At 35.7% G+C, this 68,654-nt stretch overlaps 2 protein-coding genes across 2 annotated transcripts; one reads left to right on the top strand and one right to left on the bottom strand.

Annotated features, from left to right (window-relative positions):
* Nucleotides 1-12,081: 12,081 nt before the first annotated feature.
* On the bottom strand, nt 12,082-13,099 carry LOC100617299 (olfactory receptor 4C46-like). The gene has a single exon (XM_056803699.1). The coding sequence runs from the start codon at nt 13,009-13,011 to the stop codon at nt 12,082-12,084; it is 930 nt and encodes a 309-aa protein (XP_056659677.1). The 5' UTR covers nt 13,012-13,099.
* Nucleotides 13,100-36,598: 23,499 nt separating this feature from the next.
* On the top strand, nt 36,599-37,522 carry LOC100019278 (olfactory receptor 4C11-like). Its single transcript, XM_016422850.2, has one exon. It carries the CDS (start codon nt 36,599-36,601, stop codon nt 37,520-37,522), a length of 924 nt encoding a protein of 307 aa, XP_016278336.2.
* The last annotated feature ends 31,132 nt before the right edge of the window (nt 37,523-68,654 follow it).

Genomic DNA, 68,654 nt, shown 5'->3' on the forward strand with positions numbered 1-68,654 from the left:
ATGTTAAATAATAGAGGTGATAATGGCCAGCCAATCCTTTTTCTATTAAGCCACTAAATTGATTTTCCTAAAATGTAGGCATGACCCAACCAGTTCCTCATCTATCAATTCATATTAACTCCAGGGGCTATCTAGGGTTTCCATGACTAAAATTAATCTCCATTTATCATTAAGAACTTTATAAACTAGACTCCTCCTACATTTAAAATCTTCTTACACTTTACTCCCCAACATGTACTCTTAGTTCTAGGGAAACTGATATCCTGGATGTTCCACAAATAAGACACCCCCTATCTTAGTCACAAGTATTTTCTATCTCTGTCACCCTTACCTAGATGAATTTTCTTCCTCTGGTCAAACTGCTGACCTCTCCTTTAACTCTAATATAAAGTCTTACCCTTTATACAAAACTTTTTCTAATTTCTCTTAATTCTAGTGCTTTACATTTTTAATTACTTCTTACTTATCCTTTGTAGCTTGTTTTGCATATGTGTTTTCATTTTTGTCTCCTTGAGAGTAACAACTGTTGTTTGACTCTTTTTTTATCTCCAGAATTTAGCTCAATATCTGACATGCAGTAGGTCCTTTAAAATGCTTATTGAGTAAAAAGGAATGAAGAAAAGCTTTGAAGAAACATAGAGAGATTTTCATGATAGTGAACTGAGAAGAACCATAATAACAGTTATAGAATAATAATATTCTCTTAAAGACTTTTGAAGCAATAAAGAAACAATTAATAGACTAGGGAAAGTGATATAGTAATTGTGGGTTTCTGAGCAACTATAGAAGCACATAAGTCTGGAGATGGAAGTAGATCCTAGGTAATTCAACTATTTTGGAAGAGTCTGAATAGAAAAGCATTTCATTATTTAATGAATAACCACTTCAGTGAGGGTTTGCATTTCTTGCCTATTCCTCAGTGTGAAGCAGTAGAGATTTGTTTGGAGGAATTATGGTACAATGGAAAATGTTCTCATTTGGGAGACAGCTAAGTTAAATTTATTTAAATTTGGTGTGGTTTGAGGGAGTTGCCCTCAAATTCAAGTGTGAACTGTTTCCTCACCCCCAAGTGTGAACTGTTGATGAGAAATTTGGATGACTCAATTTACCTCTGCTCCTTGAGAAACTTCAGTACCAAGCACCCCTGATTTGGGTTTGAACTATGGACTTTAGAGCTCCTTGGGAACCCTCAAGGTAGATGAGATATGTGCACATAGCTAAGGTTAATTGCTTTTTATTTATTTTAGAAGCTTCCCTTATTGTTATGCATTTTCTTTTGGAAGCTTCTAATTTCCCCCACTTACCTGATTTTCACCCCATTACCCCTCTTCATTCTTCCAACTTTCTCAACAGCCTCTTCTAGAGCAGAGGATCCCATACAGCTGATGGTTGGTCCATTAATCAAAGTATTTAGGGCTGAGATGGACATTAGAGATCATCTAGACCAACAACCAAATTTTAGAAATCAGAAAACTGAATTCCAGAGTGACTGTGATTTATAAGTCATTCACAATTTTCTGCAGGTTTTTTTTTCTGATCTACCTCCCCACTCAATTACTTTGTATTTTAAAAAGTGAGAAACTTCTCTTATTAACACTCTTAGACTCCAGCTCATAGACATTGTCCTAACAAGGGTCTCAGAATGAAATTTTCATTCCATCGTTGACTAAAAATTGTTTTTCTGCTTTTTTGGCAAATAACACACTCAATTAATTTGTTTTTCACTTTTGGCAGAGAATCAAAGGAACATGGATTTTGAGTGGTAAGAGATGTTGAGGTCATGTTTCCAACTCTTTCATCTGAGGTCCAGAGAAGATAAATGACTTGATCAGGTTCATATGACAGAGCTAGGATTAGACAATGGTCCTCTGATTCTAAATCCAAAGTCTTTTCCACAGAATCATGTCTGTGTAATAATTACTGTATATATTTACATGTGTACATATTGTCTCCCTCTATATAATAGTAGCCTATTGAGAACAGGGTATTTTTCACTTAGATCTTCATATCACCAGATCCTGAAGCACATTGTAGATTCTTAATATATGGTTATTGACTCATTGATTGTCTGAGGTCCTGCAAGTAGCCAGTAGCAAAATTCGTGTCTGTACTCCAATCTCTGCCTTAAAATCAATGGCTCTTCCCATAAGTTCAAATAATTCACTGTAATACACATTGTAACCAATAGGAGCAACCCAGAAATACGGAGGACTGAGGAAAATCAGGTCAACTTCCTATTAGAAATTTCACTAGGACTTTTAATATAATAAGACATCTTAATTGTTAAACACTGATTGAGAGTCTAGTATATGTAAATGATAGGGAAGATACCCCCCCCAAAAAAAATACTAGGCTTTTCTTCACAGACTTATTTGGACACAACTAATCCATTAAGGGGGTCCTAAATCTAATATGAGGAGGATAGCAAATAATACCAGCTCTAGTAAACTACATTCTTTTTAATGACTCCTTGAGACATAAGCCATTTTTTCTTGCTTGTTTTTGGCCATCAATATATACTGTCTTTCTACAAAACACAGAATACCATATGGAATGTTAAAGTTACTATTTACTCAAAGGGTAATATAGAGTGATGATTTGCTGTAATATCTTGACAGTGATAAATTGTACAAAGGAAAGAACAAAATAACTATTATCAAAACATGACTATAAAAGATATGAGCCACTTATGTTGAAAAAGTAAGGGATAGCCAATGCTCAGCTCACAAGCCCCTTGGGGATGTCTTGAGATATCAAGTGGTCTAGCCCATTGAATGTGTCCCCTGTGGACTGATAGAAGGCATAGCCAGATAAATGGAAAGATAGGCACACAAACTGCCATAGATAGATACATGATAGGTAAAGAGAAAGAGAGATGATAGGTTTATAGATGATAAATTGACATATAGATGAATAGATGATAGCTAGGTAGGCAGATAGATAATAGATAGGTAGGTAGATAATATATGGGTAGATAGAAGGATAGATAATAGATAGACAGACAAGTGGATGAGAAAAAGATAATAGAGAGGTAGATAAATAGACATATAGATGGATAATAGAAAGATAGATAGATAGGATTAAACTCCTTTTATGATGTTTGACAAGTTGCTTAATGTCTCAGAGATAGAATTTCCTCATTTATAAAAGAAGATAAGACTAGATGGCTCCTTCTAAGCCTGGTGAATTTTAAAACTATTCAACCCTACTCAGGCCATACTTTAGAAGATTTAATTTAGCTATTTCCTGATTAGTAACAATGAAATACTTGGTTTAACATAATCAAGTCTTGGGAACTATACATTTCTCCACCCTACTTAGTTTAACAAGGTCAGGATGCCTGCACCATACTCAAAGATTTAATTAGCTGATGAAATGGCCTTCAACAGATAAGTGTAGAAAAAGCAGAGAGACCCCTGGGCTGTCCTAAGTCAACCTAAGCTATCATTGATACAGAAGAGCCACAGGAAAGTGACATAAAACTGTATATATGGGGCACGGCACTTGCTCTCTCTCCCTCTTTCCCCGGAGAGGTGACTCTGGCTGGCAACATGCTAAGCTTTCCAATATCTTGGCATGGTGGTAGCTATTTTTTCAGTTTGACTGTGAGTTTGCCCTTGAGCTGATTCAGATTCAGGTATCTTGGCTGAACCCTTTGGAGTTGAGGCTGATTCTTACCTCCTTACAGTTCAAAAACCTTATCTTCCAAGAGCCTCTGGTATTCCTCCTTGCACTAGGCAGGCTGGAGAAACCGTACAACTTTTTCATTCTTCCTTCTTTCCACTATATCAATTAAATCACCATAAATTTCCATATGACTTGGTTATATTTTCTTTTATATTTGGGATATCCATGTCGACCAAATAATTAACATAATTTAGGTCACAATGCTAAATGAACCTTTACAGCCTATATCCATGTTCCTTTGTTCCCATAACTTTTCTGCAGATGACTCTCAAACATGATCCCAAATGCTTCCTCTGAAGTCCACTCCCATTTCTAAAAATGTCCAGTAGATACTTCCGGCTTGTTTTCCTACTGACACTTCAAATAAAAAATGCAATAAAGGGAACTTCATCTCTAACCATGTTGGTCTATTTTTCCTTCATGAAGTTTTTCTACTATAGGAGAGATATATCTTCTTTTACAATACAATGTGTCCAATGTAAAAATGGAGACTTGAATCCAGGACTTCAATCCCCAGAAGTCCTTGCTCCACTTTCCCAGAATGCTTTATAATCTCACTGAATTCTCACCTGGGCTGAGAGCAAAATCATTATTTATAGGGTCTCTGCCCACAGCAGTCTCTCTTCTTCTTCCCTGTTTCTGCTTGCAAGGACATGCATCTCTTTTCATAATGTAGGTGAGTTTTTCTAGGCCCCCGGGCCTAGACACGTGCTTTCTTATTCTGTATTTCTTTAAATCCTTAACCTTTAATAAACCTCATAAAAATAATACTCCTTGCCGAAAGAACTAATTTCTACCTGCCTCAGTTCCCCTAAAGTTTAATCTTTACACCTGCATGATAGTATATGTACAAACTGCAAGGGGAGGCATGGCAGTGATAGAAACAATATGAAGCATGTAATGTCAGAAAATGATTGTTTAAAATAATTTGACATATGATCAAGAAAAATTTAAATGAAGAAATAGGAAAAAGAGTAAAATGTTTAGATGTGAATGATTACACTGTGACCTGATGATCTGATAGAAAATATTATTTTTAATTCTTAAGACATTTATTTTCTTTACTTCAACATATACATTTGGACAAAAAAGAAAAGGATAAATTTATAACAAATAACCACAAATTAATGAATAAATAAATGTAATTAACACATGATTTTTTAAAACTGTATTAAAATCAAGGAGAAAATTCCTAAACTGGCAACTTCTACAAGGGTAAACCTATTTCTGAAGCTTTAATCTATCATATTTTTGTAAAAGACATAGCTAGGAAGCCTTGTCATCAATTCTGTTAAATTTAGGTGGGTCATTGTGTTGATTGAGTTTTTACATCTTTCAAAGCTCTTAATATTCATTATGTCTTATTTTACCCATTCCTCTTCTTAATGTCTTCATGTTCTATCATGTTAGTCTTCTTCTGTTTCTCTGTCAGTCCACAAGCATTTATAGAGGCTCTGGCTATGGTGTAAAGGGTGAAATTATGGCTGAGACTGAATGTATAATTAATTTAGGTCACCAAAGAATTTTATTTATAAAAATCTTAATTAAAAACCCAAATAATAAAATACCCAAGTCAGCTGCCAAATTTTATTGTGATTTAATTGATATAGGCATGAAGATTTAGAAGATCTAGAAAGTAAGGGTTTGGAGTGTGAAGGAGGAAGTAATCAACCTGAACTCCAAAAGGGGCTCAGCTGAGATACCTGAACCTGAATCAGGTCAAGGACAAAACTCACTGCCAAAACACAGACAAATAACTGCCACCACTCCCAAGATGTCAGAACACCTAGCACACTGCCAGCCAGAGTCACCTCTCCAGAGAAAGAGAAAGAGGCTAGAAGTGACATCCCTTATACGGACATTTTTACATCACTTTTCTGCATCTCATCTGTACCAATGAGGACTTAGCTTGACTTAGGACAGCCCAGAGGTCTGTCCTTTTTTTGCACATGTCTGTTGAAGGCCATCTTCTCAGATAATTAAATCTTGAGTTTGATGCAGACCTTCAAAATTTTGTTAAACTGAGTAGGGTGGACAATGTAGAGTTTCCAAGACCTGATTCTGTTATTACAAGGATCTCCATTGTTATTGATCAGGAAATAGCTAAATCAGATCTTCTAAAAATGGAATGATTAGGGTGGAATAGTTTTAAAATTCAAATTGGATTGGGGATACAAAAAAGGGTTAAAATCAGGCCTTGACTTCAAGCAGCTCATATTCTAATAAAGAATACCCCATGCAAACAAATGAACACAAACAGAATTCATATTGGATAAAAGGGAAAATTTGAATCAAGGTACTAGCACGAAGCAGGATGAGGAAAAGCTTCTGAAAGAGACAGACAGGCAGAGACAGACAGACAGAGACTGAAGAGACTGAGAGAGAAAGAAATAGACAGAGACATAGAAAGAAAGAGTACAGAAAAAAAGAGAATCCTTAACTTTTTGGTATTTGAAGCATCTTATTGCCAAAGTATCAGAGCCTTACCCAAAACCCCTCTCCCCACAGCTCCCATTAGAATGTGAGCTCCTTGATGACAGGAACTAGTATCTCCATTGCTTGCTAAAATCCCTAGAATAGTACAGGTACTTAATGTTTATTAACTATCGTTGGGTAAAGAGCAGCTAATGTTCAGATCTGTTGATCTATCTACTGTCTATTACATAATCAATTTTTGTCTTCTAAAACTTTATATCCATATTTATCTAACTTTCTTTTATCTTTTACTTTCATTAATCTTTTTGCCTATTTACATATGTCTATCTACAACTGATCATCTATCATTTATGTATCTGCCATTTATATTCTTCCTTTCTTTGTATCTCTGTATCTGAATACCAATATATAAATTTATCTATGTACCTACATATGTATCTCTCTATCTATGTATATATCTATATATTTATGTATGTATAGAAGTAGCTAACATTTATTTATGGTCAGATAAGGTGGAAAAGATAATAGTCTGGAAGTGCTTGGCCTGTGTGAGTTCAAATGTGATAAATTCGTGGAGTCTCTTTAATGATAAAGAGGAAGTTTGTTATGGCCAAATCTAGTGCAGTAGCCCCATGGGAGGGTCTAGCACTTACAGGCAGATTTGGAAAAAAAAAAAACTTTCATTGGGGATATTAGCATCCCTAGACACATGTAAATGAATCAGGGTTTTACCAGCTAGAAGAACAAGATGTCTTGCAATCAAATACCCCTACATGCTTGGGGCATGGTGTATGAGAACAGTGTGGGTGCCAAAAAAACAACAGGAGAAAACAGTTAGGAAAAATAGAATATATAGGATCTTCTTGGTGCTCAGAGTACACCTGTGATTTCTGCTTGGCAAGAAGGGGATAGGCATATAAAATCACTATCTAAATTCCCTGATCACAAAACCACTTGATTTCTTTCCCATCTTGTCAACCACATTCTACAAAGTAAATTTTCAAAAGTGGTGAAGGCCTAGAAAATGTAAAAGATAAGTGGATTTAAACAATGCAATAATAGGAATTATTGAGGGCATAAATGGTACTTTAACTGGAAAAGACATAACTGATTATGGTGCAGAATTCCATTAAATATTTGAAGGGCTGACATATAAAAGACTGCCTTTGATTTGATAGTCTTGTTTCTGGAAGTTCAGACTAATGGAATTTATTTGGAGGGTGATGAAGGAATACACACACACACACACACACACACACACACACACACACACACACACACATATATCCCAAAAGACCATTTGAAGGTATATACTGGTTTACTTTTATATCAATGAAGATTTTTGAAGTGGTTCTTCACACTTCATTTTGGACCAGTTCACATAATTGTCTTTTATCTTTTCTAAAAGCATAATGGTTCTACAACATTATCATATGCTATACTTTCATCATTCCCCAACTGATGAGCATTCTTTTTATTTCCAATTCTTTGAAACCCCTAAGAGCTGTCCTAAAAATTTTTGTACATATAATTCCTTTCCCATTGATCTCTTGGGAATATAGAAATAGTCATTTTATTTCTGGGTTTAAGGGCAGGGAGAGTTTTATAGCCATTTAGGAATAGTTCTCAACCTGCTCTCCATAATGGCTCGACCAAGCTCTTTTTTGTGAAGGCCAAGATTTGGAATTGAAAAATGAGTAAGTTATATTATATTATTATAATGGAATACTATAGGAAATAAGGACAAACTCAGAAAAACTTGGAAAGACTTTCATGATCTAAAGCAGAGCAAAATAAGCAGAAATAATGGAATGTTATACATGACAGGAACAATGAACAACTGTGAATAAGAACTATTTTCATCAATACAATGATCCAAAACTCTCTCAAAGGATTAATGATTTTTGAAAATGCATATACTCTGAGAGAGGTGGACAGAAAAAATCTCAATCCAAACCAAAGCAAACTTCTTTTTTACTTTCTTAATTTTATTTATAAAGTTTTCTTCCACAAAAGGATTAATATGGAAAAAATATTTTATATGATTGCACATGGAAAATCTATATGCGATATTTTACCATTTCAAAGGGAGTGTGATTGGGGGGATGGTGAGAGGAAGGGAGTGAGAGAGAATAAGAGATTCAAGATTCTTTGAAAGAGCTGCAAACATTTGACATGCAATTTGGGAAACATGAAGTTAAAACAAATTTGAAGTTCCACTTACACCTATCAAATTGACATACTATGAGAGAAAAGAAAAAAGGAAAATTAAAACATTATGGCACTGTTGTTGGAGATGTAAACTAAACATTCTGCAGAGTAATTTAGAACTCTGTCCTAAAAAACTATAAAACTAAAATCCTTTGATCCAGCAATAGTTTTACTAGATCTATATCCCAAAGAGAACAAAAATGGAAAAATATGTATTTTATAAAAAAATATTCATTGTAGCATTTTGTGGTGGAAACAAATTGGAAATTGAAGGGATGTACATTGATTGGAAAATGGATGAACAATTTGTGATATATGATTTTAATGAAATATTTTTTTACTAAAAGAAATTAAGAGCAGTGATTTGTGGAAAACCTGGAAAGGCTTATATGACCTCATGAAAAATTAAGTGAAGAGATTCAGGAGGATTTTATACAGAGTAATGGCAATATTACATGTTGGTCATCTGTAAACAATTTAGATATTATCAATAATACAATGACCCAAGTGAAATCCAATGGAATCCTGGTAAAAAAATGCTATCCATCTCCAGAGAAAGAACCAATGAAATATAAATACAGATTGAAGCAAAACATATATTTGTGTGCATATATATCTTCCACAATATGATGAATATAGAAATGTTTTCATTATAGTTATATTCTTTCTTGTCTCTGGGATTTTGGTTGGTTGGTTTTGTTCTGTTTTGTGCAAAGAACTGGAATCTAAAAGGATGTCCATCAATTGGTGAATGACTGAACAAGGAGTGGTATGTGAGTGTAACAGAATATTTTATAATATAAGAAATTACAAGGATGATCACAATAAAATCTGGAAAGACTTATATGAGTGATGCAAAACAAAGTGAACGAGATGTATATTCAACATAGTCACAACAATAATACATAATGATCAATTGTCAATAACTTACTTTTATGAACAAGGCAAGTATCCAGGACAATTCAAAAGATGATGAAAATAATTCATGATGAAAATTGATATCCACTGCCATAGAAGGGGCAGTTGGAGTCTGATTGTACATTAATGCATGCCTTTTCTCACTTTATATACTCCATGAATTTTTCTCTAATGTAAGAGCTATGTATCTTTTTTCACAACATGATGAGTATAGAAATACTGTATTACAACACACATAAAATCAAATATAAAATTCCCTGCCTTTTTGGGGAGAGAAGAGGGTTGGGAAAGAAAGAGAGAACATAGATTGCAAAACAATTGTCAGAAATAAATATTAAAAATTTTATTAACATAATTAAGAAAAAATGTTAAATATTTTAATAAAAGATTTATATTGATATGGATATAAATGTTACTTAACAAAATTGGATAATGATTAATATTTGGTTTGTCTAGATTTTATCAGTATATTTGAAAATAACTTTTCCATTCCATCACTATGAAAAGAGTGTGGAGTAGTTGAACAAATGAAGCTAAGAGAATAGCACAGTTGGATTGATTTAGAAGATAATGAACAAATTCAAAGAATAATATTTGCATTGTAGGAGGAAGTATTTTTGAATGAAACCAACATATATATTTCCAGCCCTTTGATTTTCGATATTATTTTCTTTCTAATATTCTGCATTCCAAAAATATGTTTCCTTGTTGCCCCTCCTATACAACATTCCATCTCCATTACAAGGCCTTTAATCCATTCTTCAAAGACAATTGATTCTTTGCTCTGCCTTGTACAATTCCTAGAGTCCTTTAACACTTAGATCAAGTGCCATCTATTACATGAGACAAGCTTTTTCCTATATAACCCCAATTTTGGGGTTACCTATAAAATTATTTTATATCTATTTTGTATTTCTTTTGTATTATTTCTGGATGTTCAAAATGTTTTCCCCCAAATATAGTTCATGTTTTCCAAGTGAAGAAAGAATTTTATTTTTCACTATGTGTACATCATATCTACCAATCAGTGGTTAACTAAGCATTTACTAAATGCCATGAGTAATCACACACAAAATACTTGTGAAATGTAATTGACCTTTGTTAATGAAAGTAATCACAAGCTTAATATTTCAATTTAAAAGGAAATTGGTGCTTATCTCATTTGTATTTGTTAAACCATGTATATATTCAGAAACTAAAATAAAATGAAGTTTGGTCCAAGATACTATTAAACTCACTCCTCTCTTTTTTTATTCACTAATTAATTGTGCTAAAATATTTTAAAATGATCTTTAGAAATTACTCAAAGAGAACTCTTTAAATTTTACAAGAAATGATATTGAAAAAGCATCCAATGTGGAAATAATGAAAATAAGGTAGCAATGTAATATATATATATGTATCCTTTATATATATATGTATCCTTTATATATATATATATATATATATATATATATATATATATATATATATATATATATCCTTTAGTTTTCCTTTCACTCTTCAACAGAATCCTTCTTTTCACATTTTTCTTTCCTCCTTCTCATCCCTCACATGCCTTCATTAAGAATCCATTACTGTTTGGGAGGGGAAAGGCTTTAAAACCAAGCAAGATATAGAAAGAATCACAAAATGTAAAATAAATAATTTTGACTACATCAAACTAAAAAGCTTTTGTACAAACAAAACCAATATAACTAAAATCAGAAGGGAAACAACAAATTGGGAAAAAATCTTCATAGAAACCTCTGACAAAGGTTTAATTACTCATATTTATAAAGAGCTAAATCAATTGTACACAAAATCAAGCCATTCTCCAATTGATAAATGGGCAAGGGAAATGGATAGGCAGTTCTCAGATAAAGAAATCAAAACTATTAACAAGCACATGAAGAAGTGTTCTACATCTCTTATAATCAGAGAGATGCAAATCAAAACAACTCTGAGGTATCACCTCACACCTAGCAGATTGGCTAACATAACAGCAAAGGAAAGTAATGAATGCTGGAAGGGATGTGGCAAAGTAGGGACATTAATTCATTGCTGGTGGAGCTGTGAACTGATCCAACCATTCTGGAGGGCAATTTGGAACTATGCCCAAAGGGCGACAAAAGAATATCTACCCTTTGACCCAGCCATAGCACTGCTGGGTCTGTACCCCAAAGAGATAATGGACACAAAGACTTGTACAAAAATATTCATAGCTGCGCTCTTTGTGGTGGCCCAAAACTGGAAAATGAGGGGATGCCCATCAATTGGGGAATGGCTGAACAAACTGTGGTATATGTTGGTGATGGAGTACTATTGTGCTAAAAGGAATAATAAAGTGGAGAAGTTCCATGGAGACTGGAACAACCTCCAGGAAGTGATGCAGAGCGAGAGGAGCAGAACCAGGAGAACATTGTACACAGAGACAAACACACTGTGGTATCATCGAACGTAATGGACTTCTCCATTAGTGGTGGTGTAATGTCCCTGAACAACTTGCAGGGACCCAGGAGAAAAAAACACCATTCATAAGCAAAGGATAAACTATGGGAGTGGAAACACCGAGAAAAAGCAACTGCCTGAATACAAAGATTGAGGGGACATGACAGAGGATAGACTCTAAATGAACACTCTAATGCAAATACTATCAACAAAGCAATGGGTTCAAATCAAGAAAACATCTAATGCCCAGTGGACTTACGCGTCGGCTATGGGGGGTTGGGGGGGGGGAGGAAAAGAAAATGATCTATGTCTTTAACAAATAATGCTTGGAAATGACCAAATAAAATATATTTAAAAAAAAAAAAAAAAAAAAAAAAAAAAAAAAAAAAAAAGAATCCATTACTGGTTAACCAAAGTCTCCTTTTTTCTGCATAACTTCCTGATAGCATTTTTCATTTGGGCATTTCTCAGTGTGTAGATTAAAGGGTTTAACATAGGTGTTATCATTGTGTAAAACACTGCAACAGCTTTATCAATGGGAAAGGTTGTTGCAGGCCTCATGTAGACAAAAATACAAGGGACAAAGAATAAAACAACTACGGTGATGTGGGAACCACAAGTGGAAAGGGCCTTGCGTCTCCCCTCCATACTAAGAGTCTTCAGAGAGCTCAAGATGACCACATAGGAGCCCATTAATAAAAGAAAGTTTAATAAGCAAATTAAACCACTATTGGCTGCAACAAATAGACCAAGGGTATGAGTGTCAGTGCAGGCAAGATTAAGCAAAGGATTTAAGTCACACATGAAGTGATCTATAACATTGGGACCACAAAAGGGTAATTGGATCAGGAAGAGCATCTGTATAGTTGCATGGAGTAGGCCTCCTATCCAGACCACAACCATCAAGATGCCACGCACCCTCCGATTCATGATGGTCATGTAGTGCAGAAGCTTGCAAATTGCCACATAGCGGTCATAGGCCATTACTGTGAGCAGGATGACCTCAGCACCTCCAAAGAAGTATTCACCAAAGACTTGTGTCATGCAACCATTGAAGGAAATGAGTTTCTTTTCATATAATGAGTCTGTAATGAGTTTGGGTGCATTAGCAGATGAATAGCAGGCATCTATAAAGGACAAGTAGGCAAGGAAAAAGTACATAGGGGAATCCATAGTTGGGTCAATGATAATGGTGATGACAATGAGTGTGTTACCAACCATTGTGATAGCATATATGATCAAAAACACAATGAAAAAAATTTTCTGCATCTTTGGATTATCTGTAAGACCCAGTAGAATAAATTCAGTCACATTGTTTCTATTATCCATTTATTCCTTAGAAATGTTGGATTTAGACATAAGCTGTTTTTATCTGTAAAGAAAGTAAAAACAATTTAGTAAGGGACTCTTGTATTAATTGGACTATGCTCTAGAAAGATCATGTGAAAACAAACTAGAATTGGAATCAAAGAAAATACATTCATTTCCCAAATACCCCTACCCATGAGTAAACTTGAAGTAAGCAATTTATACCTTTTGAGTTTCTATGATATTATATATAAAGTGACTATGAGAAAAAGACAAATGGTGTAGTGGAGAGGGCACAGGCTCTGATGTCAAAAAGACCTTGTTTCAAAACTTCTTAGGTGCATACTATTTATAATCCTAGAAATTAGGATTTATAGAGTACTCTTAAAGTGCTTTTGAAGTGCTATATATATGTTTTATTATTGTTTTGTAAAGTGATTTACTCATATCATAGAAACCCTGTGAAATTGATACTATTATTCAAATCATTTTAGAGTGGGAAATTGAGACAGGAGAAGGTCTTATCAGAGTAACAAATCTATTAAGTTTCTGAGGTACAAATTAAACTAACTTATTTGTAGATTTCAAGTCTGTAATTTTATGTATTGTACCACTTAATTGGATAACCCTGATTTTGTCACTTAATTTCTCTTTGCCTCAATTCCCTTATCTGAATAACAGAGAGGTTGGGTTCCTTCCTGGTATACTGTCTTCGAGCCATAAATTTATATTATTATATTAGTTCCCTCAGTGGACATTTGTGAAAACAATGCTTTTCAAACCATGAGCTTTTTTAAAGTCAAATCTATTCTTCTGTTTTGTTTGACAAGACAGAGTGATATGACCCAGATGGTAGGATATTTAGATGGATTGAGAATTCATTGAATGTTGGGAAATGAAGCACAAACACTAGTGAATCAATAACATCTTAGAATGAAATTTTCATCAAGAACCATAGAGATCTCTGGTTGGTCCTGGACTTTACAATAGTTTTATCATTGACTTATATAAAGACATATTAGATATGCATAATCTATTTACAAATGACACCAGCCTGGAAGAGAGATAGATAATATCTTGGTGATATTTGGATTTCAACAGACCCTTGGCAGGCTAAAATATTATGCCAAATTTTAAAAGTTGTAATAAAAAGAATAAATTTGAAATTCCCTTGGCTTTAAAAGGCCATTTTCACAGAGACAAAATGATAAAGATTTGACTAAGTAATATTTTTTTTTCTGAAGAGTTGATCTGCAAGTTCATCATGTTAGCTGTGGACTGTGACAAGCTAATTTTATTCATGGCATCAAATTATAATCATGTCTTAGAGGAATAAAGAGGAAAGTTTTGATTCTTCCAGGAACAATTTGCATTCAGAATATTGTGTTTAGTTCAAGCTGATGTTTAACAAGGATAGTAATAAATAGAAAATTTTCCAGAGGAGGAGAAATGAGATGATTAAAGGGGATTCAGTTTTTTTTTTGAGAATTCATTTAAAGAAGTTAGGATGCTTGAACTTTAAGTGAAAGTATTTACAGAACACATTAGAGCTGTCATTTGCTGTAGGGATTGCATTTGTTCCAGAAGGCTCAAGGTTGCAAAATTTTGAGAAAATCTTGGAAGTTGTAAAGAACATAAAGGATCATCACTTTGTTGCTGAAAGGGATCTTGGATATCATTCAATTCATTTCATTTAAATAGCAAGAAAGATAAAGATTTTAAATTATTGCCCTTGGTGGCTAAGGTATTAAGTTGTAGAGATAGCATTTGAACTATCTACTAGTTTTCTCTGACTCCAAACACACTGTTCATTCCAGTGTACTAAATATATAAAAATAGTTTATCCTTGATAAATTCCCTCATTTTTGCCTTTCAGGACACAATTAAAAAATTTCTCTATTTTTCCTATCTCCTTCTCCTTTATCCCAGGCTTTCTCAAAGAAGTTATACATCTCCCCACATCCAAAAAATTACAAGTACTCTTTTGCATTTAAATATTATTTGTAAAGCCTTTATCACAATCACTGGCATATAATGGCTTCTTAATAAATATATTTTTAAAATTTTTCCCTTTTCCTTACTCAGTCCTAAAACTTACTCTATTAAATAGGATTGATGACTGAATATCATTCCTCTCTCCCTTCTCTCTCTCTCTCTCTCTCTCTCTCTCTCTCTCTCTCTCTCTCTCTCTCATTGTCTAAAATATAATAGTGTTCATCTAAAATTTTAAAAATAAATGCTAATAAATACTTTTCTTTATAATTCTCTGATCCTCTTTAGTTATTTTCCTTCATTTCCATTTTTTTCATGAAGAACATTTAAAAAATACATACATAATGACTGCATATTTTTATAATTCCCCTCAACAATTTGCCATATTAAATCTGACTCTATTCCTGGGCTGAAATAAAGTATTCAGGAAGAATCAATTAAGTATTTATGAAAGTGAATGTTTAACTCATGAATTAGTCACTTCTTCTCAGTCCCTGTTTTCACTCTTCTTCACTCCCCTGAGCTTCTTTCAATGTGTAGCTCTTTAGCTTTTGTTACTGATGACCTTTCCTTCCTTCTAGATATTCTCTCCCTGAGTTGATCTATATGTTAATGTAATTTCTTGATTCTAATATTAGCTCTTAAGCCCTTCTTTCTGTATCTCCTTTACTGGATCTTTAATGAAATCCTGCTTATTTGGTATGGCTATCGCTCAGACATTTGACATGGATCCTCTTCTCTTCTCTCTTTAAATTCTCAGTTTTTCATGGGTGCAAGTGTCCATTAGATAACTCATATATATGTACATATACACAAATATGTATATATGTATGTATATAAACAAATATTTCTCCTACACTATCATCCTGAAATTGCCTATTTGATATCCTACAAGTATGTAGGTATAGTAAATTCTGAAAATTGAAAGGAACTTACCTCTGTATATGCTCTCCTATCATTTCTTAAAAATGAATATTTTTAATATAAACATCCTGTTTCTAGTCACTGAGGTTTGTGATCTAAGAATTGCCCTAATGTTTTCTCTTTCCCATATCTCCTACATCCAATCAGTTGCCATGTCATATCTATTTTATCTCCAGAATATTTCAAAAATTTTCCCCTTTTCATCCATGCAGATTGTCATCTCACTTTACCATTTTTCACTAGTTATAACTAGTAATAGATATAAATGTTAAGGAATCTTATGAGTTGCATTAACCCACCCCTTTTCATTGTCCTCATCCCCAGTCCTCAAGAATTCTTGTCCTTCCTTGAAAAATCACTAAAGGTTTTAAATAACACGTATACAATGAGAGAATTATTGAGAACTTGACATTACAAATGTTATTACTTTCATATAATAAGGAAAGAAACTGAGGCCCAAAGTGTTGAACAGTCTAAAACTGAATGAAAAATTTCATTATTTGCCTCATTTCAATTCAAAGTTATTTGTTTTTATTTCATCGAGCTATGTTCTCTCCTTGTTTTTAAGCTTCCTTTAATAATAAAGTTTTATGCTGTAGATTAAATCCAATTGGCAACCATGACTTGGATCCAAAGGATCTCTAAGAATTATATGAATTAGAGTAAGTCTCAGCTCCATTGATATTTTTGCATGGGGGTGATTAACTTATCCTAGTGTGACATATGGATAGGAATATTTTCTCATGCATTTAAATAGTTCCTCACTTTCTTGATGATATTTTCATTGGATTGGAAGATAGAGGCAGAATGGTTGAATCAAAGAGTCACTCAGTGATTTGTGGATATTTTCTTCAGATACTTGCATCCTGGGTCTGAACCTTATTCAGTATTATTGAACTCTAAAAATATTAAAATCACCTCTAAATATTTAGATATTAATGTCTCCTCAAATCTATATAACAACAGTCAGATATGGCTTTAAATGGCCATCTATATTTATATATCATCTCCCTTTACCTAGACATTGAAAAATGGAATTAAATAGCAGGTAATAAAGTTTAGGGACCTATTTTCATTCTCAAAGCTAACCTCTCAGGGGAATTAATTATCAATCATGCCAGAAAGACCTAATCCTAGACGTTATATATATTTTTAGAAAGATATTTGTGAAATAAAGCAGAAATGGCCAGTTCATTCTCTCTGTTTTGCAGGCTGATGCCAGAAGAGGAATAATAAAATATTTCCATTAGGATGAAGCCTCCTGGATTTTAGGATCTGGCTCACCAAACATACTGACCTGTATAAAGAGGAATATCATACTCATGACATACCAATATGGCCAGTGCACCCCTTATGCAGGCTTAATGGGAGTGCACTACTGTGAATCTCTTGTTGACTTCTGAAATACTTTGTGAACTCATGTGTCATTTATCAACATAGAAGTTTGTATCAAATATATTAGCAGGCAGAAAGAGACAATTACTGAGCAGCCAATTACTATATTAGTTTTTTCATTGTAGATACAAATGAAAGGGTCTTATGATTTTCCAATGGACTTTGGATGGAACATGGCATACTGGAAAAATTTGGTAATTATTATGTTTAAGGTTTATTTTTTACCTTTAGTTAATACTTCCTATATCAGAACCACACGGCAATGGCATGGCTCTTCCAATTCAATCCAGCATGAACACTCCCAAATGAGATACTTGAATTGTTTCTATGATGCTTCTTACTAGCATCTTTAATACAATAATCTATAATGAGGGGCAAATTAGGATCAAGCTTATCTATTCATCTTGAATTCACTCTTTTCCCCTCATCTTCATTAACTATTACTTAGGGGTCATAAGGTACTTTTTCTATCATCATCGCTTTTTTATATGATGAAGTATTTGTACTCATTACCTAGACTAATTCCTTTACCTGTATCTGAGATCTCATTCCATACTATTTCCTTCAACAGATTGTCTAGTCTATGACTTTTATACTTTCATTCACTTTAATCTTTCTCTTTCTCCTCGTTCATTTCCAAATACCTACCAATATGTCTACATCTTCCTATCCTAAAAAAAAACAAACCACTATCACAATTCTATCTCTGATAACAATTGTATCCCTCTTTTTCCTTTTTTTAGCTTAACTCCTCAAAGAGTCAACTACAATAGATATCTAGTTTCTCTATTCTCCCTATCTTCTTAAACCTGGTTTTTAACCTTTTCATTTCCCCAAAACAATTCCTTAAACATTACCAATGATTTCTTACTTGCTAAATACTTTTTTCAATCCTCATTCTCTTCGACATTTCTGTAGTCTCTGAAACTATTGATCTTCTTATCTTCCTGATGCTCTCCTTTCACTAGGTTTTCCAGACACAAGTCCCCTAGTTTTCCTTCTAACTTTCTCACAGCTTCTTCTGTGTTTTCTTAGGAAATCCTCCTCTAGGTCATAGTCTATAACTATATGCATTCCCCAGCATACTCTCAAATTTGCCTTACTTGCCCCAATCCATCTTTTAATATTATACACTTAAGGTCTCTATTTAAAAATTTATGAAAATTGTCTCAAAGAAAGCAAGAACCTTTGAGGTAAAAAGAGTCCAGATCCATATATCTTTTCCCAAATAACAGTAAAGATCTTTTGGGAATCCCCATGAAAGGGAATAGAGAAAAAAGCTGAGCATAAATCTACCACAGTGAAATATCTTGCCTGGCTTGGAATCAAAGAAATTATAGCTGCTGAACTTGGTACATTAAGATGAGTTTTTATTACTTCATCACTGAGAGCCAATAAATCATGGATAAAATGATACAAAAGTCTGCCATTTTCATCTACTTTAGCTTTTTAATAGGGATAATACAAGTATTGAATTCTAAGAAGCAAATATTATGATCCTTTGTTGGATAAGGAATTCTATAATTGGTCTTATTCCCTCTATTGATTCCTTAGTCAGGGGATATTGAGGTACACAATGAACTGGTCCTCCCTTAGTCCTCACCCTGACTGGAGTAGAAGATTTTAAAAATTCCACATCTGTAAAAGATTTTGACCAGAGTTCTGTAGGGATGTCATCAGTTACTGGATAAACTGAACCTGATTCATCTTTTGTACTCATTGAATCTATGAAAAGCATTGCAAAGATATAATGAAATTTCACCAGTAGGAGTACAGTGGACTGTAGCCCTCAGTTTACACAATAGATTTCTTCCTAAGAGATTCATTGGGCAAACTGGCATACAAATTAATGCTTGCTTTACGGTTCACTAACCCAAAGAAACCATTTTTGTAGCAATTTGGCTATTCTCTGTGGTCTTCCATTAGCTCTCACAACCTCCATTGTACAAATTGATCTTCAAATTCCAAGAGGCGTTAGTAGCACTGACTTGCTTGCACTCATGTCTCCAAAGCTAACAGTGACATCAATGCAAAGTACAGTCATCTCCTCTCCATCCAAACAGACTTCGGCTTGAATTGCATGACTTTGCCAGGATTTTACATCTGTGTCACATTCATCAAATTTAATACTACTATCCTTGGTCTCCTTAACTTCAACATCCATTCCATTGTTCAAATTTACATTCATATTCTCTTTATCCACTTTTTATTCTCCATTATTTTCCATTATTACAAAATCCATAGAATTTTCAGATATTATTATTATTACATCACAATTTTCTTGTTCCCCACATTCCTTAACATTAATTGCACTTCCTTTTGTTTTAACTTCATTATTCACTGATTCATTTACATTATCTTCATCACAAACAACATCTATAGCCATAAATCCATTTTACAATGATTTATACTCTGGGTACACCTTCATAAGGAAAAGGACTGAGGAAGATAAGTCTTCTTAATAGAAATTTCACTAAGACATTTAATATAATAATATAATAAAACATCTTCATAGTTAAACATTGATTGAAAGTCTAGTATATGCAAATGCTAGGGAAGGTACCCAAAAAAAAAAAAGCCTAGGCTCTTCTTCACCAACTTATTTGGATACAATTTACCATGAATGGGGTCAAAAATCTAATATGAGGAGGAAAGCAAATAAGACCAGTTCTAGTAAACTGCATTCTTTTTAACGACTCCTTGAGACATAGGCTATTTTTTCCTTGCTTGTTTTTGGCCATCAATATGTACTGTCTTCCTACAAAACACAGAATACCATAAGGAACCTTAAAGTAACTATTTACTCAAAGGGTATTGTAGAGGTGGTGAGTAATAATTTGCTGTAATATCTTGCCAGTGATAAATTGTGCAAAGGAAAGAACAAAATAACTGTTATCAAAACATGGCTATAAATGAGATGAGCTAATTATGTAGAAAAAGTATGAGATAGCCAATGCTCAGCTCACAAGCCCCTTGGGAAAGTCTTGAGATATCAAGTGATCTAGTCCATCGAATGCATCCCCTGTGGACTGATATAAGGACATAGCCAGATGAATAGAAAGATAGGCACACAAACTGCCATAGAAAGATAGATGATACGTAAAGAGATAGAGAGATGATAGGTATATAGGTGATAAATAGATACATAGATGATAGATGATAGCTAGGTAGATAGATAGATAATAGATAGGTAGATGGATAATAGATGGGTAGAGAGATGGACAGATAATACATAGACAGATGGGTGAGAGATAGATAATAGAGAAGTAGATAGATGGATGATAGAAAGATATATAGATAGGACTGAACTCCTTTTATGATTTTTGACGAGTTGCTTAATGTCTCAGAGATAGAATTTCCTCATTTATAAAAGAAGATAAGACTAGATGGCTCCTTCTAAACCTATATCCATGTTCATGTTCCCATAACTTTTCTGCAGTTGACTCTCAAACCTGGTCCCTAATGCCTCCTCTGAAGTCCACTCCATACAAATGTCCATCAGATACTTCCTGCTTGTTTTCCTACTGGCACTTCAAATAAAAAATGCACGAAATGGAACTTCATGTCTAAACAAGTAGGCCTTTGTTTCCTTCATAATTTTTTTTCTATTATAAGATACATATATCTTCTTTTACAACACAATGTGTACTGCATGATAGTATATGTACAAACTCCAAGGGGAGGGATGGCAGTGATAGAAACAACATGAAGCATGTAATGTCAGATCATTTAAAATGATTAGACATGTGATCAAGAAAAATATAAAAGAAGAAATAGGAAAAAGAGTAGAATGATTAGAAGATGATGAATGATTACATTGTGAACTGATAATGTGATAGAAAACATTATTTGTAAGTATTAAGACATTTACTTTCTTTACATCCAACATATACATTTGGACAAAAAAGAAAAAGATAAATTTATAACAAATAACCACAAATTTATGAATAAATAAATGTAATAAACACATAAATTTTTTAAATGTATAAAAATCAAGGAGAAAATTCCTATACTGGCAACATCTACAAGGGTACACCTCTTTCTTCAGCTTTAATCTATCATATTTTTGTAAAAGATGTAGCTAGGAAACATTGTCATTAATTCGCTGAAATTAAGGTGGGTCATTGTGTTGATTGGGTTTTTTACATCTTTCAAAGATCTTTATATTCATGACATTGTTCTTATTTTATCCATTGTTCTTCTAAATGTCTTCATGATCTATTATGTTAGTCTTTTTCTGTTTCTCTCTCAGTCCACAAACATTTACAGAGGCTCTGACAATGGACTAGGGAAGCAAAAAACTGGTCAAAGCCAGGCCTTGACTTCAAGCAGTTCATATTGTAATGAAGGATACCCCATGAAAACAAATGGACACAAACAGAATTCTTATTGGATAAAAGGGAAAAATTGAGTCAAGGTACTAGCACTAATCAGGACCAGGAAAGGCTTCTGAGACAGACAGACAGAGAGGCAGAGACAGAAAAAAGTGAGACAGAGAACGAAAGATACAGAGACATAGAAATAGAGAGTACAAAAAAAAGAAGCCTTAAATTTTTGGTGTTCCAAGTATCTTATTGCCAAAGTATCAGAGCCTTACTCCAAACCCCCCCTCCCCATAGTTCCCATTACATTGTGAGCTCCTTGAAGAAAGGAACTAGTATCTCCAGTGCTTGTTAAAATGCCTAGAAGAGTATAAGTACTTAATGTTTATTGACTATCAATTGCTAAAGAACAGCTAATGTTCAAATCTTTTGATCTATCTAATATATATTACATAATCAATTGTTTGTCTTCTAAAACTTTCTATCCACATTTATCTAATGTTCTATTATCTTTTACTTTCATTTACCTTTCTGCCTATTTACATATGCCTATCTACAATTGATCATATATCATTCATGTATCCACCATTTATATTCTTTCTTTCTCTGTATCTCTGTATCTATCTGTGTACCTATGTATAAATTTATCTATGTACCTACATATGTATCTCTCTCTCTATGTATGCATGTATGTATCAAATCAGCTAACATTTATTTATGATTTATTTATGGTCAGATCAGTAGGAAAAGTTAGAAGTCCAGAAGTGCTTGGCCTGTGTAAGTTCAAATGTGAAAAATTCATGGACTCTCTTTAATGATACAAAGCAAGTTTGCTATAGCCAAAACTAGTGGACTAGCCCCATGGGAGGGTCTAGCACTTATGGGCAGATTTGGGAAAAAATTTATTGGGGATGTTAGCAACCGCAGACTCATGTAAATGGGTCAGGGATTTACCAGCTAGAAGAACAAGTTGTCTTGCACTCAGACACCCTTACATGCTTGGGACATGGTCTATGGGAAAAGTGTCGCTGCCAAAAAAACAACAGGAGAAAACACTTAGAAAGGTAGGATATGGGACCTTTCTTCTTAGGGCTCAGAGTACACCTGTGATGTCTTCCTGGCAAGAAGGGGATAGTCATGTCAATAGCACTATCTAAATTCCCTAATCATACCAAACTTGATTTCTTTCCCATCCTGCCAACCACATTATATACAGTAAATTTTCAAAAGTGGTGAAAGCCTAGAGGGAGTAAAAAGATCAGTTGATTTAAAAAATGCAATAATAGGAATTATTGAGGGAATAAATAGTACTTTAACTGGAAAAGACATAATTGATTATGGTGCAGAATTCCATTAAATATTTGAAGGGCTGACATATAAAAGACTGCCTTTGATTTGATAGTCTTGCTTCTGGAAGCAGGTTAGACTAATGGACTTTATTTGGAGGGTGATCTAGGAATACCCACATGTATACCCCAAAAGACCATTTGAAGGTAAATACTTGTGTATTTTGTATAAATGGAGATTTTGAGCCTTTGATTTCATTCCCCAGAAGACCTTAGTATTTCCAAAAATTCCCTATAATCTCTTCTGTGACTCCATGTTGGTGGGATCACATTATTTTTGTTTAACTGGTGGTAACTCTGCCAATGTCCTCATTACTTGGGATGATAAAGCAAGTATGATGGTAAACTAAGCATTGGGATTTTAAATGAGCTAATCAACCATGAGCACATGGTTTTATACTTTTTCTCCTCTTGATTCCTTGATTTCTAATGATGCTTAATCAACATAATAAAATATATTTTATTATTAAAGATTATAATTTAATTTTTATACTTTTTTCTTTTTATTTCCAGTCCCTAGTGCAGTGCATGATGAAAATTAAATGGTGAAAAAGTGCTTTTGGTTTGATTATTAGTTTAGAAGCTTAACTTGTTCAGGCATCAGCACTTGTGGTGTTCCATTCACAAGCATTTCCTAATCACTCCCCTATAGTTTTAGATGTTTTTCACTCCCTCATTTTCTATCTATTCACCTTATATATAATTTGTATTTATGTATCACAATATATATTTTGAGCCTTTATTGGAAATGGAGCATATAGTTTCTTTTTATTTTTGTTTCCCAGAATATGATAAATTAATTGAAACACTCAGTTCTTCATAAATTTACTTGAATTATTTAAGATCTTGTCAAATATTCTTTTGAAGCTGTTTGGAATATTCAAGGGAAACATTTTAAGACATTTGTAACTGAGATATTTGCCATACAATTAATGTCATACATGAAGTTATTTATGACTCTCGTAGAAGGCAGAAAAAGTACACTGACTCTCCAATTCACAAATCTGCTGTTTCAGTCAAAGCCTGGCACTAGGAGAGCCCAGGGGTAATTGGGTAGGGAATTTTGCTCCTTTGCTGACCAAAGTCAAATCAACTAATAGCACCAACCATCCCATAGAGGGAAGCCTCTTATTTCCCTTTAGGCTAAGTTCTCCAAGTTTCTCAACTTTGATGCAATTTCTATAAGTATCTATTGGACTAAAGAAGCTTTACCCTTTACGTGTTCACTGGGTATCAGAGCATAGGCCAGAGGGAATACAGCACAACTATTTATTGTAACAGAAGATGGGAAAATGATCTTTTCTTCAAGAAATTTCTTCCCATTTCTTGGGCCAAAGGTAAGAATCTCATTAAGTATCCCTTCTGGCTCTTTGCTAAGGAAATATAATGGGATGGCAACACGAAGAACATCATGAAGTCTTATTTGTTTAAAGAAAACGTGATTTTTTTTAAACTTGATTTGAGGACAGATGGGCTGGGGTTGGGATTTCTTTAGAATCATGAATATATTTTGAGCTTCTACAGCACAGAGCACCAAGTTTTCTGTGATTTGTAATCCAAGAGGAGTTAATTTAGGCACTGAGTGACTTAATTTCTTAGGTTCACTTAGCTATTCTGCAACAAAAAAGGGACATGAACTTTGTTCAGTTGAGACCCACAGATAGATTGCTCACCATTACACCATAGTGTAGTTTTGGTTGATATTACGATAGGTACATTTAGAGGCTATAGTACTTAGCATGGTCCTTAGAACATGATGAAGTCTTAATAAATGACTGTTGAAATGACTGGATATTCCAAGCACAAAAGATGGAATACAAAATCAGTAAGTGAATTCCTACCTAAGGAGGCCAGAGTTAGAAAGAAGAAAATAAAAGACAAATTCCATTCTGAAGGCAAAAACTAGCAAGTCAATTTAAGGTTAATGGCCTTTGTGATACATGTCTCCACCTTAAGATGTGAAGAATTTGTTTCTAGGCTCATTATGTCCATTATCTTTCATGGCCAGCTGATTGTTCCAGAAGGAATAAGTAAAATTAAACCCAGGATACAAATGCTTCATTTGCAGAAACCACCCCCCAAACTTCAGAATGCTCAGTTTTGAAGACACTAAGAGGTCTTCAGATTTTGATTAATAAAGATGGAAACACAGGGGCATCTAGAATACTCAGTGGATAGAGAGCCAGGCTGGAGACAAGAGGTCCTGGGCTTAAATATGGTTTCAGAAACTTCCTAGCTATGTGATCCTGAGCAAGTCTCTTAACCCCAACTGCCTTCACTTTACCACTCTTTTGTCTCGAAACCAACACATAGTATTGGTTTTAAGAAAGAATGTAAGTTTTTAAAAAAATGAATAAATACAAATTTGGAGAATTTGGTGCATTGTAAAATTTAGAACATTTACCATATTTCCCTAATAATAATACCTAGCATTTATTTTTTGTTTGTTTTTCTTTAAACCCTTACCTTCTGTCTTGGAGTTAATAATGTGTATTGGCTCCAAGGCAGAAGAGAGGTAAGGGCTAGGCAATGGAGGTCAAGTGACTTGCCTAGGGTCACACAGCTGGGAAGTGTCTGAGTCCAGATTTGAAGCTAGGACGTCCCATCTCTAAGCCTGACTCTCAAACCACTGAGCCACCCACAGGCCCCTGATAGCTAGCATTTATAACATGCTTTAAATGGCCATCTTTGTTTTAATGCTTAAGAAAATGGGAATAGTAAATGAGATAGAATTATTAACTAAAAACTTTCTGCTAGCTAAGGTTTGGTATAAAGAACAATGAATTTGGAATCATAGGATACATAGGTTCAAACCAAGCTCTGAAACCTATATGGCCTTGGAAGATTCACTTAACTTCCCTGTGCCTCAATTTCCTCATGTTTAAAATGAAGGATTCAAGCTAGATGGCTTTAAAAGTAGTGGTAAGCTGACAATCTCTGATCATGGAATATTATCAACACTTCCATATTTGTTGGGGTAAAGACAAAGAGTGAGGAGATACAACATTTAACATTGTCCTATGATTGATTTCCCTTTTGATTCTCATTCTATACATCTTCTTTATCCCTAATCCACTATAATTGTCCTTTAGTCTATTTAACCAGTTCCTCTATCAAGATCCATTTGCCACAATCTCATGAGTAGTCATCTTCATAATAATAATTATTATTATAATACCTAGCATTTATGAGATGATCTAAAGTTTATAGATCATTTTGAATATTTGATAAATAAAAAATCTAGGGGAGCTAGTTATTATTATTACCTTCATTATACTTCTCAGCAAACTAAAACTTAGTGACTTTATCACAGTCACAGCTAAAAATTGTCTGAGATGAGCTTTGGATTCAGGGCTTCCTGTCTCCAAATCAAACATTCCATCCAACAGTACAACTACAATCTTCTCAAATATCTCAGTCCCCAACACTCTTCCAATGATTAATTTGCTATTATACAAATCAGTTTGGATGGAATAATGATTTACTGATTAAATGACATTAGGAGTTAGGTGAGGGGTTACTCATGGGTGAGATCACTTTTGATATCTGGTAAGGGGTTGGGGATTATTATATAATAAATGAAGGCATGGCGCACTGAGATTATTTGATCTGGAAAGACACAAGACATCAAGTACTCTGTACATCTCAGAGTTGTTTGACCATGTATAAGAATTATTTCTTCCTGTATTCATATAATTTCCATTCCATATGCAGATATTGTCATATTCTCTGCTTTCACTCACATTGGTGAGTGTCCATGACTCTTGTAAGGTAAGTCATATTTAAGTATTACCATTTTGTGCAGAAATAGGAAAAATTCACAAATATTTTTAATCATGAATATTTCAAGGAAAAACAAATCTATCTGTATTAGGCAATGACTTAGCTATGGAGTTAGGGCTACCAATATTTTTTACTTGTTCCCCTTTCGATAATATAACATGATTATTAAACAGAGAAATTACTAATGTGGGAATAGTACTACTGAGACAGAGTATAAAGATCAAAACCAGATTGTCAACTTTTAGACTTTGCCTTTTATATGAAAGTGAAACACACTGCGGCAGCTAAGTGGTTCAGTGGATAGAGACGCAGGCCTAGAGACAGGAGTTCATGGGTTCCAACTTGGCTTTGGATACTTACTACCTGTGTGACCCTGGACTAGTCACTTAACTCCAACTGTCTATGCCTTAATCTTCTTCTGATTTGAAATGATACTTAGCATCAATTCTAAGACAGAATGTGTTTTTAAAGAATATAATACTGGAAGGACCTTCAGGAATTGATGCAGAGTGAAAGGAGCAGAAACAGGAGCACATTATACACAGAGACTGATACACTGTGGTACAATCAAATATAATGGACTTCTCCATTAGTGGCAATGCAATGATCCTGAAGAACTCAGAGGGATTTACAAGAAATAACAGTATCTACATCCAGAGAAAGAGCTGTGGGAGCAGAAACACCGAAGAAAAAACAACTGGTCAATTACATGGGTCAAGGGGATATGATTGGAGATGTAGACTCTAAATGATCATCTTAATGCAAACACCAACAACATCAAAATAGATTCTTATCAGGGATACATGTAATATCAGTGAAATTGTGCATAGGCTAAGTGAAGGGTAGGTGGAGGGGAGGGAGGGAAAAACTATGATTCTTATAACAAAAGAATAATATTCTAAATTGGTGAAATAAAATGAAAATTTAAAAAAAATTAAAATTAAGCAAATTTAAAAAGAATATAATACACTGTCAATTCTCAAAAGAAAAATAATAACTCCTGGCTCTGTGATTCTTACCAAAAAAGGAAAAAAATAAAATGAAGGAAAACAACTGAAAATGGATTTTAGAGAGTCTTAGAAAAAGAGTTTATTTGACTTGGTAGTCCAATTGCAAAAATTACTATTGCATGTTATTCTCTAATCAGCACTTTACAAACTACTTCCAGGATTTCATTTGGACAGTATTTGCATTATATATGTGTGTGTGTGTGTATTAACACATATATACACTTTTAAAAATGGAATTATTTCAAATTTGTTATATTGAAATAATCTCTAAAAATATTAGAAATTATAGACACTTCATTTCCGATAATTTTAATATTAAATAACTTAAGGCTGAATCTAAGGAACAAAAGATGATTTATTCTTCTCATGCCAAGTACTGAGTCCCTTTAGTTATTTTTCCCTCATTTATATTGTGGTCTTCACACATATCTTACTTCTCTAAATATAATCTAAGCACCTGGGGTAATGATAAAGTTTTTCAATAATTCACAAACATTGAAGTAGATTCATTGATATAGAAGGAAAACTCGAGGTATACTACTATGGATTCTTCATTTTACAGATAAGAAAGTTGGTTCTGAGAGGTGACTTAAATGTTCACTCGAGTGTGCTAAAAGTCCCACTAAATGTATTGACTAGGATTCTGCCTCAAATATTTGTAACTTGAAATTGTAAGTACCTACTAAATCATTAATTTAATTAAGTCCATTCATTTATATATCTAATTTAGAATATTTTTCCATGGTTACATGATTGATGTTCTTTCACTCCCCTCTTCCCAAACCCCTCCCATAGACTCCCAAACTATTTCACTGGGTTTTTTATGTGTCATTTATCAAGATATATTTCCATATTATTAATATTTGCAATAGAGCAATCATTTAGCATCTACATGCCCAGTCTTATCCCCATTGAATGATTTGATCAAGCAGTTGTTTTCCTTCTTTGTTTCTACTCCCATAGATCTTCCTCTGGATGTGGATAGCATCTTTCTCATAAGTCCCTCAGAATTGTCCTAAATCATTGCATTGTTGCTAGTAGAAAAGTCCATTACATTTGATTGTGCTACAGTGTATCTGTCTGTATGTACAATGTTCTCCTGGTTCTGCTCCTTTCATTCTGCATCAATTCCTGAAGGTTGTTCCAGTTCACATGGAAACCCTCCAGTTTATTATTACTTTGAGCACAACAGTATTCCATCACCATCAGATACCACATTTTGTTCAGCCATTCCCCAATTGAATGCACCAGCAATGCATCATTCTTCCCTTCCCCCTCCCATGTGCCTCTTTATGTAGTATAATTTATCCTATTTTTCTTCTTCCTTAAGTTTCTTTTGGTTCCATCATCTATATCAACCCCCATTTTTTACATATTATCTTACACCACATGGAACCCCAACCTCTACCTATAAATATTTCTTCTAAATACTATGATAGTAAAAACAGTTTTTGAGAATTAAAAATAACATTTTTCCATATGGGAATATAAACTATCTGACCTTACTCAAGCCCTTAAAAAACTATTTTCCCCCTCTTTCTTGTTTACCTTTTCCAGGTTTCTCTTGAGTTTTGTATATGAACAACAAATTTTCCATTTAGTTTTGGTCTTAGAAGTCTTCTATTTTGTTAAATGCCTATATTATACCATGGAAGTATATAGTCAGTTTTGATGGGTAGGAGTTACTTGGTTGTACACCCAATTCTCTTATCTTTCTGAATATCATATCCCAAGCCTTGTGGTCCTTTAGCACGGAAGCTGCCAGCTCCTGTGTAATCTTGAGTGGGGCTCCCTGATACCTGAATTATTTCTTTCTGGCTTCTTGCAATATTTTCTCATTGGCTTGGAAGCTCTTGAATTTGGAAATTACATTTCTTGCTTTTAGTTTTAGAGGATTTAATATAGAGGGTGATCCATGGATTCTTTCAATGTCTATTTTTTCCTTCGTATTCAAGAATATCAAGGAAAATTTATTGGATAATTTCTTGTAAAATTTTGTTAAAACTCCTGTTTTTTTCTTCTAGGTTTCCAAGTATACTAATGATTCTCACATGATCTCTCCTAAACCTAGATCTGGTTTCCAGGTCCAACATTTTCTCAATGTGATATTCCATGGTTCCTATTGTAAACCTTAAAATTTCTTAGACTTATAAATGTTGGAAATTTCACCATTGGGAAATTTCATACTTGGAAAATTTATTACTGATAGTCTATTGGAATGTGAACCCCATTGGCATGGGAGGTTCCTTCTCCTCCCTACTTAAGATTACTTTAGGACAGAAACCTTTTGCTGAACAATGGAAAGGGCTTTGACCTATGCTTAAGCATAGAACAGGAATTTCTTTGAGTCATGATTGATTTTAGAATTAATACAATAGAGATACTTGGAATGACAGAACCAGGTCTTGGAAATTACAATCTCCACCCTACTCAGTCCTAACAGGATTTAGGAAGGGCTGCAGCATAGATCAAAATTTAATTATTCCAATCTCTACCCTACTCAGGGTAACAGGATTTAGGAAGGGCTGTAGCAAAGGATCAAGATTTAATTATTTGAGAATATGACCTTCAACAGACATGTGCAAAGCCACAGACCTCTGGGTGATCCTGGGTTAAGGTAGAGCCACCATTGGCACAGGGAAGACATGGACAGTGATTGGTAGATGTGAGAACTGAGGGGAGGGAACTTGGATGGTTTCCTTAAAGAGAGAGGGGTCTGAGGACTGGGGGTGGTGGTTTGGAGAGGTTTTGGCTCTGAGAGGTTGTGCTTGCTCTGAAGGAAGCTGCTCTGAAGGAAGCTGAAGGTGGAGGCCCCTGAGACTGTTTCTCCATTTTGGTCACGTGAGTAATAGGGACTGATCGCCTTTCTTTGCCCCAGCTATCTAAGGGCTTGGGCCTTTTGGCCCAGCCTAAACAGAAGGGGTATTTAAGCCCTATTCCCTTCTCTCCCCTTTCTCTCTCCCTCTCTCTCTCTCTATCTCTAATACCTTTCTTCATCCTGTTTGTAATTAAACTCCATAAAAGATTGACTGCTGACTTGAGTTTTCATTTAGCAATTACATAGCTGAATTCCTTGGCGACCTTAAATTAATATATATCAGTCTTTTAAAGTGATTTCCTTGTCACACTTCTATTTTGTCATTTTGACTTTTCTTTATTAATTCTTGCTGTCTTTAAGAGCATTAGCTTCTACATGCCCTATTCTAGTCTTTATAGACTGGTTTTCAGCTAAGATATTTTGGTTTTCTGTTTCATTTTGATCTAATCTGCCTTTCATGGATTCCAGTAGGTAAATTGTGCTCTTGAAATTGCTCATTGTTTCATATGATTTCTGTGCCTCCTTTTCAAGTGGGAGATTCTGTCTTTAAACTGTTATTTTCCTATTGAATTACTTGCATTTCTTTCTCCCACTTTTTTCCCATTGCTTCTCCATCTTTCTTACTTGGTTCTTGAACTCCAAATTGAGTTCCTTGAGAGCTTATGACCAATTTCCATTTTGGGGGGCAGAAGTTTGGATGTGTTTGCTTATTTATCAATCTCTTCTGTCACCTCTGTAGTCTTCTGGTTTTTATCATAGAAGTTATCCAGGGTCAGAGGCTTTTTCTTAATTTTTTTAGTAGTTGTAGATTATAGTTCTTGGGTATTGGTGGCCATTGCTGTGTTAGTATTTTCTTCCCTTCCTAAACAGAAGTTTGAGTAAGGAGGGTAGTCAGGTCTCTATGTATCAAGCAACAGAGTGGCTTTTGCTTTGAGGATATTTTTTGAGTCTCCATATTGTCTGCTGTGGGCAACCCCTCTCTGAGTTATCTCCACTCCCATGCTCAGTACTTTTTAGCCTTGGGTTTCAAGTCTAACCTCCAAGGATTTGTACTATCTTCAGTTATAAGACTGTGGTTCTCTCAGCCAGCTCCCTAATATTTAGAGATTGGCTCATTCCACACTGTATGTCTGTACTGGTAGGTGTTATGGGGGAGGGGAGATCAGATCATGCTTTGGGAGGTGAAATTTTACCACCTTATAGTATGGAAATGCACAAATCCTGCCTACCTTCAAGGATATGCCCCTTGGCAGTGCCCCTTTATTTATCTGATTTTGATTTTTGTGCCTTTTGAGATTTTTTTTTATTTGTTGTAGGAAGATTCATGAAGTTCCTTCTACATTGCAGCCATCTTAGCCAGGAAATCCCCACTAAATAATTATTAAAATGGTATTTATAGATTTATAAAATCTTTCTTTCTCATTGGGGACAATTATCTTTAGAAATGGTAGGGTAAAGTAGGAATGAATCAAGAACTAAAGACAAGCAAAAATCAATATATAATTATCTTAATTTTAACAATATTTAAAGATTCAATTTTATAGTATTATTTTATTAAATACCAGGTAAAATTATTTTTATAATATGCCACAACACAAAGATTGGTGCCTTTGTCTAGAATAGAGCTTAAGGTTAAAAAAAAACAAAACATGGTCTGAGGCAGACTGACAAGTCTATGGTTAGAGTACTGGTGCCAATAAATTAATGTAACTTATATGGTTGTCCTTTAACAGGAGGAAATATCAGACTATAGAGTATAAAAGTCAGGATGTGAAAGGTGAGATACATATCAACAGTGTGTGAGAATGTACTTAAGATTCCCTGATGTGATGGTAATCTCAGATGATTGGCAGCAATTATATTCCTTATATCCCTCAATTGGTATGACATACCTCTGCTTTATGTATTTACTTTTCTACTTAAAATATTGTTAGTGGGTTTTAATTTTTAAAAGGCTTCTTAATTTTGAAAAAATGTCCCTAACTTTTACCCAGAAAGTCGCTCTTTATATGGAAAGATGTGGGAGAGGGAAGAGAAGAGAAGAGAAGAGAAGAGAAGAGAAGAGAAGAGAAGAGAAGAGAAGAGAAGAGAAGAGAAGAGAAGAGAAGAGAAGAGAAGAGAGAGAGAGAGAGAGAGAGAGAGAGAGAGACAGAGACAGAGACAGAGACAGAGACAGAGACAGAGACAGAGACAAAGACAGAGAGACAGAGAGAGAGTAATTTTGGTGATATGGTCTAATTTCTGTGATTCTAAGAAGGACTTCTGGTATATCGTTCTCCCTTTTTCATTCCATGGCAGGTACTCTACAGAGTTGTCAATTAGTAAGTGGTCAAACCATACATTTTTCTTCCTTTAGAACTAAGAGGGAATCACACTATAGCTTTACTTGAAGAACAAATTAAATGTGCACATATAGAGGTTTAAATTTGTTTAAAACTTGGAAGCAGCCAGAGAGCTATACATGAAATCAAGAAGATCCGAGGTTAAATCTAGCCTCTGACATTGATTACTTATTCAGCCCTATGAAATTCACTTTTCTTCTCTCAACCTCATTTGCTTTATCTGTAAAATGCTGATAAGAATATTATCTCCTTCTCAGTATTTTTGTGAGGATAAAGTGAAGTAACATGTAAAATAATGTATAAACCTAAAATCTCCATGTAAATATTTGTCATCAGTAGGTCATTGAGCAAATAACAGATTCTCAATCAATATCTCTCTAGTCCATCAACCTTAAAGTTAAGTAAGGGTACTTTTGACATGTATTTACCCCTTATCACATTCTCTGCTATTTCCAGTCCAATAAGATCAGTTCCTACTTAGTATACTTATTTGTGGTTATGCAGCAGTGACTAAATTGTATTCACCTGCCTACAATCCTACAAATGTAACATAGTGGCTCATAGCCTGGGCTTCTTTTATACCTTGAAAACCCTGAGTTCAAATCAAACACTTCAGATACTTCTTATCTGTGATCCACGCAAGCCTATTCACTACCACACTCTGCACTTTCCTTGATTGTAACTATGAGTAAACTCTGTAGCCCTTCAGTCCTGCCACTTAGATCTTCTTAAGATTACATAAAATATATATCTAGAAAACTGCAATACCTTACAGTGCTATATGAGGCCAAATGTGTTTATTTGATTAATATTTAACCACTTACAATGTAGGGAAACTTATAAGCAAGAAGTTAGGCCGGCCTAAGTCCCTGTGAAGTCTCAGGTGTTAATAAACTGTGAATCCGCAAAAATCACTTATGATCTCCTGCCTCTGTTTCCATGACTATAAAATGGAATATTAATAGCATGTGACTTCGACGGTTGTTGTGGGTGGGGGGAGAATGTGATAACAATTTAAAGTTCTTGATGATTAATGAAAGTTTATTTTCTTTTTCTCTCTCTAAATTACAAGAAAAGAAACTGAGACACTTAAAAGGGAATTGACATGATGGAATTCCCAGGACTGACAGAGCGCTAATATCAGTGTTACACAACGTGAATTTGAAATCCAGTTTACCTACTTGACCAGACTTGGACCGGTAACTTTCCTTTCTGGGCTTTTTTTTTTTCACTCATAAAATTACTGGTTTGAATCATGTGACCTCTAAATTACTAACTCATTCATAATTCATAATCTTATGACTCACACTTACATTTTGTCATCTTGAAATAAAGGAAAAAGCTTTCTAGCCCCAAATCTCCTCACACTTCTTTCCCCCAAATTTGACATTATCAGTTGCTAGTTTTTCATGCCTTCCACCAGAATTTGTTTGAACTGCAAAGGGTTTAAATTAATAATAACATAATTTTCAAAGCAATTTAAACACATTTTAATTCTTATGAAAATCTTATTAGACAAGAGATATTTGTATGTACCTATGTGTGGGTTTGATTATTTTCCCTTTATCTCATCTCCTCTCCTTTCATCTTGTCCCCTCTCTTCTGTTCCCCTCCCCTCCTCTCTCTTTTCCTTTCCTTACCTTCACCCATTTCCTATAAAATAGTATTAGCATTGCCATAGTCCTATAAGAAATTTGACGTAATTCAAGGATTATCAAAGGAAATATTGATTGTAAATTGGACGTTTTTCTTGAGGAAATAATAATAAGGTTCTCTCAATTTAAGTGAAAGCACCGGAAGAGTTAGATAAATCTCTTTTCCTTGGTTTTGATTTAGAAAGAAGAGGGAGAAAATTGGAATATTTGATGTAGGCAACAATCATGAAAAATGAAAGTCATTGTAGTGGTAGGAATAGCTAAGGGGAGTAAAGAAGAAGTGCCAGAATTTGATTCTTCCCTCTAACATTTACTATGTTTGGACCTTTAATATGCCATGTAATTTTCTTTTATGAAATGTCCTTTCCTCACTAATGAAATGGTAATAATAAAAGCTGAAAAGGCTTTTTCCGCAATATTGTGAGGATCAAATTAAATTTTGTGTAATTTTTCTATGGAATCACTAGTTATGCATTCAGTATTCTAATGTTTGTGTCCATTATTTTTTAAGAATGACTTTGATATAGCCATAGATGGTTCACTTATTATATTTTTAAATGGATGAATGGGACCAGTAACCTATTCAATGACAGGACATAAATCGGATTCATCAGATTACTCTTATTGGTTCTGACAAGATATCACTTAATAGGGATATATATAATGCCTTATAATTTCTTTATACCATCCAACAGTGCCATATAAGATAAAGGAGCCACAGAGAGCAAATAAAATACATGAAAATGATATGGTTGACAAATACAAATCTGGTCCTGATGACTTTTGGCAAGCAGATTTGCCTCCCTGAATTTTAAATCCTTTCTTTTTCAAAAAGAATGGTTGGATTGGATGTCCTGTAATATTTTTACTAGAACTTAACATATGAGGCTTAATAGGAGTCAATAATCTAACATGACACGAAACACTTTAATGTGACTTTAAATTGATTCCTATGTTCAGACCAAGAAAGGTGATGGTTATAAATGAGCTCATCCCTTGTTGGATCACATGTGGATTATTGTGTTAAGTACTGGGTAACATTTTTAAAAGGGCACGATTATCTTTATCATATTCAGATAAGGTAGAAAATAAAGGCAAATTTTGAAGACTTACCAAGGAAATTAGAAAACACAAATGGAATATGAGAATCATTATACATTATTTATATGACTCTAAGTCCCATGAAATGGAGACTTTAATCTTTTACTTCCCAGGATAGAATTAGTACCAATTTCTGTATTTTATTGAGAAGCAAAGATAGGCCTCATACCAGGAGAAGAAAACACAAATATTCTAAACACTTTGGATTCCTCTAAAGAATAATAGAATTGCAACTTTTTTTCTGTTTATTATGTGTTTTCAGTTGGAGACTGGATAACTGCTAAGGGAGTTGATAAAGGTAGTTTGTGTGTATTTTTTTTTCAGATAAGAGTGGGTCAATACATGCTACGAGTTCCAGTCAAACTATGAGATTCTATGAAAGAAAGTACTGAATAAGAAAAATGGGTCCTTGAAGTTCATGATGTTTGTGGCAAATTATTATGTAGGTTTTGAGATTATATTAATTTCTCCTCAAGATGTTAACTTTAAAAAGTGAAGGAGGCATATTTGGAGTCTGAATAACATGCACAAATAAATAAAATAGTATAACAAAACAAAATTACCAAATGGATCTGCGATCTCAAAATTCTCTCAAATGACACTGATCCAATTTATGCTTGCTCAGCTATGTCCTGTGATTTTACATGATACTATACATATGTCACTACACAGAGGACAGTGCAGCTTTCTTACACACAACCTTTCATGGCCAAGAAATGTGTTATATGTATTAAAGAATATGGGAGTATTGTCTACTTATTGTCTACTTTGAAAACAGGAATAATAGAATTTTTACTAAAAAGAGATCAAGTGGTTAGTTTCTTTTATGGTGAACTTTCAAATTCTGCTCTGATTATCCTTTTCTTTATTTGTATATTAACTAGTGCTTATGTATCGCCTTCCCAATTGAGTCTTAGAAGATGAGAAACAATGTGACTGAATTCATTCTTCTTGGACTGACTCAAGACCCAGAAAAACAGAAAATTGTATTTTTCATTTTCTTGGTATTCTACACTGCCACTGTATTGGGAAACCTACTCATTGTTGTGACAATCAAGACCAGTTCAACACTTGGGTCCCCGATGTACTTCTTCCTATCTTACTTATCGATTGCAGATTCTTGCTTCTCTACCACCACAGCTCCCAAACTGATTTTGGACAACCTCTCTCATAAGAACACTATTTCCTTTGATGAGTGTATGACCCAAATATTTGCTTTTCATTTCTTTGGCTGCATGGAAATACTGGTCCTTGTTTTGATGGCCTACAACCGTTATGTGGCCATCTGTAAGCCTTTGCACTATTCAGTCATCATGAACCGAAGGGTGTGTGGAATCCTCATTCTGCTGGCCTGGGTAGGGTCATTTCTGCATTCAATTGCCCAGATAATCCTCATCTTTAATGTGCCTTTCTGTGGTCCAAATGTGATTGACAACTTTTTCTGTGATGTACAACCTTTATTGAGGCTGGGTTGTATGGACACACATGTCCTAAACCTCTTGGTAGTTTCTAATAGTGGGGTTATATGCTCAGTTGGTTTTGTTTTGCTAATGATATCCTATACAATTATACTATACTCCCTTAAAAATCATAGCGCAGAGGGGAAATGGAAAGCCCTCTCCACCTGCAGCTCCCACATCATTGTTGTCATCATATTCTTTGGCCCCTGCATATTTATCTACACCCGGCCCCAAACTTCTTTCCCACTGGATAAGTTGGTGTCTGTATTTTATACCATTATAACACCTTTTCTCAATCCCTTGATCTACACTCTAAGGAATGCAGAAGTAAAAAATTCCATGAAGAAGTTGTGGAATAAAAATGTGCCTTCACATCACAAATAATATGCTGAAGAATATTTTTTTCTATTTTTCAAGGATGGTTGAGCTAACCAAAAAGAATTAAAATTCAAATATAGCAATAATAAAGACAATAGAACAGGAGCTGTTCACCTGAGGTGCATGGACTTTTGAAAATATTGTGATAACTGTATTTCAGTCTAATGTTCTTTGTTGTTTGATAGATTTCATTTTCTGTATTTGAAAATTTTATTCCTATTTAGCATAAAAACATATAATGTCATTTTCTTTTATTTAGCCATTATTTCAAATAGCAGATAAATGAGGTTCTTAGTTTCTATAATAAAGTGAACAAAAGATAAAATTTATGAAAGAAAGAGACCTTTGTGGCTTGATGGAAAGAGTTCTAGAGCTCAAGTTAGGGGGACTAAAGGTAAACCTAATCTCTACTCTTAATTTCTTATGAGACCTTGAGAAAAATCCCTTGAATTTTCTGGATGTTTTTATTCTTAACAATCAAATCAGAGATTTAGTCTATAAAACCTCTGGGGCTTCTTAGATCTCTAAATCTGTGGTCTTTTAAATACAGGATAGAGAAAAATGTGGTTTGAGGAAGAGACAGGAAAAGAATCAGTCTGAAAAGTTAGTTCTAAGAAGTAGAATCACCATTGTCAACTTAAGTACTTAAAAATTTCTCTTCTAATTCAGAATGGATAAGTGACTTAAATATAAATAAGTAAACTATAAATAAATTAAGAGAACATAGAATAGCATACCTGTAAGATCTTTAGGAAAGGAAATAATTTAAGAGCCATCAAGAGATAGAAAATATTACAAAATATAAAATAAATAATTTTGATTACGTTAAATTTAAAAGGGGTTGTACAAACATAACTAATGCAAACAAAATTAGTAGGTAAGCAACAAATTGTGAAAAAAATCTTTGTAATAAAAATCTCTGACAAAGGTCTATTTTCTCAAATTTATAAGGAAATAATCAATTGGACAAAAAATCAAGCCATTTCCCAATTGAATTATGGGTTAGGGACATAAATAGGCAGTTTTCATATAAAGAAATAAAAATTCTACGTCCTAATTATCTCATAATTAGAGAAATGCAAATCAAAACAACTCTGAGATACTAACTCACACCTAGCAGATTGGTAATAAATGTTCAACTGGACGTGGCAAAATTGGGACATTAATGCCCGCTGAGTTCTAAATGAATGTAACTGTTCTCGAAGGCAATTTGGAACTATACCTAAAGGGATTTAAAAGTCTGTCTGCCCTTTGATCCAGCCATACCACTGCTGAGTTTGTACCCCAAATAGATAATAAGGAAAAATACTTCTATAAGAATTCATAGCTGCACTCATTGTTCTGTCAAAATTTTGGAAAATGAGAGTATGTCCATCAATTTGGGAATGGCTGAACAAATTGTGTCTGATTGTGATTGAATAGTATTATGCTAAAAGGAATAGTGAACTGGAGGAATTCCATGTGAAGTTGAAGAACCTCCATGAACTGATGCAGAGTGAAAGGAGCAGAACCAGGAGAACATTGTACACAGAGACTGATACACTGTGGCACAATCAAATGTAATTGACTTCTCTACTAGCAAGAATGCAATGTTGCAGGACAAATATCAGGGACTGATGAGAAAGAACACTGTCCACATACAAAGAACCAACTGTGGGAATAGAAGTGCAGAAGAAAAAACATTTGCTTGATCAAATAGGAAGTTGACTTTGAATGATAACTCTATTACAAATATTAAAAATATGGAAATAGCTTTTGAACAATGATACATGTAAAACCCAGTACTGGCTCCATAAAGGGGAAGGAGGAAGGGAGGAAAAGAACATGAATCATGTAACCATGCAAAAGTATTCTAAATTAAGTAAATAAAGAAATAATTTTTTAAAAAAAACTTAAAAAATTTTTGTCCTTACTTGACTACTAAAATTCACTTATCCAGTACACATTGTATTTTTTCCCATATGTATGTGTCGATCTTTGCTCAAGTCTGATTGACAAAACATTGTAGAAGACTTGTGGTTAGTTACATTAATTTCTTGCAAAATTCTTTCATGCAAGGATTTTCTGTCTCATCTTTACAGTAATACATTTCCATAAATAGATTGTTGTTTAATTCTTTCTGTCATATCTTATTATTCAAATACCACTTGTGTTTCATTGGCAAAGACACTGAAGTCACTTGCTATTTCCTTTCTATCTCATTTTACAGATGAGGAATTCACAAGATAAAGTAAATAGTATCATGTGACTTACCCAGGGTGGCCCAGCTAGTAAGCATTTAAGGTCACTTTTTGAACTTGGGGAAGTGAGCCTTCTTGACTCTCTATCCACTGTGCCATGTGGATGCCATAAATTTATCTTTCACTAAACCAAAAAATTTTGTAGATAAATTTATTTACTGTATAATTATTAAATGATTAAATCAAAATTGTTATCATAGTGTTGATGAATTTCTCAACATTGAGTCATGAAAATATGCCATATTTTACCTGTGAAATCACAGCAAGTTACTTAATCTCTCTTGCCTTGAGTTTTGAAATGATCTTCTTATATATTTTGCTACTTAAATACTTCTATATTCCAATTCATTTTAACATATTTCATAAGTGATTTACTTTAAGGAAATACAAATGCATGTATGAATTATGTACTCCCACATACACATGGATACAAGAAAAAATTTATTCTGATATATAATTTGATTTCTAATATTGTTCTATAATATTACATTTAATATCAATGGCTCTATAACATTTCATTTTATGCTCAAGCTTTTTCCTCATTCTTTTGTCCTCAGAGACTAAGGAATGTACCTTGCATTCCTTTCCTCAAAGTATTTATTTATCACTCACTGCCTGGCACTGTGAATTTTAATAGAAATATTAAAGTAAATATTAGTTATCCTGGCACCTGCATCCTATTAGAGATTGACATCCCATATTGAAGAGATGGAATGGGGCTGGGGTGTACTAGAGGAATAATAAGGATAAAGTTTTATCAGTTATTTAGAATCCTAATTCTTTCAAGAGAAGTTGAAAGGTACCAAAAAGTGTCTGGCCTATTGAGATGCACGTCTATGGTTTAGGAAAGGAGATGGCTCTTTAATGTTCTAAATTACACTTTTTCTTCCATCTAGTGATCCAGTCAATACCTTCTTATCTTTTTACCTCAACATACCACCCTTTACACACCCGAAGAACAATTTCATGCCTTATCATTATTTGAGTTCCGTTGCAAAATCAAAAGATAACAGAACAGTCTTTCTGAATAGTAAAAGAGGCCTACTTGAAAGATAACTTGGTGCTATAAAGATATGAGGTGTAAGATGACACCCTTTGCTTTCACATACATCCCCAAAGTCAGTCACATTCTTGAGAAGGATGACTAGATTTTCAAACTTAATCCATTACAAGCTAGATGAAGTCTGAACTAAGTTCAAAGACAAATAACTGTGACTTAAGAAGTTAAAGGTCTGGTGGAGTCAAGATGTTCCCTTGGATTCAGCAAAAGTCCAGAACTCTCTGAAAACCCTTCCACACCAATAAAAAATTAATTTCTTCAAGGGGACAGAATACCAAATCTAACAACAGGCCAGAGCTGGGGGACCCTCCTGATGGATTCAACTTAAAGGTACATGCAAAAAAAGGTTTAATTTTCAGGTATAAGGAAAAGCAAGAAGGAAGGTCACAGGACTCCACCCCTACTTACTGTGCTGAGTCTCTGGTGGTTGCTGATATCTCCAGGCTGTGAGTAGTCTAGCCTAGAGGCAGTGCCTTGCTGACATGGCTGTGCCAGGGTCAGGGAGCTGACCAAAAATAGGCAGGGAGGAGTTGGAGGAGAAGCATGGAGAGGGCAGCCTAGTCACAACCAAAACTCCCATCTTGGCACCCCCCTCCTTCTCAAGGATCTGGCCTCAGGGCACATCCAGAAAAAGAACTGTTGGAATAAAAAGACAGAAGAAAAATTTTTTCTTGATCACATGATTCAATGGGGATATGATTTGGGATGTTATTATCATTGGAGTACTTGGAAGAAATATTCCTAGAAGTTACAATAACAAATTGTATAGGATGATATAATATGATATAGGATATAGGATAAATAAATATATATATATATATATATATATATATATATATAACTAGGGGTAAATAAGTGGAAAATACTCATAGAAATGGAAAAAGAAATAAAATGGAATAAATATATTTCATAATGAAGTGCACAGTGGAAAGGGGTTAAGACCAATTAAATGGAAGGAAGGAAGAGGTTGGCAACAGGTAATACTTAAATCTTATGCTTATTGTAATTGGTTCAGAGAGAGAGCAGTCAGATTCATTGGGCAGAGAATTTTATTGTGCCCTATAGAGAAGTAGAAGGGTTATAAACAGGCTGGTGGGAAGGGAAGCAATATAAGGGAGGGCAAAATTGGGGGGTGATTTAAAAGGCACTCTAGTTAAAAGGTAATAATAAGAAGGGTGGGGTGTGAAAAGGAACAACATTAGGGAGAGGAAAGAGGGATGACTGACTAAAATCAAAACACTAGAGGGAGGATAAGAGGGGTAAGAAAAAAGGTAGAATCAAAGCAAAAATTCAAAATGGAGGGGAATATACAGACAATAATTATAACTATGAATGTGAATGGAATGGACTCATCCATAGAAAGGAAATGGATAGCATAATGGATTAAAAAAACAGAATCCCACCATATTTTATATACAAGAAACATAGTTGAGGCAGGAAGACATAAAGAGGGTAAATGTAAAGGGTGGAGCACAATTTACTGGACTACAACTGAGACAAAAAAGGCAGGAGTAGCAATTATGATCTCAGACAAAGCTAAAGCAAAATTAGATCTCATTAACAGAGATAAGGAAAATAATTACATCTTGATTAAAGACAGCATAAATAATGAAAAAAATATATCAGTACTCAACATATATGCACCAAATGCTATACCACTCAGATTTCTAAAGGACAAATTAAAGGAACTTAAGAAGTAAATAGTTAGTAAAACCATATTAGTAGGGGACCACAATCTTACTCCATCAGAGTTAGATAAATCAAATTAAAAAGTAAAGTAAGAAGTAAGGGAAGTGAATGAAATTTTAGGAAAAAATAGAGTTAACTGAATGGAGATAAAAAGGAATGAATATACCTTCTTTTCAGTAGCACATGGTACATATACAAAGATTGACCATATATTAGGACATAAAAAAAAACATTGCAAGCAAATATGGGAAAGCAGCAATAATAAGTATAATTTTTTCAGATCATAATGTAATAAAAATCATAATTGATAATGGCTTAAGGAAAGGTTAATTTAAAATTAATTGTAAACTGAATAATCTAATTCTTTAAAAATTGTGGATAAAAGAAGAAATCAAAGAAACAATTACTGATTTCATTGAAGAGAATGACAATGAGGAGACAACACATCAAAATCTATGGGATTTATCTAAAAGAGTACTCAGGGGATAATTTATATCCCTGAGTGAATATATCAGCAAATCAGAGAGGGAAGAGGTCAATGAATTGGGCATATAACTTTAAAAAATAGAAAGGGAACCAATTAAAAATCCCCAAGTAAAAACCAAATTAGAAATCATCAAAATCAAAGAATGAATTATTAAAATTGAAAGTAAAAGAACTATTGAACTAATAAATAAGACTAGGGACTGGCACTTTGAAAAAAACAAATAAATTGATAAAGTACTTGTTAATCTATTTTAAAAAGAAAGAAGAAAATCAAATAAACAGTGTCAAAGACTAAAAGTGCAGCTTCACCTCTAATAAAGAGAACATTAAGGTAATTATTATTAATTATTTTGCCCAAATATCTGGTAATAAATATGGCAATCAACATGAAATGGGTGAATATTTACAAAAATATAAACTGTCTTGATTAACAAAAGAAGAAATAGAATACTTAAACAATCCCATCTCAGAAAAATTAATTGAAAAAGCCATCAAGGAACTCCATTAAAAAAAATTCCCAGGGCCAGATGGATTCACAAATTAATCCTTTCAAACATTTAAAGGATTAATAATTCTAGTACTATACAAACTTTTTGACAAAATAATCAAAGAAGGAATTTTACCAAATTTCTTTCATGACACAAATATGATACTGATTTCAAAGCCAGGCAAACCAAAAGCAGAAAAAGAAAACTGCAGACCAATCTACTTAATGAACATTTACACAAAAAAATCTTAAAATGAATACTAGCAAAAAATTCCAGCAAGTTATCATGAGAATTATTCACTATTACAGGTGGGATTAATACCAGAAATGCAGGGATGATTTAATATTAGGAAAATTATCCATATAATTGATCATATCAACAAACTAACCAACAGAAATCACATGATAATATCAACAGATGCAGAAAAAAATTCTTTGAAATGCATACTTTTCATAAAATTTATGACTTGAAAAAAATTTTGAGAGACATTTCAGGAAAAGAAGCTCACCCAGTCCCTAAATCAAACCTTGTGTTAGCAAGTGACAAATCAGAACAACTGACTGAAGCCATGGGCTGTCTAAAGCCAAGTTTAGGCCACCATTGCTATATGTGAGACACAGGAAGTGATGTAAAGAACTGCCTTTTTATTTCATGTCCCTTCCTGTGAGAGGAACTTTTTTGAGGCCTTGGAGGTGGTACTAGACTTGAAGGAGCTCTAGCGCAGGACCTCAGACAGCTTCCCTTAGGTGACCACATGGTGAGTGTTAAGACTGAATCCCCTTTTTGCTGGCTTTCTGAAGGCACCAGCCTCCAAGGAGGCCCCTCATCCTTTAGGAGGTCTCATGGCTGGAAGCCAAGATAGATTTAATCTTCTTGGAAGGCCCCTTGACTGAGGCCTCTGAATTGCCCCTGGCTCAGACCAGGCCAGAGCAGAACTTCCCCTTCCTCTCTCTCCCTCATTATTAATTTTTTTTCCTTCTATTATACATAAACCACTATAAAATTCCATTCTGACTTGAGAAATTCATTGGGATTTAGAATTTAAATCCCTGGGGACCACTAAAAATATATTTAGTCTCAACCCTAAATTTTACCCATAACAATTGGTAACTTCCTATACAAGTAAAATCACTGTTTCAATGTCTGACCCCTTGGACTACATGCTCTTTAATATCCTTGCCAGCCTTAGCTGACACCCACCACAGTGAAACACAGAGTACATATATAACCATTTGTTGTTGTTGTTGAGGAGATGAATGGATGCACAGATGGATGAAAGCAGACAGTCTAAACATGTTAGAAAGACACTCTTTTCCAGGCAAGAAGGAGGAAAGAAAGTTTATTTGGTTACCTTCTCTCATCAGATGTAACCAAAAGGATAGCAGAAATGGGCAGGGACGTTAGATTGTATCAATAAAGTACTTCTTCTCTTCTGAGGAAGTAGGATTCTAAAAAGGAATGAATCTAAGATGCCTTAGGTTACCTTTTAAATTGGATTTATGAAAATATTGACTTAGATCAACCCCCTTCTAGAGACACCATAGGTGGGGAGTAATGTGAGTTTTCAGCAGTAACATGGTTAAGGAGATAAATCTCAATTTCAAGTAAAGAAGAATTAAAAAATAAAATCTCTCAGAGAGAAGGAGAGTGTGTCTGTGTCTTTGAAGCTGCAAGAAATACGCAATATCCAAGCTTTCTCTTCATAAAGCCTCTCCAATAAAATAATTTGAAGAAAACAAACAGCAATTATACAGTTATAGAGATAAATTAGCATGTTGTTTGAAAGAAATGGCAAGTAACTATGTTGACTGTGATTCATACTAATTGAGGTTGTCAGACAAAATGGCAACATTAGTAATCATTTGAAGTAATGTATTACTCATTATACTTTCCTTTGTAAACATCTCTCTTGAAATTAAAATGTAATTAGTATCATTTTAGTCATTTCTTTCCCTCTAATTGGGATTTTAGGAACACACAGACCTGCTGTTGAAAGCCTTTACTATGCTGCATTGAGAGAATATGTTTCTTTAAAAATGCAAATTAAAAAAAATCAACTTCAAGCATCAACTCCTTTTTTGATGCCTAGCCCTCAAAATAAAAACAACAAAAAAGAAAATTTTCTAATTAGAAGCAATAAGTACACATTGGAGAAATGTTAAATTGGATGTTGCAATCCTTTAAACGAGGAAATGTATTTCAGACATATTTTTCATAATAGATTGAGAATCAATGACTTTGTTCAGATTTTATTGATAAAAAGGATCACAGAATCAAAATCAAGGGCATCCTTTCCACTTTTTCTTCCTTTCTCCTTGCTTCCATGTGTTTCCTTCCATTCCATGTTCATTCTAATATTTTCTTTAATATTCCCTTTCTTCAAAAAGTACACTTTTTTCACTTGTTTTGGTTTTACTATGAAGAAAATTAAGGTTATCTTTGGGATTTTATGACTGTTGATGTTTCATCATATGTGTTTGCTGTGAAGATAAAACCAAATTCAGGTCTTCAGGGCATGTGTAAGTCAAGTTTCATTCTCAAGAAAGATTGCCTTTCTTTGCTGGTGATATTGCCAGAAAACTACTCTAATTCAGTTTGTGTTTCTACCCAAGTTTTCTGTCTTTCTTTGACAATTTAGGAAGATGGCATCTATGTGTTTTCATGTTCAAGATAGAGATAATGGTAGAACAATAAGAAATAGCAGAAAAGTTAATGTAAGATAAGTCAAATGACATTGTCCCCAAATTTATAAGTGAGTTTTACAAAGTAACTATTTTTTGACTCTCAGTTTCTTATTCTTTTGTAAAAAATAATTCAATTAATTAATTTAGAATATTTTTCTTTGGTTCCATGATTCATGTTCTTTCCTTCCCCTCCTCACACCTCCTCACATAGCCAATGAGCAATTCCACTGGGTTTTATACATATCATTGTTCAAAATTTATTTCCATATTATTAATATTTGCAATAGAGTGATCATTTAGAGCCTACATTTGTCCAGCCAGGTGGTCCTCCCAAGTTCCTTCCTCTCAGTCTCTTTCAGAGCCCTGGACCTTGTGTCAGAGCTGTTCCCTCACATCTGCAGCCTCTGCCCATGGACTCACACAGACAGCTGATCTTTTCACAGGTCTCTGCTTGGTGGCTGGAGGAGGACATTCAGTCAGCCCATCTCTTCTTTATCCTGTGAAAATAGACACTTTCAGTGCCTACCTTTCACGTTGTATTCAGCAGGAGAGTCTTATGACTTCTTATTAGATTTGGATTTCTGTTTTCTTTGAAGCATGTTTGAACAATTGGTATAGAAGAATTATTGGAGAGAGTTTGGGCTTTTAGTGTTCCTAAGGCACCATCTTGACTCCACTGCACTACAGAAAAATTTAAATGCAAACTATATACAATGTGAATACTTAGTAAATGAGATAGAGGACAGTTCTATTAACTAGAAAAGGGTGATAAAGTAATGCTTCTGAAGGATGTACCACATAAGCTGGTGTTCAAAGTGATACAGTTGTATACTGGGAAAGAATGAGAAATGGTGCTTTAAATAGTGCTTTGATATCCATTTAAAAAAATTTTATTGATTAATTAAATTAGAATACTTTTCCATGATTCATGTTCTTTCCCTCCGTAACTCCCTCCCTCCTCCTAGAGCCAACAAGCAATACTGCTGGGTTTTACATGTATCATTGTTCAAAACCAATTTCCATATGATTAATATTTACAATAGAGTGATCATTCAAAGTCAACATCCCCAATCATATACTCATCAAACCATGTGATCATTCATGCTTTTCCTTTGTGTTTCTACTCCCACAATTCTTTCTTTCAATGTGGATAGCTTCTTTCTCATAAGTCCCTCAGAATTGTCATGGATCATTGCATTATTGCTAGTAGAGAAGTCTGTTACATTGGATTGTACCAGTGTATCAGTCTCTGTGTATAATGTTCTCCTGGTTCTGCTCCTTTCACTCTGCACTGGTTTCTGGAGATTGTTCCAGTTCACATGGAATTCCTCCAACTCATTATTCCTTTTAGTACTATAATATCCAATCACCATCAGATACCACAATTTGTACAGCCATTCCCCAATTGAAGGGCATCCCCTCATTTTCCAGGTTTTTGCCACTACAAAGAGCGCAGCTATGAATATTTTTGTATTATTATTTTCCTTATTATCTCTTTGGGGTAGAAATATCAAAACTCTCAGATATGCAAATGTTATCACTCTGATGGCAGAAAGTGAAAAAGAATTAAAAAATCTCCTGATCAAGAGAACAGAAGAAAGCTTAAAAGCTGGTTTGAAGTGTAAGGTTTAAAAAAAAAACCCTAAGGTCATGGCAACTTGTCACCTCACTTCCTAGAAAATAAAGAGTGAAGAAATGGAAGCAGCATCAGATTGTATTTTCTTGGGCTCAAAGACCATAAGAGATAATGCCTGCAGTCATGATATTGAAAGGTTCTTGATCCTCAAAAGGCAGCTATGGAAAAACTGGAAAGCATGCTTAAAAAGCAGACATCACCTTGCTGTCAGAAGTCTATTTACTCAAAGCTATGGTTTTTCCAGTCATAATGTATGGCTGTGAAGGGAGGATTATAAGGAAAGATGAAGGATTCAAAATCAAAGTTTTTTGGTTCTGGAGTAGACTTTTGAGAATCCTTTGGATAGAAAAAGTTCAAACCAGTGAATACTTAGAGAAAATAATTTAGACTATTTATTGAAGGACCATCACTGAAACTGAATCTTTCTTTGGCCACATACTGACAAGATAGGACTCACTGGGAAAGATCTTGAAATTAGGAAAGAGAAGGCAAAAGAATAAGGGCATGACTGAGGACAAGATGGATAGATAGTGTCATGGAAACTATTGACATGAGCTTGGACAGACTTCTGTAATTCAGCAGAGGATAGAATGGCCTGGCATCCTATGGTCCATGGGTGAGGAGGTAGTCATGACTGAGTGACTTAAAACTCTTTGAAATCCTCCTCCTTATTCCCACTCAGTTTCCTCATGTGTAAATAGTTATAGTAATAGTGCCTGCTTCTCACATTTTATACTCAAATTGAAAATGTATATAAAGAACCTACTGAAAATAATTATTGATTAGAGAAATTTAAATTAAACTCCTCTGAGTTACCATATCACACCCAACAGCCTGGCCAACATAACAAAAAAGGAAAGTGATAAATATTAGAGGAAATCTGGAAAAATCAGGACACACACACTGCCTATAAAACTGCAAACTAATACAACCATTCTAGAGAGCAATTTGGAATTAAATTTGCTATATCCTTTCACCCAGAAATACCAGCACTAGGTCTTTATCCCAAACTAAAGATAATGGGAAAGAATGTAACTGTTCCAAAAATATTTGTAATAGCTCTTTTTGTGATTGCAATGAACTGGAAGCTGAGGGGCCATCCATCAGTTGGGAAATGGCTGGACATGTTGTGTGTAAAGATTAAAATTAATATCAAGTCTCCAAGTATTATATATAATAATATTTATTAAACATTAATCTTGAAGTATAAGGAAGTAAGGCTAGCAAAAACCAAAAAGGCCTCTCCTCCCTCTCCCACCATAGAACCAGAGGGACCATGTGGGCATAAACAGACACTCCAAACTCACCCCACAAAAGGAGATGCACAAACAGGAAAAAAAAGAGGATTGTGGGAAATGTAGTCTCTAGAGTTCAAGTTTCTAAATCAATATATCCCCTGTGATCCTTTTGGAGACCAGTCTCCCTAATGGATCATGAAAACATAACTAACTTATATAACTTTAACTATAGTTATATACAAATTTTACAGTTTTTAAAGGAAAACCACAATAATTTGGGGATAAGAGTAAAATGAAAGGGAAAAGGAAAAAAAAAACAATGATAGGTGCATTGACAAAAAGACAATTAGGAGGCAGTCCCCCTTTGACCTTAAGAGTGTGCATTCAAAACAAAAGCATTTCATCCCCCCAGAGTTCAAATTCGCCATATCTCAAAATTCACTCTGGATCTTCTGATACAGTGTGTGATCTCTGCAGGCAGCTGCAATGCACATCCTAGATTCTGGGAGGTAGTATCTTATTCTAAATTTGGCTCGTATTCAAGTCAAACTTCACAACAATAACATAGTCCCCCCTGAGGAAAATAACAATACATTTCCCCCCCTGAGGAGGATATATGGATTGATGTAGGAATTACACAGGAATACATGGTCGAGTCATAAGGCATACGAATCAAGTACCAAAAACATCAAGGAATCAAAGAAATTAAAATGAAAAAAAAATACCTTCTGAGTCAGATAAAAAATATGTAAAAAGAAAACTTGAAAAAATTTCTGGGAAGAAGGAAAAAAGAAAAAAAGAAAAAAATGTACAACTCACAACAGGTTCTTGTAGTGATCCATGTCCCATAAGCATAGAACAACAATTAGTCACTAACCCAATTTAGCAGTCTGGTCTACAATAAGTTGTCACATCATGAGAGAAAATAGAAAAAGAGACTAGATCTCAAGACAAATGGGAAATTGTTTCCAGGTCCAACCCTTTTCTTTGTTTTTTCGGGATAATGGAGCCAGAACAAACAAAGTCATATGCTTGATATAAAGTGCGGTACAAGGAAGTCCTTCATTTAACACATGTTAAATAGCCACAACCTTGAGTCTCAAAAATGATCAAGTAATTGTGCTTTTTGTGCAGAATGTCATCAATCCCCATAAAATTGGCTTAGTTTCCTTCACACATTTTGTGCTTGTTTTGCACTTTGTAAGCAAAGTTCTGTGCTCCTTTGTGGTCTGTTTGTCCTTTGATTAGTGCTAAAGTCTCATAATAGTCAAATAACTAGTGGCAGGTTGCCATAGTCCAAAGCTTTTGGGCTATGTTTTTTTTCTTGTTTTTTTTTTTGGCTAGGTAAATGGATATCTTAGCTTATGCTATTGCAAAAGGTAAAAATAGTTTAAAAATATATTCAATACAAGTGACATGTGTAAAAAGCAAAAAAAAAAGGAAAAAAAGGAAAAAAATCAAATACTACATTACACACATAGGAAGAAAATAAAATGTTAAAATTGTGTATATTTCACAATTTCAGAGGTAAACTACAGGGATGTTTTTCAAAAACTAAGATTCATTTCCTTTTTTGACTTACCATGATCCATAGAATAAGTGCAAATGAGGTAGACAAAGTAATAATACATTCAAGAAAATACATAAACAATTAGTAAAGGCACAAGATGTTACAAAAGGCATATCATGTCAATATAGGTCACTAATACAGATTTTCTTCCATGAGGTACTACATGTGTTGCCCTACAAGGCAATTTGTGCAAATACAAGGATCAATCAAATAAAGTGTAAAAATATAGCACAAATCTGGCAATAAAGAAGTCCAGTCACAATCAATAGTCAAATAAAATCAGTGCAAGCAATTATTCACCATCAACAGAAGGTAGTCATTTTACATGGCTAGAATGAATCTATGAGTCCCTCTCTCCAATTTTTATGGCTATGAGTATAGTTAATAGGAACTGGAATCGTCCATCATAAGCAAGTTCAGTTGACCCAGTAAGTTTGAAATTCTTTATGTACACACTATTACATGGGTTTAAATCATGGAGTGAGAAATCAATGGGGCCTGCTTCAACAACAGCTCGACAGTCATGGAGTTCTTTCAATTATTTTTTGTAATTGTCTGATATATGTAGCAATGGTTGTATCACCTCCTAAATGTGAGGTATAGGCAGGGGCAAATGGTTGTGCCTGAATAGGTGGATGTCCAAATAGCATCTCAAATGGTGATATGTGTAAATCACCTATGGGTGTGCTTCTGAGATAAAAATAGCATCAGAGGTAGTATTTCAGGCCATTCCCAATGAGTCTCTATGCACAATTTTACAATCATAATTTTAAGTTCTTTATTCATTCGTTCAACATGGTCAGAGCACTGGGGATGATATGGTATATCAAATTTAGGAGTTATCCACAAACATGAATTAATTTGTGATAAGATTGAATTGGTAAAATGAGTTCCTTTATCCAAATCAATATGTGTTGGAAGGCCAACATAAGAAATATTTTTTTCAAAAGATTTTAACAACAAAAATCACTGTGGGATGAGCAGTATGAATTGCTTCAGGCCACCTGGTCAGTTGATTGACTATAACCAGACAATATTTATACTGTCCACCTTTTGGCATAGAGATAAAGTCATTTTGTAGGTGCTCAAATGGTGTGTAAGCAAGAGGACATCCACCAAAGGCTTTTCCTCAAATGTCGTGTTGATTAAAGGCCTGGCAGGTAGGACAATCTGTATATACTTTGGAGGCAATTGTAGTTATTCCAGGTGCTATACATACTCTTTTAACAAAATCTACAATGATTTGGGAGGCAAAATGACCAGGTTTATGAATAGAATGACAAATCTGGTTATAGAAAGCTCTAGGGAGTAAGGATTTGCCATCTGATGATACCCATACTCCATTTATCTGTTTTGCTTTAAATTTCTTATTCCATTTTTCTACTTCCTTGACATTACAATAAAGGGATAGATACAAATCATCAGTAATTGTGAGTGGCATAATTAGTTCAGGGACTTCTAAGGCTGCTAGTTTTACTGCGATATCTGCTTGGTTATTTCCCCTACAGACAGTGCCACCTGTATGTGTAAAACAGTGAACAACAGCTATAACTTTGGGGAACTGGATGGCAAAAAGAAGTTCAGTAATAAGGTTTGCATTGGCAATACATTTTCCAGCTGATGTTAAGAATCCGCTGTGAAGCCATAGCATGCCAACAGTGTGACATATGTCAAAGGCATAGCCAGAATCTGTGTAAATAAAATAAGGGAAATAATGTGATTATTGTAACCAAGAAATAATGTTCTAAATTGATTAAATAAAATTATTCAAATGGAAAAAAATAAAATAAAAAAATAAGTAAATCACCTCTAAGCTCTCCTTCCATTATATTGCTCCCCTCCCCACCAGTCTGTTTATAACCCTTCTATTCTCTATACGGCACAATAAAATTCTCTGCCCCAATGGATTTGATTGCTGTATCTCTGAGCCAATTACACTAAGCATAAGATTTAAGTATTACCTGCTTTCAACAAATTCCTCCCTTCCATTTTATTGGTCTTTACCCCCTTCCAGCTGTGCACTTCTTTATGAAAAATATATTTATCTAATTTTATCTCTTTTCCCATTTCTCTGAGTATTTTCCTCTTCCTTACCCCTAGTTATATATATATATATGTATATATATATATATATATGTAAATATGAGGAGTAAAGAAGGGGTAAATATGAGCAAACAACAGAAAAGGAAGAAAGAAATTACAATTGACTGCTTCTGCACAGGCAACAAACCAAGAACAAACAATACACAGGAGGATGCAAGTAATAAAACAGAAATCCCAGCGAATTAGACACAGACTTTGGAAGAACTCAAAATGTACCTCAAAACACAACTAAGAGAGGCTAAAGACAACTGGGAAAAGAATTTAAAAATTAAGATAAGTCATCTTGAAACAGAAAATAGTGTTTTGAAAGCCAAAATCAACAAGCTTGAAAATGAGGCAAAGGAGATAAAATATTATTTACTGATGGTTCCTCTTTTATGAGGGATAGCATATGCTACATTGGAACTGTGGTAGTCTCAGAATTTGCCACTGAGTGGTCAGCTTCACTACCCTCTAACATTAGCGCTCAGGGAGCAGAATTCATAGCTCTGAAACATGCCTGTATAATTGGCAAGGATAAAAAGGCAACAATTTATAAGGATCCTAGATATGCTTTTGGCATTTGTCACTTAGTCAGAATGCTATGGCTCCAGAGAGGATTTTTAACTTCAGTTGGAAAATCTATAGCTAATGCAGAAATTATTAATGAAGTTGTTTCTGCTCTCCAGCTGCCTGAAGCCCTAGCTGTAATTCATTGCTCTCCCCATACAGGTGGCACTGACCCTGTCTCTAGGGGAAATGATCGAGCAGATTCTGCTGCAAAGCCAGCAGCCATAGAAGGTCCTGAATTAATTTTTTTGAATATATTTTATTTGATCATTTCCAAGCATTATTCGTTAAAGACATAGATCATTTTCTTTTCCTCCCCCCCACCCCCCATAGCCTACGCGTAAGTCCACTGGGCATTAGATGTTTTCTTGATTTGAACCCATTGCTTTGTTGATAGTATTTGCATTAGAGTGTTCATTTAGAGTCTACCCTCTGTCATGTCCCCTCAACCTCTGTATTCAGGCAGTTGCTTTTTCTCGGTGTTTCGACTCCCATAGTTTGTCCTTTGCTTATGAATGGTGTTTTTTTTCTCCTGGATCCCTGCAAGTTGTTCAGGGAAATTACACTGCCACTAATGGAGAAGTCCATTACGTTCGATTATACCACAGTGTATTAGTCTCTGTGTACAATGTTCTCCTGGTTCTGCTCCTCTCGCTCTGCATCACTTCCTGGAGGTTGTTCCAGTCTCCATGGAACTCCTCCACTTTATTATTCCTTTCAGCACAATAGTATTCCATCACCAACATATATCACAGTTTGTTCAGCCATTCCCCAATTGATGGGCATCCCCTCGTTTTCCAGTTTTGGGCCACCACAAAGAGCGCAGCTATGAATATTTTTGTACAAGTCTTTGTGTCCATTATCTCTTTGGGGTACAGACCCAGCAGTGCTATGGCTGGGTCAAAAGGTAGATATTCTTTTGTCGCCCTTTGGGCATAGTTCCAAATTGCCCTCCAGAATGGTTGGATCAGTTCACAGCTCCACCAGCAATGAATTAATGTCCCTACTTTGCCACATCCCCTCCAGCATTCATTACTTTCCTTTGCTGTTATGTTAGCCAATCTGCTAGGTGTGAGGTGATACCTCAGAGTTGTTTTGATTTGCATCTCTCTGATTATAAGAGATTTAGAACACTTCTTCATGTGCTTGTTAATAGTTTTGATTTCTTTATCTGAGAACTGCCTATCCATTTCCCTTGCCCATTTATCAATTGGAGAATGGCTTGATTTTTTGTACAATTGATTTAGCTCATTACAAATATGAGTAATTAAAACTTTGTCAGAGGTTTCTATGAAGATTTTTTCCCAATTTGTTGTTTCCCTTCTGATTTTAGTTATATTGGTTTTGTTTGTACAAAAGCTTTTTAGTTTGATGTATTCAAAATTATTTATTTTACATTTTGTGATTCTTTCTATATCTTGCTTGGTTTTAAAGCCTTTCCCCTCCCAAAGATCTGACATGTATACTATTCTTTGTTTACCCAATTTACTTATGGTTTCCTTCTTTATGTTTAAGTCACTCACCCATTTTGAATTTATCTTGGTGTAGGGTGTGAGGTGTTGATCTATTCCTAGTCTCTCCCACACTGTCTTCCAATTTTCCCAGCAGTTTTTATCGAATAGTGGATTTTTGTCCCAAAAGCTGGGATCATTGGGTTTATCATATACTGTCTTGCTGAGGTCGCTTTCCCCCAGTCTATTCCACTGATCTTCCTTTCTGTTTCTTAGCCAGTACCAAATTGTTTTGATGACTGCTGCTTTGTAATATAGTTTTAGGTCAGGGACTGCAAGGCCCCCATCATATGTGTTTTTTTTTTCATTATTTCCCTGGATATCCTTGATCTTTTGTTCTTCCAAATGAACTTTGTTATGGTTTTTTCTAAATCAGTGAAGAAGTATTTTGGTAGTTCAATGGGTATGGCACTAAATAGATAAATAAGTTTGGGTAGGATGGTCATTTTTATTATATTGGCTCGTCCTATCCAGGAGCAGTTAATGTTTTTCCATTTGTTCAAGTCTAGTTTTAGTTGTGTGGAGAGTGTTTTGTAGTTGTGTTCATATAGTTCCTGTGTTTGTCTTGGGAGGTAGATTCCTAGGTATTTTATTTTGTCTAAGGTGATTTTGAATGGGATTTCTCTTTCTAGTTCTTGCTGCTGAGCTGTGTTGGAGATATATAGAAAAGTTGATGATTTATGTGGGTTTATTTTGTATCCTGCAAATTTGCTAAAGTTGTTGATTATTTCAATTAGCTTTTTGGTTGAATCTCTAGGATTCTTTAAGTAGACCATCATGTCATCCGCAAAGAGTGATAACTTGGTCTCCTCCTTGCCTATTTTGATGCCTTCAATTCCTTTATCTTCAATAATTGCTACTGCTAGTGTTTCTAGTACAATGTCAAATAGTAGAGGTGATAATGGGCATCCTTGTTTCACTCCTGATCTTATTGGGAATGCATCTAGTTTATCCCCATTGCAGATGATATTAGCTGATGGTTTTAGATATATACTGTTTATTATTTTTAGGAATGATCCTTCTATTCCTATGCTTTCTAGTGTTTTTAATAGGAATGGGTGTTGTACTTTATCAAAGGCTTTTTCTGCATCTATTGAGATAATCATGTGGTTCTTGCTAGTTTGCTTGTTGATGTGGTCAATTATGTGGATGGTTTTCCTAATGTTGAACCAGCCCTGCATCCCTGGTATGAATCCTACTTGATCATGGTGAATGATCCTTCTGATCACTTGCTGGAGTCTTTTTGCTAGTATCCTATTTAAGATTTTTGCATCTATATTCATTAGGGAGATTGGCCTATAGTTTTCTTTCTCTGTTTTTGACCTGCCTGGTTTTGGAATCAGTACCATGTTTGTGTCGTAAAAGGAGTTTGGTAGAACTCCCTCTTTGCTTATTATGTCAAATAGTTTGTATAGTATTGGGGTTAACTGTTCTCTGAATGTTTGATAGAATTCACAGGTGAATCCATCAGGCCCTGGGGATTTTTTCTTAGGAAGTTCTTTGATGGCTTGTTGGATTTCAATTTCTGATATGGGATTATTTAGGAATTCTAGTTCCTCTTCTGTTAGTCTAGGCAGTTTGTATTTTTGTATATATTCATCCATTTCTCCTAAATTGGTGTATTTGTTGCCATATAATTGGGCAAAGTAATTTCTAATGATTGCATTAATTTCCTCCTCATTGGAGGTGCTGTCCCCCTTTTCTTCTTTAATGCTGTGAATTTGCTTTTCTTCCTTCCTTTTTTTAATTAGATTGACCAGTACTTTGTCTATTTTGTTTGTTTTTTCAAAGTACCAGCTACTTGTCTTATTTATTAAATCAATAGTTCTATCACTTTCGATTTTATTAATTTCTCCCTTAATTTTTAGGATTTCTAATTTGGTTTTCTGCTGGGGGTTTTTAATTTGATCGCTTTCGAGTTTTTTCATTTGCATTTCCAATTGATTGATCTCTGCTCTCCCTTGTTTGTTAATATGAGCATTCAGGGATATGAATTTACCTCTGATTACCGCTTTGGCTGCATCCCAAAAGGTTTGAAAGGATGTTTCGCCATTGTCATTTTCCTCGATGAAATTATTAATTGTTTCTATGATTTCTTCTTTAACTAAACGGTTTTGGAGTATCATATTGTTTAATTTCCAATTGGTTTTAGATTTGGTTTTCCATGTACCATTACTAATCATTATTTTTATTGCCTTGTGATCTGAGAAGGCTGCATTCATTATTTCTGCTTTTTTGCATTTGTGTGCTATGTTTCTGTGACCTAGTGTATGGTCAATTTTTGTGAATGTGACATGTGGTGCTGAGAAGAAGGTGTATTCCTTTTTATCCCTATTTATTTTTCTCCATATGTCTATTAATTCTAATTTTTCTAAGATTTCATTCACTTCTTTTACCTCTTTCTTATTTATTTTTTGATTTGATTTATCTAAATTTGATAATGGTTGGTTTAAGTCTCCCACTAGTATGGTTTTATTGTCTATTTCTTCCTTCAATTCTCCTAGTTTCTCCATTAGAAATTTGGGTGCTATATTATTTGGTGCATACATGTTGATTAATGATATTTCCTCATTGTCTAGAGTCCCTTTTAACAAAATATAATTACCTTCCCTATCCCTTTTAATCAGGTCTATTTTTGCATTGGCTTTATCAGATATCATGATTACCACTCCTGCCTTCTTTCTGTCAGTTGAGGCCCAGAAGGTCTTATTCCATCCTTTAATTCTGACCTTGTGGGTGTCAACCTGCCTCATGTGTGTTTCTTGAAGACAACATATGGTAGGGTTTTGGATTCTAATCCATTCTGCTATTCGTCTAAGTTTTATGGGTGAGTTCATCCCATTCACGTTCAAAGTTATGATTGTCATTTGTGGACTCCCTGGCATTTTGATATCCTTCCCTAATTCTAACCTTTTTTTCTTCGGCTCTACCTTTTAGTCCAGTGATTTACTTTGAATCAGTCCCCCTTGTCCCCTCCCTTGATGTTTCCCTTTTTAGTCCCTCTGTTTTTCTTCCCTCCCCCTCCCCCCTCTCTTTCCCTCCCTTTTTGTTCTCCCTCTCCCCCTCCCCCCCTTGGTTTTCCCTTCTCCTTACCCTTGTTGGGTAAGATAGAATTCAAGATCCCAATGGATCTGGATGTTTTTCCCTCTCAGAGTTGATTTCCCTGAGATTGAGGTTTAAGTAAATCCCCCCCCCTCTCTTCCTCTCCTTCTTATAGGAGTTTTCTTCCCCTCCCCTTCCCATGTGAATCTTTGTGTGAGAACGATTATTCTATTTGGTCTTTCTTTACCCCCTATTTATACATTACATTTTCCCCACATATTAGTATACATAGATTGATATAAATGTAGTCCTTATAGAAGAGAGTTTGAGTAAAAGAAGAAGATAACATTTTTCCCCTTTCCTTAATATTTACCTTTTCAGGTATTCCTTGCTCTTTGATTTTCGGTATCAAACTTTCCACAGAGCTCTGGTCTTTTCTTTGCAAAAAGTTGGAAGTCTTCTATTTTGTTGAATGCCCATATTTTCCCTTGGAAGTATATAGTCTATATATATATATATATATATATATATATATATATATATATATATATATATATATATATGTATATATATATATATATATATATGTCTATATATATATACAGTATATACAGTTTTGCTGGGTAGCTGATTCTTGGTTGGAGACCCAGCTCTCTTGCCTTTCTGAAGATCATGTTCCATGCCTTACGATCATTCAGAGTAGAACTTGCCAGGTCTTGTGTGACCCTGATTGGCATTCCTTTATATCTAAATTGTCTTTTTCTGGCTTCCTGTAGGATTTTTTCTTTTGTTTGATAGCTTTGGAATTTGGCAATTACATTCCTGGGAGTTGTCTTTTGGGGGTTTAGTGTAGAAGGTGTTCTGTGAGCTCTGTCAGTGGCTGTATTGCCCCCTTGTTCTAGAATCTCTGGGCAATTTTCTTTGATTATATCTTGTATCACCATGTCCAGTTTGGTGTTTATTTCTGGCTTTTCTGGGAGTCCAATTATCCTTAAATTATCCCTTCTCCCTCTATTTTCCAGATCTATCACCTTGGCGGTGAGATATTTTATGTTCTCTTCTAATTTCTTGGTGTTTTGACTTTGCTTTATTAGTTCTTGCTTTAAAGCCTGGTTTTCTTTTACAGTTTGGTCAAACTGGTTTTGTAGATGCGTGAATTTCTTTTGCATTATTTCCCACTTTTCCTCCCAGAGGGCTTCCATCTTTTTGGTCATTTCTGATTCAAATTCTTCATGGGTTTGTGGAGAGTTTCCATTTCCTTTGGAAGATTTTGGAGCATTTTCTTGTATATCTTCTTCTATCTGCTCTGTATTTTGTATTTTGGCTCCATAGAATGTGTCCAAAGTCGCCCCTTTCTTCTTATTTTTCATGGTATTTTGGGGCTTCTGTGCTTCTGTGGAGTTTGCCATCTCTGAATGTGGAGGATTAGCTTTTCTTATCTCTGTCTGGTGATCAGAGGCTTTAGTCCTGGGCAGATTGTCGGTTCTATGAGCTTTCCCTGGGTTAAACTGAATATGCCTCACTGGAAATGGAATGGAAGGGTCGGACCACGTTGCTTTCTGGAAGTTGCCTTCAGAATCGCTTGCTGTGAGGCTGTTTCATAGGCCTGCAGGGGGATGGGCTGCAGCTTCCCCAAGCTCCGAGGGCAGGGACTTTCACTGAGACTTGGATAGCAGGATCCAGCCTGTGAGGCTGTCTTGCTCCAGGCAGTGACTTTCACTGGGACTCGGATAGAAGGCCCTGAGGGTTGTTGTTCCGAGGACCCTGCTCTCTGAGCCTGGCCAGGCTGCGGCTTCCCGGAGCCTTGGACTCTGCGCTCCTACCCCTTAGGTCCGAGTGATCTCGGGTTCTGGGTTTTGAGGGGGGCCGTACCTTTTGATCCGGGTCCAGGTCCAGGAGGAGGGTTCCCAGGGTCTGTGCTGTTGATCGTTTTGAATTTCGGCACCTTAGGAGCTTATAGTTTGAGATCGGTTGGGAAGAGTTTTCCGGAGATCTGAACTTTAGCTTTCTCTAAGCCGCCATCTTAACTGGACTCCTGAATTAATTTTTAACATTAACAGCCACTGATGACTTAAATTTATCACTTTCCTATGATAAAAAGGAAGTGGAAAAATGGAAACAAAAATTCAAAGCAAAACAGATTAATAGAGTGTGGGTGTCATCTGAAGGAAAACCCCTGCTCCCTAGAAGTTTCTATCACCAAATTTGCCAATCTGTTCATTAAAATGGTCACCTTGGTCCTCAGGGCATCATGGAATTTATTAAGAGAGTGTGGATAGCCCCTGGTATAACCACTATAGCCTCTAAAGTGTGTTCAGCCTGCTCTACCTGCCAAGCATATAACCAACATGCCATTCATGGCAAAGGTTTTGGTGGCCATCCTCTGGCTTACACAACTTTTGAGCATCTACAGATAGATTTCATAACAATGCCAAAGGCTGGACATTATAAATTATGTCTAGTCATAGTAGATCAACTGACCAGATGGCCAGAAGCATTTCCTGTGACCCGAGCCACAATGGCTTTTGTTGGTAAGGTACATTTAAAAGAAATTATCCCTCTCTTTGGCCTGCCAGCATGTATTGATTCATATAGAGGAAGTCATTTTACTGATTCGGACCTAAATCAAATATGTTCTTGCTTGGGAATAACTCCCAAATTCAATGTTCCATAACATCCCCAGAGCTCAGGCCAACTTGAGAGGATGAACAAAGAACTTAAAACTATGATTCGAAAATTATGCACTGAGATACATTTAAAATAGCCTGAAATTCTTCCTCTGGCCCTATTTTATCTTGCAAGCAGGCCTAGTGGAGACGTACACATATCACCATTTGAGATACTTTTTGGACATCCACCTATACAGGCTAAGCCTTTCTCCCCAGCATATACATCACTATTAGGGGGAGATACTACTATTGCTTCCTATATACAGGAATTACAGCACAAATTGCATGAACTTCATGAATCCGGAGCTGTAGTACAAGCAAGACCACTAGATTTTTCACTTCATGACCTGAACCCAGGAGACAAAGTGTATATTAACAATTTCAAGTGTACTGGAGCAACTCAGCCTTGCTGGTAAGGACCATTCCAAATATTGTTAACTACTCCAACATCTATTAAGATTGGAGAGAAAGACTCTTGGATTCATTGCTCACATGTAAAGAGAGCATCTTCTGTTGAGACTGATTGACTGTATCCTATCACATGCATTGAAGATAATAATCCATTGACAAGTGGATGCTGTTTTTCGAGAACATATTGAAGTATTGATTTTTTCCTTATTTTTAAAATTGCTTTTCTTTTTATTGTGACTAGAATAATAGATTTTTTGACTTTTTTCTCATTTCTTATACTAAAGGTACATATAATTAATACTATTTTCTGCAGTAATATAAGTTTAATAGAGATATAGATATAGATATAGATATAGATATAGATATAGATATAGATATAGATATAGATATAGATATAGATATAGATATAGATATAGATATAGATATAGATATAGATATAGATATATATGCTTGGTATTATATCAATGCATACCCAAAAGCTTTAAACTATGGGAACCTGCCATTTATTGATAAAGTGTTATGGGACTGTGATTAATGTTTGTATCTGATTCTAGGAAAAGATTTAACCTGAATTAGTGTCAAAAGAGCACACGAGAAATACTAATGTGAGACTCAAGGTTGGGACACTTGGCATATGTTAAGTCGTAGGACTTCCTTATATCTACACTCTTTGTGAAGTAGTCAGACAAGTACCAAAGTTTGACTCTTATCCTGGCTCCTTATATACCTGAGAATGACAAAAATCAGACCAGGGAATAATGCTTCCCTATCAAAATAAAATTCTAGTTCCTTTTCTACTTATAGTATGGCAACTTCTTGTAGTCTTTGCTGCAAATGGGTAAGAGAAATATTACTGCATTCTGTCCTACAGACGTGTGGGATAGAAATTACTTTAAATTGGACCCATATAAGGGCCTGTTAGAAATTAATTAAACCCAAATAAGGGCCTATTTTAGATATCCTTTTTCTTTTCTTTTTTTTTTCTTTCCTTAAGTTTTTTGTTTTCTTTTCTCTTCTTTTGATAATTGACTCATACACCCCCATAACTCAACATTGCATCCTGAGCTGAACTGGATGTTTTATAACACCCACTTAAGGGGGGCATTGTATCTTAATAAAAATCCAAGATTTTGAGATTTTTTTATTCCAGAAAAAATCTTCAAGGAAGAAGCTTGCTAACTATGAAATCCAGATTATTAAGTGTTACAGAAAGATGCCAGAAAACCTACATTACATCAAGAAGATCAAGAATGAACTTTGAGTGTGGTTGATTGAAGTGAAGTTTGATTGAACACTTTTTGTAAATGTACACTTTTATGCCAAGGGGACTGCCCCTAATTTGGCTTTCTGTCAATGTGTCTAGCAAAACATTGGTTTTTCTTTCTCTCTTTTTTATTCCTCTATAACTACTGTAATTTCCTCTTAGAAATTGAATATTGCATACATCTATAATTAGAAGTGTTTAGGACTACAAGATGATTATGTTAAATGATCAATGGGGAGACTAGTCTCCCAATGATCATCAGGGGGGATTGTGAATCTTAAAACTACTCAGACTGTATTTTATAAGATTTGGTCTTGCTATTCCCTTATTGTAATAAAGGAAATACTTGGTCTAACAAGAATTAAGAATGTATTGGGGCAGGGCAACTCAGTGGATTGAGAGCTAGGCCTAGAGACGGGAGGTGCTAGGTTCAAATCTGGTTTCAGACACTTCCCAGTTGTGTGACCCTGGGCAAGGCACTTAACCCCCATTGCCTATCCTTTACTGCTCTCCTGCCTTGGAGCCAATACACAGTATTGACTCCAAGAAGGAAGGTAAGGGTTTAAAAAAAATAATGTATTGGGAACTTTTAAAATTACTCCACCCTACTCAGACAGTGCCTTAGGGGAAGATAAAGTTGTAAACTCCTGTTTGAACAATGGAGGTACTTAACTCATAGCTTATATTGAAGCTATAACCTTAAGTTAGGTCTATTTTTTGATCTAATACTAAAAGATGTTAAGTACCTGTAAAGGTTAAATTAGTACCTAAAAAGTTCAAGTAACTTACAAAAGGCAAGCTTAACAAAGAGGTGTGAAGTACTCAGAGGATTTAATCTAACCAGAGAAGGTGAAAACCAAAGAAGGTGAAAACTAAGAATGGACAGTACTAGAAAAAAAAATGTCTACTGTGATTGTCAGACATGAAAATTTAGGGGAGGTGAAATAAGAGAAAATTTCTTTAAAAATAGGGGTAAAAAGTCAGGAGACAATTGGATTTAGTTTTGAGAACATTTCAGTTCAGAGGAAGAGCCCAGCTTGGAGACAGCCTTGTGGCGAGTGATAAAGACTGACTCTCTCTCCCTTAGGCTCACGGAGGCCACTTTGACCTAGACTTTTAACTAATGCTTGGCTCAGCCTGAGCCAGAGCAGTTTAAATTAATTCTCTCTCTCTCTCTCTCTCTCTCTCTCTCTCTCTCTCTCTCTCTCTCTCTCTCTCTCTCTCTCTCTCTCTCCCCCCTTCCCTTAATTCCTTCTTTCTTTATTAATTAAAATCTCCAAAAATCCCAGCTAACTCGGGTATTTTCATATTTGGTTATTTCCCATGGTGACCACTAATTAGATTTTAAGTCAAAACACTAAAATTATTCTTACAGTTTTGGCATTTACAGTTTTATCAATTACAAATAGTATGCAAGTGGCAGGAAAACTAATATTTATTTGCATATTTCTATTAAAATTCACAGTGCCAGGCAGTGAGTAATAAATAAATGCTTTGAGGAAAAGAATGCAAAGTACATTCCTTAGTCTCTGAGGACAAAGGAATGAGGAAAAGACTTGAGCATGAATGCAATGTTATAGAGCCATTGACATTAAATGTAATATTATAGAACAATATAAGAAATCAAATTATATATCAGAATAAAATCTGTCTTGTATCCATTTGTATGTGGGAGTACATAATTCATACATGCATTTGTATTTCCTTAAAGTAAATCACTTATGAAATATGTTAAAATGAATTGGAATATAGAAGTATTTAAATAGCAAGATATATAAGAAAATCACTTCAATACTCAAGGCAAGAGAGATTAAGTAACTTGCTATAATTCCATAGCTAAAATATGGCAGATTTTCATGTCTCAATGTTGAGAAATTCATCAACCCTATTATCCGGGCCTGCCGGAATGAAACGGTGGGGTCCGGGAAGCAGCCACCTAAAAAAGACCATAGGGGGAGAGAGGGGAGACCAAGCACGCAGTAGAGAGACAGAGTCAGTCTGATAGTGTCAAGGCTCCGTTTATTGCAGGTGCAAGGCAAGAATATATATGTTTGAGGTAAAAGGGGGGGTGGTGGTGATTAAAGACTGTTTGTACCAGGAGGGAACATGAAGAATTGTTATGGTTTGTGGCTGTTGGTCTTAGCGATGCCTGTTTTCAGGAGGTAACTTGTATTGTTCTGATTCCAAAAGATCCTTATCTTGTTTCTGGTCAAGTTGTCCCCAAATATGGTCTCTGACAATTCCCCCTTTCTTTTTTATAGAGGGAAGGTTTTAAGTCAGGACCGCAGTGACGGCCCCTGTCTTAGGCTACACAGGGGGAGTTGCTTGACCATCAAGGGTCAAGGACCTGTGCTATTCCCGTCATTGGGTTACCGCCCTGCTAGTAAATTGGAGACGATCGGTAGGGGTGTGTGGTTGGTCAGTATCTGTTATTTCGATACGATGATATTGGACCTTAGGGAACTTAGTAAGGGCTGAGTCAATGTTTGATTTGATAAATCCTTTGATAAATCCAGTCAGGCATTGGAAAGCCCAAGGGCCAAAGGTGAGTATTAGGAGGAGGATAATAAAGGGAACTATTATTGTGGGAATTAGGGTAGATAGCCAAGGGGATTTTCTCAAAAGATTGTTGTACCATTCTTCTTGGGCCTTGGCCTCCTTTTTTCTAAGGGCGAGGCGTTCTCTTAATTTTGCCATTGATTCTCTGACCATGCCCATGTGGTCAGCATAAAAACAACATTCTTCTTTAATGGCTACACATAATCCCCCATCTTTTAAATAAATCAGGTCGAGGCCACATCTGCTCTGCAGTACAACTTCTGAGAGGGAGGATAGGGATTTTTCTAAAGCAGAGACAGACTTTTCTAGGACATCAAGGTCAGATGTCATAGCAGAATGTAAAGTTGTAAGGTGTTGGGTCTGTAGGAGAGCGGTGGTGCCGGTACCAATGCCGGCAGCAAGACCACCAATACCTAGAATAATGGCAATAGTAGAGAGGGGTTCCCGTACAATCCGAGGGAACAGAGACAAAATTTTATCTAAAGTGGTGTCTGTGTGATAGGTAATTCTGGGCCATAATTGTATAAGCACACAGAATTTGGAGGAGGTATTAAAGACCTGAAGGGAAATGCAGGGGGTAAGGCCGGTGTTGCAGGCCCAAAAGGTGTTATTGGGGGCTTCTAAATAATAAGGGGAGTGGGAGATGGGAAGGGTAACATTACAAAGATGGGAGTGAGAGGAAGGGGGGTGACCTATGCAAAGGCCTTTTCCGGAGACTTCGGCAAGGGTGAGGCAGTGGGGGGACCGGGCTCAGCGAGGGGAAGGGGCAGAGGTGTTGTGAGGGTGATCAGTAAAGGCGATTCCTTCATAGAATGGGGGCTGCGAGTGGAGACACAGCCAACAGCTGATCGTAAGGTTCGGGGCGTAGCATTCAGAACCAAATAGGAGCTATCAATGAGGTTGAGGAGTCTATCAGTGGTACCAGGAGGTACTTTGGGAATAGGGGTAAGTGAGAGAGTAGCGGAGGGGAATTGGGTGGGGGAGAGGGGTCGGGGGGGCTGAGGGTACTGATATGAAGGGCGGTGTTGGTCGGTGAGAACAAAATTAGGACCCATAGAGGAGGTAATAGGGGTCACGCGCAGTCGGAGTGTAAAGAGAAGGACATCATCAGGGCCAAATTTATAAAGGCACAGTCCCCAGGTGAGTCCTTCCGTCCAATGGGGATCCATTTTGCCCTTGTTGGTGAATTTAATAATAAGGGGGTTGCAATTGGGGGGATTAAAGGAGCAGGTCTGAGGGCGGGAGGAATTTCGGGCGATGGTAATCAAATCTTTGTTGGTGATCCAATGAGCAGTGCCAAAAGTCACACAGCCCCATGTGGCACAGAATCCATCTGACTGGTCCCCGCAGTGGTCTGGCTGGCCGAATCCAGGGCAGCCGTATAGAGGGTACTGGGTATATTGGGTCCAATGGTCCTGAATCGGGAGGCCGGGCACATTTGGGGCGCAATAGTGCATTTATGACTGGTACGGGATACCAAGGACACAAAGGTCGATGGTCAGTTGGGGGAACCATGTAAGGTGCGGCCACTGGGAACTGGAGACAGAGGCAAGAACGGCTTGATTAACTGGATTGACAATCTCCCATACTTGATGAACGGGGATGTGTGGGCTTCCTGATCTGGCGGGTGGTAGCAGGATACAGATGAGGGTTACTGTCAGAACGGTCGCCATCTGTTCCGTTGTGAAGTAGCTGAAAGAGAACAGAAGACTTCTCAGGGATGGGCCCTGGAAGGTGGTTAAGGGGAGGAGATAAACGCGCGGGGGGCATTCGTGGTTTTGATCAATCGAGACAGGACCCAGCGGGCGTTGTTTGCTTTGGCATCAAAGATACAAGCTGAGCCTTTTCCCCAAGTGAGGACAGGGTCAGGGCCTTGCCAAAGGCCTGTGAGTGAGTCTCGCCCAAGGACTTTTGCCAGATCAGATGTGGTGTGTGGATGCCAGTGGCGATCGGCAGCAGAGCGCCCCTCCTTGTCCAGAGTGAGGAAGTTAAGAACAAAAAGTGCATGCGCAAGAAGCAGGGTCTGGTTGCCACATAGTGGGTAAAGGGTCTCCTGGGTCTTAAGTTTGAAAAGGGTGTTCTTGAGGGTTTGGTGTGCACGTTCAACAATACCTTGTCCTTGTGGGTTGTAAGGGATACCTGTAACATGTTTTATGCCTAACTGGGAACAGAATTGTTTAAAGGCCTGGCTGGTGTAGCCAGGGCCATTATCTGTTTTGATGGAGAGAGGTTTCCCCATCATGGACATAGCAAGGAACATATGTTTGATAACGTGCTTTGTGGCTTCGCCGGATTGTGCAGATGCAAAAAGAAAGCCGCTAAGCGTATCAATGGAGACGTGAACATATTTGAGTCTAGCGAAAGAGGGGATGTGAGTAACGTCCATTTGCCATAGGTGGCCAGGGAGAAGACCTCGGGGGTTAATCCCCAGATGGGGTTCAGGCAAGAGAGTAACACAATTCTTGCAACCTTTAACAATTGACCTGGCCTGTTCCCTGGTGATTTTGTAGGCCAGGCGAAGGGTTTGAGAGTTGAGGTGGTGAAGTCTATGTGCCTCTGTTGCAAGGGAGACAGGGTCGGTTGAGGGATGGGGAGAGGGGGTAGTCGTGGTAACCAAAGCAGCTAAGCGAGTGTGTTGATCCGCAAGATCATTCCCGAAAGACAAAGGGCCTGGGAGGCCGGAGTGGGCACCTATGTGACCCGCGAAAAAGGGACAGGACCGCCGTCTAATGGCTTGTTGAAGTTGGGAAAAAAGGGAAAAGGTAGCGGTTGTTGGCTGAACAGCGGGAACAATCTCGAGTTGGAGCAGAGATTGAACAACGTATCTGCTATCCGAGTAGAGGTTAAATGGGGTATCAGACAGGGAACGGAAGACAGTTAGAGCAGCATAAAGCTCTACCAGCTGTGCAGACTCATAAGGTGTTTTGATAGATCGGGGGCGGTTATTCATAACTATGGCGGCAAGGCCAGTTTTAGAGCCGTCCACGAAGACCGTGGGTGCCCCCGGGATAGGCGAGGATCGGGTTTGGCGTGTAAGTATGAAGGGGGTAAGGGTGAAAAACTGCAATAATTTATTTCTGGGCATGTGGTTGTCCAAAATGCCCTGGTAGGTAGAGATGAGTATAGCCCAATTATCATTTTGAGATTTGAGCCAGTCAAGCTGCTCCTTGTTATAGGGGGAAACCACATGGTCAGGGGAGCGGCCGAAATGCCGGGTGGAGAGACGGATGCCCATCATTGCTAATCGGGCGATCAGGTCAGGAAAAGGGGCGAGAATCTTCCGGTTATACATAGCGAGGTGGATCCAGAAGAAGGGAGAGGGATCTTGCCATAGAAGTCCCGTGGGGGAGAATTCAGTGGGAAAGATGAGAAGGTAAAGGGGAAGGTGGGGAGAAAAATACCCAATGTTCTGTGTAGCTATAGCTTGTTCTACTTTCTTAAGGGAAGCTTTGCCTGCTGGGGTTAGGGAACGAGGAGAAGAGGGGTCAGCATCCCCTCGAAGGATGTCTTTCAGAGGGCTAAGGTCCACCTTGGCAAGTTGTAGATAGGGGCGGAGCCAATTGATGTCCCCTAGAAGTTTCTGGAAATCATTAAGGGTTTTGAGAGTGGAGCGTGTGAGTGAAACCTTATGTGAAAATAAGGAGTCAAGCTCAAGGTGGAATCCCAGGAAGGTGAAGGGGTACTGGGTCTGGACCTTGTCAGGGGCTATTCCGAAGCCGCGGGCCTGAAGTGCGCATACGATGGTCTGAGCTATAGTCTGTGTTAAGTGGGAGGATGGAGCTGCTATCAGGAGGTCATCCATATAATGCATGATGTAAGGTGAAGGGTATCGTGTCCTTACAGGGTCAATGGACTGAGCTACAAACTTTTGACATAAGGTCGGGGAGTTAGCCATACCTTGTGGAAGGACTCGCCATTCAAACCGGGGGTTGGGCCCAA

This window comes from Monodelphis domestica, chromosome 6, assembly GCF_027887165.1.
Source record: "Monodelphis domestica isolate mMonDom1 chromosome 6, mMonDom1.pri, whole genome shotgun sequence".
NCBI lineage: Eukaryota > Metazoa > Chordata > Mammalia > Didelphimorphia > Didelphidae > Monodelphis > Monodelphis domestica.

Bases quoted from the DNA above. Each gene is read 5' to 3' on its own strand.
- LOC100617299 (XM_056803699.1), bottom strand. From the start codon at position 13,011: ATGGATAATAGAAACAATGTGACTGAATTTATTCTACTGGGTCTTACA.
- LOC100019278 (XM_016422850.2), top strand. From the start codon at position 36,599: ATGAGAAACAATGTGACTGAATTCATTCTTCTTGGACTGACTCAAGAC.